At 31.2% G+C, this 66,038-nt stretch overlaps 1 protein-coding gene across 1 annotated transcript; it reads left to right on the forward strand.

The window, feature by feature from the left end:
- The first annotated feature begins 13,407 nt into the window (after window positions 1–13,407).
- LOC107169884 (innexin shaking-B-like) lies at window positions 13,408–54,520 on the forward strand. Its single transcript, XM_015519825.2, has 5 exons — window positions 13,408–13,843; window positions 36,742–36,961; window positions 41,608–41,896; window positions 44,305–44,611; window positions 53,916–54,520. Exons 1-4 carry the CDS (start codon window positions 13,484–13,486, stop codon window positions 44,543–44,545), a joined length of 1,110 nt encoding a protein of 369 aa, XP_015375311.2. The 5' UTR covers window positions 13,408–13,483; the 3' UTR covers window positions 44,546–44,611; window positions 53,916–54,520.
- Window positions 54,521–66,038: the final 11,518 nt, after the last annotated feature.

Here is a 66,038-nt window from a genome sequence, read left to right on the forward strand (position 1 = left end):
TATTATATGATCTAAACGTGTAAAAATCAATAATCAATATCCGCCTTGACAAATAACTAAAACATTATTTAAGTATAGCGCTCAGATTAAGTTGACCTAACCAACATCATAGGTACCCAATTTATAGAATAAAGTAGGAGTATGCATTTTTTCGCCAATGAGACAAGAACCAACTAAATATTTTAATTTAAGTTTGGTAAATTGTTGTTTTGAAGATTGAATATAAGTTTTTAGAGTAAATTTTAAAAATTGTAACACCTGGCGAGTCATTGAGTTCCTAAATTAAAAATGTTGAAGTGTGATTGTTATACCTAAATAACAGCGTTAAAAATTCAACAGTTGAGTTATTTAGTATGATGTGGTGGAATGAATATTTCATGAGCCGGACAATCGGGCATACACGATCATCTCAAAACGCAAAAATATATGTTAGCCACAAAATCATCAGTTCAATCTGATAAAGTTTCCATTTATTTTTTTTGGTTTGGCTCCTACTGAAAATAATTTTTTGTTAGTCGCCTACGAAGCTCCTTTTGTGTATATTATACCTACAGTAATTCATAGTCAAAGTTTAGGTTCTATGGCTTGTACATAGGAATATTAGGAAATGAGTCGTTAATGTTTAAATGACGAAAAATTCACGTGTGCAAAAACAAAAACCAGGAAAATAGACAGTAGTTGTTAACGTTATAGATATTTTGTTCGTACATAGTTGATAATTCTTTTAAATAACTGTTTTTTGGAAAGTAGGTACGTATGTATCTGTTTTAGTTTATGGTTCCAACCAAAAAGCAATTAAATAAATACCTATTGTTCGTAATTTTTTGTCTCATGTTGGTATAAAAAAATCTTTAGTTCTCAAATTTCTCGATGAAACATTCGATTTAATTACTTCTAAAATTATTGACGTTTTTACTAAATTTGGACTAAAGAAAAAAATTGTTGCGCTATCGGCTGAGAATACAATAATTGTGTAATGATATTTTAAGCTAATGGGGCCCCCACACGAGTTCTCAGCGGGGCCCTGTATTCATATGTATATGAAATGAAATGAAATAATAAATAAATAACTATAACTTATATGTTATATTGTATAGTATTAAAGTTTTTTAATTTCATATGCATTTATACATTGTTCATACATTTTCCAGCGGTCACTTAAGGCCTTGAATGAATAAATATTAAATAATCATCCATTCATATAGAACTAATAGTTATTAATTTATTGAGTTTAAATATCAGAATAGATTATAATCTTTCAATGTCACATTACATTTAGTTATAATTGAATGATTAATATTTTCTTCATTTCAGTGTGATTGCTGATGGGTACTTCTGTCAAAGGTTTATACAACTGTAGAAGACGTCTGCGATTATATAAACTAAGTGTGACTTATTCTTATATACTTATATACATTTAAAGATTTGAAAGAGAGAGCGAGAGAGGAAGATAGGGTGTGTGAGACAGAAATCCGTAAAGTTATAAATCGACTACTCGTCAGGCGACACCTCCAGGATCCAAGTATGTTATGCTGCGACGTAATGTCTATTTAAAATGCAAGCGGTGTTAATAAATAAATAAATAAGTAATAAAAAATAATGGTTATAATAGTAATAGTAAAAATAATATTAATCCGCTCCAGCGTGTGGAGATCGCGTATTGCGCAATAGTCTACTATGTGTATATATATAATACCTAATACCAACGGTGTGCGGACGAAAAATGTATTCCAGCGATAATCTCGTAGTTAAAATAACTCTATGACGTCACATGCCGTTCTATCTTATTCTAGCTTTTATAGATTCTAGGCTCACCAATTAAACTACGACTGCCGCCGTATATAATGTATGACGTATAATAATATTATGTACAGAAACGTCGGCCTGCACCGTCCGTTTGATTTTCATACAATATTTTTGTCATTTGTGCCGTTGTTAGACGAACGCACCTCGTCCGGCACGGAATGTCGTTTTTCTGTTTTTCGATCGAAGCTATACATATTATCAGCTGTAACTTCTGCGTGGCTTTCTCTATCGGCTTATGTTTTTGCTAAACTATTGCAAATATTATAATTTATAGATACTACACGACGCGCGTTACCTTTTCATACTTATAAATCGTGAAATGTAAATTATAAATAGATTTGGAACTTTTTTAGGGAAAACGAACCTACTACTACCACCTACCTACATAACATAGTTACATACTTCGCAAAAATTAGTTACGTAATGGAGTTAGATTTGAAGGTTTTTAAATCACTGCACTGCAGGGTGCATATTATATACTTTTATAGTGATTTGTGGACGAAGTTCAGTAAATCTTGCAGTTATGTTGATGATGTTGATTGTATTGAACATTTATATAAGTAGATATACAAAACCGTAAAGGATTTTCTTTCCAATCCAAGTTTTTTTTTCTTTATAAAAGAGTTGCTGCAATATGAATTAATATGTAATAACTCGAATTGTTATAAATTAAAAATATTAGACGTTTGGAATTTTATGGGGAGTATACAATTGTACCTCTCATCAACCTAGGTTTCTTCCTTTTATGCGTAAAAAAAGAACATTGGACTATTGGTTTTGTGACCTTATTCCCAATCAACTTTTATACAGAAAATACGATAGGAACTAACAATATAACATATTATTGCAAAAATAAAACGAACAACATTTTATAAATTCACCATATCTCAGCGGGGAACCGTAGGATATACCTACAGTCTACACTTACGCTATATTATATTAAATTGGTCTATAACGAACAATATTATTCTAAAAAAACCTTCTTACATACACGGAAAGTCTGAATAGTAAGTAAATTACAGTTGGTGAATAATTAAAACAATTTTTGGTAATAATACTTACACATATTTCACATAGGTAGGTAATTTTGTAGTAAATTAGATGTATTCACATACATTTTCGCGTAATATAGAGCAGTCAAATGAAGGAAAAATATAGTTTTATATATAATATAATTAAAAATATATATTTGATTAGCGTATTGACGAATGGAAATATTATGTAAAGTTGAATCATCTTATTTCATTATTTGATAAGAATATAGGCTAGTTTTTTTTATGAACCCTATGTTGAATTTGATATAAAAACATTTTTTAATGAAGCGAGTTGGTCGATAAGTATCTAATTACAAAAAAATATAAGTAAGTTTTTTACAATTAATTGATCAACCAAACTATACACCGGTAATTGGTATTATATATACAATATAAAATTACCTATACATAATTATATATATATATATACAATATACATTCATGATATACACGTTGGTAGTAATGATTACTGATTTGACTTATTGAGTGCGATTGATAAAAAAAATTGATTTCACGATTCTACTATAATGTATATTACTATATGTATATTATTATATACGCATTAAAAAATAGTTTATATTATTTATCTTAGACACTATGTAACACTAAAACGTTAGGTAATAATTATCATTTTTGATGGATGTACCTATATAGATATTCTTATTGTATAAATATCAAACGTATTTAGCTGGTATTGAACATTCAACGGTTATGCGTGTATTATGATTTTTGATCCTGCAAGATAAAATATTTGGAAGTCTTACTATTTACTGTCTCACTGTCTCAGATTCACCTGCAACTATACTGGACTGGGATATTCTCATTCATATTAACCGCGATTTTGCCAAAGCGTTACCCGTATACATGCATCGGCGTTGAATTGGAAATCAGTTTTCGAATAAATTTAAAACAAATACCACGTAAGTTAAATGTTGAATATTTTAATATTTACCTAAAAAGTGTCAAGTGTGAAAAAACGTGACTGTACATGCTGTCTAGAGCGTTATGGACCATGTGGTACACGTAGGTATATAGTTTATATTTTATAGGTACAGGGAGGAAATGTTGGATAGTTAAACTATTAATAACTTTGGAATGTCCATAATTAAATACTATAAGATGTTTTGTTCACTGCAGTCTTTAATCATTCAATTTACGTTTGCGCCGCACTATTTGAATAGATTTTTACAGTGTTTTCCGTGCAAAATTAAAAGAAAATCGAACGTTAATTTAATATTTCTCAGAAAAAAACCACAAGGGTAAGTTTTAAAATTTTAACTGAAAAAATGACTAAAAAAGACGTATCCGAATTTTATATGCAGTTTAAAAGGTATAAACGGTATAGTGCAGTATATGAAGTGGTATATATGCATATGGTAGAGACTATAGGTTCGAACATTCTACCTAGAAATAGTGCTTAACGTTTCCTTTGTTTTCACGATCAGAATATATTTAAAAAAAAAATCATATCAAGATATTAATTAAGTGCAAAGAACGAATGGATGGTTAGAAAAAGTGGTATAGAAAAAAAATGCACTTTAATGCTGCATTTCTGCGTATTCGCTCACATCCCCATTTGATTTTCTTTTAACAGTTATTGGTTGCAAAATGTATCTCTGTGCAAAGCAAATTGTACAGGTTCACGTTTGTTAGATTTAGCTCTCACATGTGGGAAATTGAAAAAGATACGGTTAATATGTCCAAAACAATAAATCAAATTAGTAAACAGAAGCAGTACCAACAAAGTACCTAATACAATTTTTAAATCAATCAGAATTGGATTAATTAATATAGTAATATACATTTAAAAAAATAGAAATTGTAATTAAAAAATAATAATAATAATATACGAATACGACTAGAATCGAAAAGGAATCACAGATCTAAAAAGTTTAACTTCACTCGGGCGAACTAATGATATGTTTCAAAACAGACATATCACTCAAGTGATTAATTATCAGAAGCCCAGAATTAATTAAAAAAATGTTTCTAGTTCCTTTGGCTTTCATATTTAGCCCGAATGATTCGAGACATCGCGATCGTTTCAGCAGTACCCATATCCGAGAAAGACAAGAGTGAATTTATAATAAAATTATAACCGTAGTTTTTTATTTTATTTTTATAAACATTATAGTCATACGCAACAAATCACCCATCCGTCTTACACAAAACGAACTTGTATAATATAAGACGCCTCGCGTAGTGAGAGTCAATCGAATCGGTGAGACCGCAACACTCACACACGCACACTACCTTACAAAACTCTATCCAAACCTATATATGCACTGTTACCACTCACACACTCGAACTTACACTCGCTTACTGCAGGCCGACACGGACATACACACACGGTCGGGCTGACGTGATCGAGGGTGGAGAGAAGGGCGATTTAAATATAGAACGCGTGTGTGGAGCGAATATCGCGTGCGTGTGTGGCGGGCGGCGGAGACGTGGTCGCGCTCAGGGGATTCCGTCTCCGTACTTTGGCGTCTGTGCGTACGTCTACAAGTCGTGCGAGTGCCGCCGCCGTGTGTAGCCGACGACGACGACTCACAATATCATTAAAAAGTAACATAACCACGCGACATAACTATTATAATATAACTGCTGCCGTGTACAGTTAAATCATATTATTAACAATAATATACTGTTGTAGGTACGTCTCATATAATATATCCGCTGGTGGATTCGGTTCGGTTCGGTTTATCGCGTGATCGTCGTTGTCTTCAGCCGCCGACGCGTCATCTATACATCACATTATCATCATAACGTCTCACACTACAAAGGTGTGAAAATATCTCATCATAGTATTATTGTGGGAGCCGTAAGAGACCGTTTACTTGGTGTTTCGCGCATAGGAACCGGTTTCCGAGTAAAAGACACTAACCCCAAAACGTAGATTTACCCCCGCCGCCGTATTACCCTACCGGAAAAAGTGAGTACCACCTATGTAATATTTTAATTATAGTCTTACCTTAATTATTGAATCCCATACTTAACGTGACCATCAATTTTTTTTCTTCAAAGCGGGACATTTGTACATTTTAATAAGAAAACTATACTATAATTTTGCAAAAAAAAAAAAACATTAATTTTTTGTATAAAAAATGACAACAGAAAAATTTAGATAATTTATTAATCATAATAGACTTCCAACGATCTATAGACTATGGGTTTTAGTGTTTTACAGTATATAATATAATATAGGCATATACTGTAAACTGTATAAGTACAGTATAAATGTATGATTGTGATATGTGATCAATAAACACCTACCACAAGTCGACTTTTCTTAAAACGGGACATTTCTAGGTTCTTTGGAGACAGCGGGACACTTATCTCAAAAGTGGGACGTATGGTCACGTTACCCATACCCTAACTCGGCGGTTCCCAAGCTTTTTTTCCGCGGTGCCTTTTATTGAACCAAATATAGCCACGGCGTCCTGCCGTGAATACCACATCACGAAAGACAGGACGAAAAATTACTCATTAATAAAAATCCATACATTTTAAATTGTTTGTTTTGAGCCGTAGATTGTGGGGTCCTAAGAAAGTATCCATGGTGTACTTGGGGCACAGTTTGAGAACCGTTGCCCTAACTGATCGGTATTTGACGCAGGTAACGGGTTTTTTCATCATTTGTCGTCTCGTCTCTATATCACATCGACTATTTTCAAAAACCCACTCGATTTCCGACCCATCCGATAATAATTTATTAATGAGTGTAATACGTTACAATCTAGACATGGATCATCCATGATGGATGTATAATACAATACACCTAAATATATTATATAACAATATTATAAATTATAATCAATTTGTATATACATTTATATTAATAATATTTTTACGAACCACCACCGATTCGTTGTGTCTGACGATAGATGCGTAGTTTTCGTATTCGAGAAACTATGAATTGAATTCTAAATCTGTTGTAGATTGTAGGGTGTATATTTAATAATGAGTGGTACCTCCAAGGCAACGTTTAGTAAGATCATCATTGAACGGCAAATCTTTGCTTTTCTAAGACAGTTATAGCGTGAATACAATTTTCGTTTAAAGTAGTAAAATTAAGTATGCAGTCAGAAATTTTTCGAATAATTGGGCCTCGAGGTGGAAATGATGACTTACGAGTGCCAGGATGACTCACCTCTTGCCATAGATGCAACAAATTGTAGGCAGCAACTACCATGACCAAATTAATCGTGATATTGCCGCTTGAACTCTTGGTTTAGTCATGCAGTATGGACTATAGGGACTTGGTTAAGTCAATTTTTTTAAATTCAGGAATATGTACCATTTTTTTGTTAACTCATTATGGAAAAAAAAATATTTGCCACAATTCCTTTAAATAATAGCTCAGACTATTTTTATTTTACCCATTTCTAAAATAAAAAGATTCTGTGTCATTATGTAAAAATAAAAGATTTTCTGTGGGAAACATGTTAAAAAAAAAAATTTAATTCAATTTGAAAATCAGATATAAAATGTATTAAAATTAACTAAAAAAAAAAAATGAAAGCTACCACTAAAAATAATTCCTGTCCTTTATGTTTTTTTCTTTAAAAAAAACGCGTTGTTTATTTGATTAGTAAAAGAGCACTCGTTGAAGAAGTAGTTTTATTCAAATTATTCGAAATAATAAATATTATCAATTATACCACCTAATAGTGACAGTATACACACAGTAATTATTTGTACAAGTTTATGTTTATTTTAAATCTGACAAAAATAAATATAATATGCACAAGGATTATTTACTGGAGTTTTTATAAGTAGGTGTTTTAGTCTCATGTTTCGACATCAGCAATAATAAATTATTCGATAATATTATACTGAGCCCGACAATCATGGAGATTAGTTTGTATCTTTACTAATTATAGTCTGCAACGAAAACTTTTTACGTATCACATCAGTTTTTGTTTTTTATTATAATGGGTTATGTCGTTTTTATATCTAAAATATAAAACATTCCTTTAATTTAGTCTATGATAGCTGTAAAAATATGTATTGTATGCCATTAATCCTGAACTATGCCAAAAATCATAATTTAGTGCAATTTTATACAACGATAACTATACTATAGGCCAGACAATTGTCACAGATAAATGACGTTAGAACGTTGGTCAAAGTTTGAAACTAATCAAAATTATCTCTCTAGATTGTAACTAAAATCATTTAACATTTTATTTTATAGTCCAAAAGAAAATCATACGGAAGTGTGACATGATAAAAGTATTTTGTGTAATTTATTATAATTTACAATTAAATATATACATTATTGATGATAATAATATTATATCGTTTCAATTTTATTAATTAATAATATTATGTGTTAATTAGCTGATAAATTTACTATTTTTGCCATATATTCATTGCTTCTTAATATTTTTATGTCCAAGTCTCACCCATACACATCTTAAAAATTTTTAACAACTGTATAATTAGGTCTAATAATATTTTTTGGGCGCTTATTAAAATATGTATACGTTATTTGACATGTATAAGAACCATTTATTAGGAACTATATAATTATGAAAATATAAACATTTGCTCAAATATAAAATTAAGTGGTACCATAATTATGTATTAAATACTTAAATAAGACGATTGGTGTTAAGAATGAACATCAATATTATCGGGCTTCACGTTGGGAAATTTACTATGTTCTATTTATTTTTATTTTTTGTATGTAATAACTAGGAAAATATATTTTTTGTACATATGTAAGTCCTAGTCCTTTGTGGATAATACCGAAATTTAATGTTAATAATATATTTTTTTTTATAATACAGCGTTTAATGAAAATTTACAATCTATACTATCTAGATTCTATACTATAAGTACATATTATGTACAATGAGTAAATTTGAGAGAGAGATAACAGTGATGAAAAGGGAAGGCCACAAATCACAATCGAGCTTTACATGAATCTTAAATTCATATAATTCCATTTTTGATAAGGTCTCTGGGCTAATTTCGATTAAGACGTCGAGTAGGGTTGCCTAGAAAAGATTTTGAGTGCAGTTGAGTCAGTTGAGATATGAGTTAGTTTGGGTGGCCTTGCATTTTGAAGTGGAATCTTTGATAGAAAGTTAATAAAAATAATTTTTTTTATGAAGCAAAATTCCCTTTGCGTACCATATGTTAATAAAAACCCTGCCCTATAATATATACCATATGATATTATTGACGGTTTTCTCTGTCAACTATCAATATAATAAAGTGTTGAATTTTCGAATTGATTTGGTGCAAGAAATATGTTTATCTGTACTTATTTTTAATCGGGTTTTCGACGGAATGAATAATAAAACGAAACGCTTTTTAGGTTTTTTTATACAAATTACCTGACCTCATGAGTTATAATTAACAATTTTCGAACGATGAACATGTCAAAAGCATACATACCTGCTATCCGTTTTAACAGTTATTTGACATCAAACTTGTGCGTCAACTACTAAATTTATCGACCACCTTTTAATGACAAAAGCACATTTTTTTAAAAATCGATCAGAACACGAATATATAAAAAAAAGTTCAGTAAGTGGGGAGGGGCGGGACGTATAATATATGCTTTGGGTATGGTTATTTTTTTTAGAAGCGTTACTATAATTTTTTAGAACGTTACAGTGGAGTAAAATAGCCGCAACAGCGATTACACACATTTGAAACTTTAACTCGAATACTGGTATATGTTATATTATCGATAGTCGTAACACACGGCCTTTCAATAATATGCTGAACGCATACGATGATGTCTCAACGATGAGGACCTTAGTCGATTAATTTACGTTTCCTTATTTAATTAAATTTAATTTACGCGCAGTGCGGGAAAACAGAAATAAACGCACTCGTGTCGGCATATAATAATATTATAGTTATAACTATTATACGATAGGTATATAAAGTCAGTCGAATCGGTGGCGTTTACCGATTTTTTTTTATTTACTCGACGGCAGCAGCGCACGTGTTAAAAGGTTTACGATAAACACCGCCGCCGTAATGCATATAATGACCGAAAAACAAAATGGGACGAATATCGGTTGTATCGGACCCATCTCGTCGTATAATTATAGGCGATTCGGAAATCGACAACGGCGATGGTTTCCCTAACGATGATGATAATATTATTATTATTATTATTATGTTCAGAAAGACATAGTATTGTATATTTTAGGACGAGACATTCGCAAGAGAGACACGCAGTTGTCAAGAGCGGCTGCAGCGGTTTTGATCAGACTCTACTCTCCGCGATATTATAGTGTGTTACTGGTCTTCAGCTTCAAATCGGCTAGTTAAAATTGTTTAATGTCGACAATAATAATAATAATAATAACGAAATAATTATACCGTCGTTTAGAGGCTGCAGAGGCGGCTAGTCGTATAATAATAGTAATGATAATAATAAATGAATACATAAACCCCGCTGTGTACAAAGAATCTGTGAACGACACGCTCGTTGTATATTTTAATTATTATTATCGTCATGTGCGTATGTTAAAGAGGTTGATTTATAATAATATAATACTCCGCCGTGTCTCGTCTCTGTGTGCCGCATAATCCGAAACCAGATCCGAGTCGGTCACCCCTCGACGGTTAAACGCGTCCGTCCGGCGACGATAAAAATGGCTTCGCCGTCTTTGCGTTTTTCTTTTATTTATTTCTTTCTCTTTTTACGACCTAGGGGACGAGCAATATTATATTCTTAGGGTCTTACGGCCTTTTGGCGGTGGCGGCGAGCAGACATGTCATGATGACTGCATATTATATACGTATTTTACAAGACCGCAAAATATGTGTATGCGATACTAATAATAATAATAATCATATTATAATATAAATATATCTTAACCCTGTTAGCGGTCACACACACACACACACATAACGTCCTCAAGACGTTGTCGTCTTATACGTATTTATTATTATTATTATTATCGTCTTATCCGTCATCATCGTCGTCGTTACAAGTTTTTTTTTATGTATATAATATACAACGTGGTGATAATCGTGTCACGTGAGTCACGTGTACTTATAAGTGGTGTTTTTTTCTGCGCAATATAACGTATATGCACGCGACCGCGATTATCATCATAACAACAATAATATTTTCATCGTAAGAAAATTATTTTCAAAGTTTTCTTCGTCTACCACAACGGCCGATTTCAAGGTAAAACAATATATTATAATTAGGTCTATAATAATATCGGAAACACGTGATCGAATGGATGATTACGAAATTGAGTGCAAAAATTTAAATCATCCACGCAAAAAATATGATACTAACGGTTGATTGTCTGCGGCTTAGGACTTATTTTGGTGGCGCGCTGTGAGAAAATTCGAGAGTTTTTGCGCAGACATATACTCTACTTCGACTTAAATGACGTGAGCTGCAATACGAGTGTGCAGATCACAATAATACGAGTACATATTGTATATAGGCACAGAGTGATTTTTTGAGCATGCCCATCATCCTATTTTTATGGTTTAATTGTGCGCATATATTAAAATTCAGATTTTTGGAATTTTTATATACACTTGAAGACCATTTTTCGGATCAATGACATATTTTGTACTTCTTAAGGATTTCCTGTGACAAAACAAACTTTGGTTTTTTCAAATAGGAAACTCTTTTTTTAAATTTTTTACTTAATAAGTAGATTTTTTTTGTAACTTAAATGTATCTAAATCAAAATTCAACCTATTAGTTTTAAGTTAGGTATATAACTTTGTGTTTTAAGGATAAGTAGATAGGAGGCTTAAACGATTTGAAAAAGTTTGCAAATACTATTGATTTATCAATATAAATAATCTGTAAAAATGATTCAAGTATACAATAAATATTTCATTAACATTACATATACAAGGATTATTACCTTTCGTATAAACATTTCATTGACTCAGAAACTACTCATTAGAATTTTGATTAAGATACATCAAAATTTTGAAAAAAATATCCGCCAAAAAAGTTTCAGTAAAAAGAGAGGGTTCTCATTTAAAGAAACATAAGTTAGTATCGCCACAGGATACTCCTTAAGAGGTCTTTAAGTATACTTCAAAATTCTAAAAATCAAAATTTGAATAAATAAATACTATTAAAGGGAAAAATGTGGCGTGAGACTATTTAAAAATTACCCTATAATATATATACAAGGTTCACGCAAACAGATATTCGTTTCCTTCGACATGTATGTAAGGTACATTGTTTCGGCGGCTCCACCTACGTGTCCAACAGGATATGTATGTATTAAAATATATTGTCATCAAACGATGCTCGCTGCACGTTATGCGAACACGGGTAAATATTCGGGTCAAGATTGGATGTGTTATCGCATCGGAAACACAATATCCAACGCGTGTAGGCGTATCATACCTATAATATATCATGACGAACGAAGATCGATCACCGTACGTAGGTACGTTTTCTTATAGGGTTACGCAAAATCGTCGTCGACGTTTCTCGTATGTAAACGATACCTTAATATTGTGATGTTGAACACGTGCGATGTGGGCGAGTTAATTTCTGCATTCATCGTGATGCAGTCTTAGCGTAGAAATGATCGGGTCGCAGTTAGTTATAAATGTTCTATGTTAGCTCCTTGGGTTACGCGAATAACATCTAGTCGGCAGTCGAATTCATCCCATACTTTTTGTAACGTATATTTTGCAATCGAACCCATGATTGCAGTTGTTATTCGATTTTTCAATTCATCTAGAGTTGATGGCAGTGGTGGTGATGGTATGTACACAGTATCTTTAACACATTCCTAAAAGAAATAATCACATGACGTGAGATCTCGTGACCTAATTGGACGAATCTTTTCGAATAACCCTGTATAATATACGCATTGGCGAAAACCCACTTAACACTCAGGACGCGCTCAAGTTCCTCCAAGACCAACTTATCAGTGACTCGTAAGGCACTAAGGCCCTCACACTACCCAAAAGTCACAAATACTCAACAATATCTTTAAAACAGATAAAATAATGAAAGAGAAGATTATTTCAGAATAAAATCTATGTACGCATAATGTAATAGAAACTTTTATTATAAATTATAATGTAATTAATGATGTGCATTGAAATAAATTAAACAAAAAATAAATAAAATATATATATATTTTAACTGTATATAAAATATAATTTATATATTCATAGTTGTATGAGTCTACTTTTTTTTTTAAAAATATTTTAAGTATGTACTTATTAAAAACGATATAAATATATATTCAATATGAGGGTACTAATTTTGTCTTTGGGCGGCACCCGGGTTTAGCGCCTATGATAGCATGCTAATCATGCGCCGGTGTTTCGTTCGCAGGTGACTGACGAAGGAACGACAAGAAGGAGCGGCATTGTGCCGGGGGTGGAAGGACGACGACCACCACCGCGGCAGCGACAGTGATAGCGATAGCAGCACCGCTGTCGCCACCACCACCACCACTACCACCAACAACAATAACATCAGCAGTATCGCGGTGGCCACTATGATGACGGCCGCGGGTGCGGTCGGCGGCGGCCGTCTGCTGGTCGTCGTCGACGTGGACGGCGCCGACAGCGACAGCTGACATCCCGGACGATTGCGACCGGTGCGGGAATGCGGCGGTGCTTACGGATGGGGTGTCCCGTCGGCCCGGTACGCCATGCTTGACGTGTTCCGGGGCCTGAAGAGCCTGGTGAAAATCAGCCACGTGCACATCGATTCGCCCGTGTTTCGGCTACACTACAGCCTGACCGTGATGCTGTTGTCGGCGTTCAGCCTGATCGTCACCACCCGGCAGTACGTCGGCAACCCGATCGACTGCGTGCACACCAAAGACATACCTGAGGACGTGCTCAACACGTATTGTTGGATACACTCGACGTACACGATTAAGGAGGCGTTCAAGAAGAAGGTGGGTGTCGCCGTCCCGTACCCAGGCGTGGACAACACCCGCGGCAAGGCGGACGACCGCAAGACTTACGGTTACTATCAGTGGGTGTGCTTCTGCCTCTTTTTCCAGGTAAGGACAACATCGCCGCGTGGCTGCGTCCACGTTTTTTCCACGCCACCTCTAATTTTATAAATTATTATAAAATAACATCAATGCGTTATTAGTTGACACACTTGCTCGTCAGTGACTATAATAAATTATAATATTATGACATCGTGTCAAAATCCCTTTTTACACACTTTTCTTAAGGTCGCTTTCACGTCTGTTTGTCTATTTGTTTGTCTGTAATCAAATCTTGGGCGCTCGATTTGAGACACTTTTTGACGATGAAAAATTCTGAAAATTGGTATAGACCTTGGTCTTGGATGACAATACAATAATCCGTTGTCATTTTGGGACACGGACCTCCAGGTAGGCGATGACGGGTGTCAGTACACAGACTGTACAGCTCAAACTGCATATTCCCGTATAGCAACGGAACGGATTTTCCCCACGACGTCGCCGTAAAAACCCCGTTTCCACTGTGTGCTTCTGCAGTGATACAGCATTGTTTCATAAATATTTTTCAAACGTTTAATAAAAAAATTTATTTTTGACTAAAAAGTAGAAAATAAAAAGATAAAATTTTTTTTTAAAAACACTTTTCTAAAAAAACATTAAAAAAAAATTATATTTAAAAAAATAATGAAAAATTTACTGATGAAAAATTTAAAAGTGTGTGGTGCTCTTACACTTGACATATACTCCCCAGTCACTATCTTATAAACATGATTGAACAAAGAAGTGTATGTGAGACTTAGCTTTAAATGTTTTGTATGATGTACCACACACTTTTAAATTTTTCATCAGTAAATTTTTCATTATTTTTTTAAATGTTTTTTTTAGAAAAGTGTGTTTAAACATTTTTTTTTACATATTGTACCTAAAATGGCTCAAATTAGTAGTCAGAATTTATTTAAATTAAAAATTATCCGATGACTTCATACATGGCCATAACGGCACAAAAAACTAAACAAATTGTGTCAAAAACGGTCAAAATATTTTTTAAGCATTTTACCATGTCATCTTGAACCAAATCCAATACACGCAGTAATTAAAAAAATATATATATTTATAATTAATTCATATAGAAAGGGTCAATATATACGCGTTTCATGGAGGAAACGAAAATTTTTGTTCCGGCATAAATTAATAATTCTTTTATTCACTTTTTGTACTTACCTACATAATATTTTTACTGATCTTCAGCAGCATCCGTAGTCGAACTGTCTCATCGTACTGCAGGATATATATAGATACATATAGGAGATTGCTGCAGCTCTCAGGCTCGTATATTCGAGTTTTTTTTAGGGTAGTGTTAATATAAAATATGGGCCGTGGGGAGCTTTACAAGATCTTCATTTAGGTCATCAATCTCCGTATAAATAATATAAAATGTAAAATAGAACGAATAACCATTTTATACGAGAACATAATTTTTAGAAATCTTAATTATTATATTATGCTATATTATGGTACTGCAATTATTGTTCGCATAAAATTGGGCTATGGAGAGTTTTTCCAACCCAAAAGACCATTCTGGCCACAGCACTGGCTGCGTTGTTTTTCCTCTATGCAGTTCTATATCGTTATGCTAGATTCGTTGTCCTTGTCTGGTATATTTATTCATTTAAAATTAATATACTATACCAATTACTTGTTCAATTATATTGTTACCTTAGCATACAAAACAGATGAATAATTTCTGTTTATGTTGTAAATCTTATGAATTTGGTTAAAATCTGATTTGGGTGATCCCAGTCCCTTCCTCCCGAACGTTCCTAATCACCCTATTAAAAAAATGTATATATATACGTAGTGAATATCTGATATATATATAGATACATATATTATATATATATATAAGAGTAGATGTTACAAAAAAATCTTGAATTCGTACGTCCGGGCTACAACATCAGAGACCGAAAGTGTTTTTTTTCTCCTATCGTCATCTCATAGGCATTCCGCCGTTTTACTAGTTTATTGGTTTTCTCAAGGAAGTGCTCTGCAGTAACTCACTGTCTATAATTCACGGCTTCTGCACGCTGCCCACGGGAGTGAGAAAATTATTTCCGCTCAGGAGCTCCGATGATATCATATAATTAAATAGTAATCGTTGATCGATGATAATTTTCGGAGAGACTATACATACATATGGTGGTGACACGCGCTTCCTTGTCTTCTGTCCGTTTCTAATTATACTACGACGCACGATTTGTCATACCGCTGTCACTGCTGCAGTACACGATTTCCTTGTAAATAGGAAGAAAAATAAACGTTCCATATAATATTTGTGTCCGTTTACGGTGTATACGTTCGACTATTTTAATGTCTATCATATGATAATATTATGAACGCATGGCGTTTCGTATTTTCGAACGATATATTTATCTATATAGTGGCGAAACTCGCGGTGTTTCGTATACATAGCGTATCACTGTATTAGTCGTAACGTTTAAATATAGTAAATTTCGATGGTTATAACCACCATAAAAAAAAAGGAGAAAAGTTAAAATAATAAATAAATAAATAAGTAAATAGCAGAAAAAAAGCCTAAGAAAACTCTCGACCACACATAAGTAAACTCGTAAAACGTCGACCCGCGCAACCGACATAATCGGTCGTAAATCGTATGCATTCCAAACAAATAATCTCATCGCGGGCTATAACAGTAATAATAATAATAAGAAGAAGAAGAACACTAAAATGTTGTTTGGCTTGACGCGACTTCTCACGCTTCTCATCGGATTTCAGGACAACCGTCGCTACACCAATGCACAACAATGTAATGTGTAGCCTACGAGTGTGAAAAACGGGCGTTTTACTGACGTTTTTAACACAAAATATTATTATTTATTATGTTATATTATAATATTATAATTACGTGTGAAAAACCGAATTCGTTTCTCGGTATATAATATTATTATTATGATGTATATACTCAAATATATAATATACAATATAATTTAGTGCCAGCCTAGTTTTACCACTAACGACTAATTGTTACGATACTTTACGATTTGCTATTACAATAATTAGTAACGCGATTAGATTAATAACATAAATTATTATGTACATTTAATACATCAATTTATTTTTTTTCATTACAACGAACCATTAAAATATGATTTTTAATTGCATCATAAAAACATTTTTATTGCATAATATCGTGAATATGTATATTATGTTTATTGCCACTAATGTTTTGTTTTTAAATTATTTGAGCATAGATTGCTTTTTTCATTTTTAGGTTTCTCAGACACGTGTTTGATTGATGACTTGACGTGTATGTTTTTTAATTTATATATTAATTCTTATTAATTATTCCAGTAAAATTAAATTATATTAAAACTTCCATATAATGGTCATACAGGGCCCGTCAAAACAAACGTGTTTTTCAAAATGATGTTATGCTCAAAGTAATTTCAGTAAAAAATATTTTATTATATCAAAAAATGCATACGCATTATGTATGTAACAAAATTTAGGTTTTGAAAATAATGTCAGGCATATGGCGCCCTTGAGCCACAAAGTAGGGATGTACGAGGCACTCGCGAAACGATCCTATCGCGTCGATTAACATATCTGTCCCAAAACTTTTCTCACCACTTGAGTGAGATCTTGAATCTTTTAATTCATCAAGGGTTCGTGATTTGTATTGGCAGACTTTTGATTTTATGTGACGCCACCAAAAAAGTCAAGTCAGGGGAGCAAGGGGGCCACGAAATGTCCACAAAATGCGAAATGAGCCATATGTATGACATTGTTTTCAAATTATAAATTTTTTTACATATAAAAACTACGTATGCATATGCATTTTTTGATATAGTAAAACATTTTTTACTGAAATTACTTTGAGCGTAGCATTATTTTGAAAAACATGCGTTTGTTCTGACGGACCCAATATAAGGGACATAAAATAATATAAAGGCCGCTATTTTGAGATGGTAGTCAGTCCTTTTAAATGATTGCTGACATAAGTGAAATTTAAAGGCAACTGGCTAAAATATAGAGCGTATGCAAATTTAGAAAGAAGATACCAAACACATAATACTAACAAATGTCATGAACAGTGAAAGTTTTTACATATTCTAATAATAATAATAATAAAAAAACAATATTAGGTACTAAGTATTAAGTTTGTTTTAAGTCTTAATTCTCTAATTTTAAATTTTGAATTTTGAACAATTTTTTTTCGAAAAAAACCGTTGTCATGAATCGTAATATTCAGTTAGATAACATTTTTAAACTCTGGTGTATAGCGATTTTTGACTGTTATTTAAATTTTCAGCTTTGATGAAGTACCTACATGTCCACCTATATCGATATAATAATATATTCTGTGTAGTATTCTACATAAATATTCAAACTGGGTAGTTCAGATGTTGTAAACAGTAATCGATTAAATATAATGATTTTGAACGTTAAGAGGAGGATCTAAGATAATTCGATGAAACCAAATTTGTATCAAAATAATTAAATTTACTTCACACAGGAGTATTGTGTAACCTAACCTAACAAAATTTACTACACATTACTAACTCCTATCCTCTCGCCCTGGGGGGTTTGCAGGTTCGGCTTAATACCCTTTACTTATTATTTGATACTAATAGATAGGATAATTATAAGATGATACACATATGTATATAAGTTATAGCCTTATAGCCCTCTTAGGTATAATATAAAAAATAAAGTTATTATGATTTACTAATTTTATACTAAATTTATTATAAAGTAAACATTATTGCTATTTTATACGCACGAATTATCGGTAATCGGTGAGAGATGCGTTTGAAGTATTTGTACGGAAAACTAAATCGAGTTTTTATAATAATTTATAATATAATTAACACGTACCCAAAGATGACGTGGTCTTGTTTTACCTGTTAAAACTGCAGAATATGTATATATAATATAACAATAATAATAATAGACTCCCGACAAACTATGATTGGAAGGTATTATATGTGTACCACATATAAGGCTATTGTTATGATTTGTGTTTAAAACTTAGTAACTACTATATATATAAATTTGTAAAAATAATATATTACTCACACACACACACACACACACACACACACACACACACACACACACACACACACACACACACACACACACACACACACACACACACATACGTAGTAACAGTACGTCTTTTGGGTGAAGTTCATTATTTTAAATCACGTAAAGACGTAGGTACCGTGAAATTAAGTAATTATCATCATAATTATTATTATTTGCATGTGTCGCGATTTCGCGAGGATACGATTAGTGGTACAAAACTATTACTGCGTTTAATCAAAAACCAAAGTTACGAGCCAAACCGTCGACCTCGGTTTGTCAAAGAAAGCAATCGTTCATTGTAGTATATTATGGTGTTGATATGTTATATTGTTTTACGAACGAAATTAGTATAATATTATAATGACATCACATTGGACATTTTAAGATCACGATGAGTAATAACTCATGACGAATTTTCGATAATAAATAATATAACATTGTTAAACTTGCAATGTTAGACGATCGAGGTAATCTGCATTCATTATAGTCGTTTAAACAGTGTTTTTAGGTATCTAAAATATTATTTGAAACGATTGCGTTAAATCTACATTTTATCGCTCTCACTATTATATTTACGTCGTTATTAATGGGAAAAACAACAAGAGACGTCATGCGCTTCGATGTTTATGGCTATTCATTTAGTTATATACGATCTACCATAGGTACTATTGTCTTTTATTATTATACGTATTTTTGTTCTATTGATTTATCCAAAACATTTGTGTGTTAACTTCGAATTTAATTTAATTTACATTATTCTTAAAAATCATCGTGAAAACCCCTAATGTACATAACTATATAATCTAAGCTAATTGTAAGGTAATAACCATCATGATGTTGATGCTGTAACAATTAAAAAAAATATATAAAAATATGTCTACGATTAACAAGAGCTTAAGAATAGAATTAAACCAGTCTCGAGAATCGCATTCATGGTTAGGTACCAGACCGTAAGTTACGGATTTAAGCACTATTGTTTTTAATTATCAGATTTGTATATACAGTTCTTATTGTTCTTAACCATTTGACGGATTTGGATCGAATGTTTGGCGAAACCCATTCATGATAAAATGGACATTTGCTTATAAAAAATTTTATATCAATAGAGATCAATACCTTTTAAGATTGATACTACCACGTGATAGTTGTCCGTCTGATATGGGTGCCTTATATTGATTTATTATTAACATAATATTCATATATATAGCGTATTACGAAGTTTGAACGATTCATTTTTTTTTTCATAAATGTATAATATCGAAAACTTCCTATATGTGTGTTTTTATCTTGTGGAGAAAATCATGTTCACTCGAAATTATAACCTTTGATCCTAACCTCTATAGTTTTCCTTTTCTGCACCCGCTCTCACGCCCATAGTAGACGCCAACTATCACATAATAATATGTTTTTCTGTCTCGTCGTGTTCCGTTATGATCGTAGCGATAATAATGGAAAAAACAATGATGACGCGTATCGACACGATTCGAATTCGCGTGCTGCATCAAACGCGTTTTCAGATATACGGTAAAAAAAAAAATAAACGGTAGTGGAGGAATGTGCCACCTGGTAAAGATCATCACACGTGCGGCTGAAAAACGATACCGTATACACCTATACCGTGGTCTGCGTTTGGCTGGTGGCCACCGGAACAGCCGTTTAAAAGCCATCACCCCTCCACCTTCCTTTTTTACACGCAACCGCTATTTTTTATTATTATTATTATTTTTTTTTTTTGGGACAATGCGATTTACGTGCCGGTTACGTCTAAAAATAATATCGACTTTAAACTTCAGGGACGTGCTGAACAAACAGTCGGTGGGGGGAGGGGGTTATAGGGCTGACGTATAGTGTATACACGATACGTGTTACGATCTTAAACACGATCATTATTGTTATAGGTACCTACATTATTATTATTTATTATTATGAACACCATATAACTATTAGCTACGATATAATAGCTACGATACAGAACGATACCGATTAACATTGAAATGGCCGCTTTGAACCGCGTTTACGTTTGGTTTTGGATTTTCTTAGAATAAGACTATATTATATCGTAGTTTATCATATTTTATTTTATGTGATTATGTTTGCATTTGTGTAACTTTATAAAAAATTATCATATATTTGAAGCGTGTCAGTTGCTCGCTCACAAACGTCACCGACACAACTTTTTCAATTTTAGAGTGTAATTTCTAGTGTACTACGTGGTTATTCAGCTAATAAGTAGAAATCGTTACTGGTATGCAAATGCATTTTAAAATGCATTAAGATAAAATGACGCTTTTAAATTTTTGATATGATCATCAAATTTAGGTTCCTGCAGCTAGTTTTACACTTTGCGGTAGGAAGGAGGTAAAACTATTGGTTCTCTCCACGGAACGAGTACACAATAATTAATATGTAAACATTGTAAACACGCATGTGGTGTGTAGTGCAATGGCGCCGTCGAATATTCGACACAGACAATACTTAAATTAATTATTATAAAATAGGAAATATTGTCTTTAGACTTTTAGAGACTTTCAGTTTTCGTTCGAACAGAGAATAGAAAAAAAAAAAAAAAATTGTTGTTGTTGTTTTTTTTTTGACGCGCGCGATCTACCAATTGGAAAATTTTCATATTTTTTTTCAACCTTGGCAGGTGCCTTGTGGAGAAGACACAATTTTTGATTTTCTCAAACGTCCACAAAAAAAAATAAAATAAAAAATACTGATTTATTTGACATAACACATTTGTAAGTAAAAAAAAATTATGAAAATTAAACACTTCGATGATTGACGATCGATATTATACATAATATTATATGATGCCTACTTGATATAGGTAGTTAATATTGTAGACTGTAGTTTTCGAATATATAAATCGTTTTCATAATACTCCCACCAAATAAGTTAAATCTATTCTCAACTATATAGTATTGTTTTAAAATCATATTTGTATTATGTATATTAATACTATTTTCTCGTCACGGCATACGGTATCATGTCACAGCATCCATAGTTCAACGAAACGAAACGGTGACAATGTTATTCAGGAATTCACCGTAGGATTTGATAAGCAATCCAGATTATCTCCGGTCGTAAAAATAAGAGTAACGGTTGAAATATTGTTTTCGGATGAGTTTTTTCTTAGACTATAATAAATATGACGTTATCTTATTATTATAATTTAATATAATATCATAACGTAATCGTTCACGACACCCGCGGTGTATATATATATATATATATATATATATATATATTGTATATTTGAGTCATACTTATAATAATATTATATTATTAAATATAATATTCTATCATCTGTCGTTTGCAGACACATACACGTGAATTGATCGTATTAATACGTCTTGTGAATGATTGTTTATAATACATTTTTTATATTCTGGGACGGCTTATTCAACGAACCTAAGTAGATTTTCAGTTGTATATTTTTAACAGGATATCTGGATACTAGATAGAATATAATTTGATGGTCAAGCTATGATGTTATTCTCGGAGTACACAATATAATAATTGAGTATAGTTATTATCGTAAAAAAAATCGATTCGTCGCCGGATAATTATATTTACATACTTATATTCTATGTGTAAATTATGAGTCATTTCCATATTAATGTCGTATAAGACCCGTACGGGTACGACACAAGTTGTATTCGATTGCACATTTACACCCACTGCACTGTGCGAGACCGCAGCCGGCAATAAATTTTAAGCGAATATATGAACGGAAGCGCCCCACGTATATTATATAATATGTATACGAGTAGGTCCGTCGCGTTTAAAAGTGACAGAGATTTTTCGATGTTATAAAATAATGATATTATTTTATTGCTAATTTGAACGTTTATACAATAACGGGTTTAGGCATTCGTGTAGCAGGTGATCTACCGATGGGGAGGGGGGTGAGTGATCTGCGAATTCAGGACGAGTATAACTATACGTTTTAATAGTATAAAAACACATTATATTTTAGATTCTGAACGAAGTGATGAATGTATTGATTTTACAATGATGTGTTTTTTTTTTTTGTGTCTGTGTACAGCATAACTATTATTATTATTATTATTATTATTATATTATTTCGAAATAATGCTTCAATTTCAAACTTTGGGGGTGGGTTCCGATGTAAAAGTGAATATCCTTGGTGTATTATAGAGGCTAGGAGGTCAAAAGTTAACATTTTCCAACAGTTTTCAAAAAATTGAGAAAAACAACAAAAAAAATGACAGAAAAACGGGAATTTTTACGCAAAACCAGTTTTCGACCAAATCGATTTTTTTATATGGTTGTAATTCAAAAACTAATCACTAAATAAATTTGGTAAATTCACCAAATGTTCATGTTAGTGTTATATATATACAGTTTAATTTTCAAAATTTTTTGACTTTTTTGAGTTATTTATAGACCACTGAAATTTTTGATTTTTTTGAGAATTTTTTTTTGAAGTGTCGGTAAAAAAATGTTGAATGACAAAAAAACTAGAAAATTTAATACAAGGTTCCTTATGAGTTCTTATTGTAGCTAAAAAATAATTAAAAATCGTTGGTTACAATTTTTTTTTTATAAGCATTTATAGTTCAAATTTTTACGAACTCTGTCGAAAACGCGAAAATTTGCAAGTAATTTTGAAGTTGAAAAATCATAAAAAATTTTGTGTTTATAACTAAAGATCAAAAATACAACACTAAGTTTTCCATTAGTTTTCCATTAGTTTTCCTTCAAGTAGCTATAGAGAAAACTTGAAGCATCATTATAGGAAAAATTTTAAAAGCGTTTGAATTTTAAATTTTTGTTATTATTCAAAAAGTGTAAGTCATAGATTCTTGAAAATTTAACCAGTTATTTAGATTGGCATTTTCTTTACATGTTTTAATTTTCAAAATATTTTGATAATGTGCGTATAATAATAGTATAATATAATATAATAATAGGTAATAATAATTGTAGATGACCAACTACTCCTTGTATAATATAGTAGATCACCTGATACACCTAAAAAGAGGTCGTAGATCACCTGCTATACGAATACCCAGGCTTTATTTTCAGTAAAAATATATAAATTATGTGTAAGACTAATGTCGATGTCTAGGACCTGAAATCGTCCTCGATGTCTTTTAATAACATATTATATATACTAAAATAAATACACAAAACAATAACAAATCTAAATAACTGGTTAAATTTTCATGTGTCTACGACTTATACTTTTTGAATAATAACAAATATTTAAATTCGTTTGAGGATAAATCGTTATCGTTAATTTCGAAAAAATTTAAAATTCAAACGCACTTAAAATTTTTCCTATAATGAAGCTTCGAGTTTTATCTATAGCTATTTGAAGGAAAACTTAGTGCTGTATTTTTAATTCTTAGTTATAAACCCAAAAAATTTTATGATTTTTCAACTTCAAAATTACTTGCAAATATTCGCGTTTTCGACAGATTTCGTAAAAATTTGAACTATAAACGCTTATAAAAAAAATTGTGACTAACGATTTTTAATTTTTTTTAGCTACAATTAGAACAACTCATAAGGAACCTATTGTATTAAATTTTCATGTTTTTTGGGTTGTCCAACATTTTTTTACCGACACTTCAAAAAAAAATTCTCAAAAAAATCGAAAATTTTAGAAAATTGATAACTGTATATAGATATCCCTAACATTAACATTTGGTGAAAATTTCAAGTATTTACAATGATTAGTTTTTGAATTACAACCATATAAAAATATCGATATTTTTGAAAACTGTTGGAAAATGTTTACTTTTGACCTCTATAATGCATCAAGGATATTCACTTTTACATCAGAAACCACCCCCAAAGTTTGAAATTGAAGCATTATTTCGACTAGTTATGCTGTATACAGACACAAAAACAAACATAAAAAAAAAAAAAATAAAAAAAACACACATCATTGTAAAATCAATACATTCGTCACTTCGTTCAGAATCTAAAACGAGTATAAAATTAGCGTGTAGGTACCTACATAGTGCCTAGTTGACCGATTATATTGAATAATACTTAAGATATATACGTTATTCCGACCTTCTCATCTTCATAATATTCTCATCGATCAAATTGCGTATACCTATCTACAGCACAAGATGTAATATCATACATGATACCTAAAAACTATACCAGTATGGTTGTGTGCACATGTTTAGTCGCACACTGACCGAAAAAATAACGATTTGAACGCCCGAAACTCGTTTTAATGTAATTTAATATTGTTTCTATACAATGTTATAATATTATTATACCATGTGATTTCAACCGCTGCCTCTGCAGTTGTGTACCTAATGGCTAATACCTATGTACCAACTGATCGCGGTCGATTTGTAATAATAATAATAATTCGAAGAAACAGCAAACACGTCGTACAATGACATAAATGCAACATTTTTTTTTTTTGACGAAAAAAATTCGAAGCCCGTGCGATGATAATCGACCGCGTATCGGGACGCGCGAGTCTATGCGTGGACCTATAGTAGTACCTATGATAACAATAACAACAATGATAACGGTATTGGATACATTTTCAACGTGTCCTAGACCCTAGTCAATGATACATCACATTATTATTGTAATAAATTATTATTATTATTATGTCCTCTGCGCGGCTCGACATTGTTTTGAGTTTGAAAGGTTAATCGAGTTCGGGCGTTGTCGGTAGGTATGCCCCTATTTACGGTAATATATTATTATAATAATATCACAGGTCGTGCAACGTACATTATAATATTATTATTGCGCTAAATTTGTATACAACTGGAGGCTGGACGATTCACATTTTTTTCGTGTTAATTAGCACATTCAAAGGTAGCCGGTAGGCGTGTATAAAATAAATTGACTTCGACCAAGTCAAAACTCAAAAGTGACTTTGTTTTTTATATGTATAATGCACTTTTAAAAATTAAGTATGTTATTTGTTATGTATCAACATTCAACTTTGTCATATAGTGTTATCGTTTGACAGTGGAATTAATTTGGAAGGAAGAGGGAGACCAGTCTTACGAGGTGGAGGCTCTCTGTCATTATAATCAGGCCGAGGGTTTAATATGTATTATATTAAAAATTATAATATTTTTTTCACTGTGTAGGAATTTATACGTAAGTATACATATTTCATAGTATGTTAGAGTTGTTAACATATGTAATTTTTTACCTGCTACTCTCGTGTGGGAACTTATAATTCCCCTTTTAGAGACAACTCGTTTCTAGTACCAATAACAAAACATGCTTCAGTGTGAAATGGTTAGATTTTAATAATAATTTTTTTTTTGTACATGAAAGATGCAGTTTTTATGCTCTGGACTCTAAAAAATTATATTTTCAGAGAATGTAACAAAAATGTTGTGAGTATTTTAAAGTAATGTGTTTTTCTATCGTCATTTATAGATAAATAAAAATCAGAGTCCAATACATCCTACAGAAAGTGTTATTTTTCTAAATATTAATAAAAGAAAAAAAGAAAAATTTGTATATTCTACTAGGCGTGATCGTTTTTTCGTTGAAAATTCGTTTTTAGACCGCTTAAATTATTTTATTTATTTCTTATGACTTGTTACATATATGGTCTGCGCCGGTATGTTAAACAAATTATAGGTATACATTATAGATGATTTGACATAAAACATTTTTTTTTTATCTAATTAAATCTTAAACATTATCTTTACCTCAGCACGATACAAATAAGCCACGTCAGTACAGAACTGTATACAGTGCATAAAAAAAAAGTCGCTACATAGCAAAGTTAAAAGTTTCGAAAAACACTTAACTTTAAAACTCTAGTAATGTACAGCCGTGTTAACAAACTCGAGTGGTACTGTCGAAGACGACGTTATGGCGGCTAATACAAGTTTTCGAGATGTACTCAAACTATTTTTTTTTTACAAATCTCTTAGTCAATTCTTCTGCAACCACTCTCGTACTTTTTATTGCTTGTTACTGCATATTATTATTATTATTTTGCGTGCATGTACAATATTATACACGCCTATACTAGCCTACTGATACCTATTTATACGATAAAGGATGTCATATATTCGAATTTTGTTCACACCAATGCTTGTTTCGTCTGATTACTTCAAACTATACAAATTAACCGATTTATCTGTAACTCAGTTTCCATATACCACTATATACTGAAACTGCCTAAGATATAGTTCAGGAGGGAGATTATAGATTTTTAGTTATTAGAACTTCTAAAAATATTTATTTTATTATAGAATTTTCTAATAATCATCTTGATGAGTATTTAACTATTGTAGTTAGGTTGTACCTATCTGACAATTTTTACGAAACTAAAGGGAAATTATTGGTCGAAGGGTTGTTTTTTATATTCTCTTTATGAGGTTTCGTACAAGAAGTAATAATTTACAGAAATCGGTCATATGCTACATTTGGTATGAAATATTACAATGCATTACGGATTAAATAATCTTAGGCAAGACAAAAATACAACATACCGGAACACCTTCACGACGCACTGGGCCCTGACAAAGAATCCATCAATGATATAATTTTATTTTTGAAAGATATTGAATTGTACAATTTAATTTAAATTATCATTATCATGTAAAAACAAGCCAATGGACACGTTACCGAGGCTTTTTCCTTAGTAATAAATAATAAAATAAAAAATAATCTTAGTTAAATTAATGCAGGTACTTATATATTCTGCTGTTGGAAGATTTTCTTTTCTATAATCTATATTAGATTTTATTTTTTATTTTTTGATAGTTTATACATTAAGACATTTTATTGTCAGTAGTTATATCGAAATTAAGTCCAAAATAAATTCAGGCAATAATAAAACTCGTAAATCTGTATAAACTCAAGCCCCTTTCAAATTGATCGGATCTCCGCCCATTTATGATATGATATTTATGATCGTCAATCATTATAATATTATAATAATATGTCATGGTGTATATTTACGAGTTGGTGTACACAAAAATATTTCAAAAAACTTATAATACTTTAATATGACCCGCCGTATCATTGATAAAATAATAAACAATAATATTATATTATTATTGTTGTTGTAATCACGTGGACCGGTTTCGAATGTTTTTCCCACGTCCGATCAAACACCATCGTGTTCCAGCATTCGTCACATTAATTAATTGTAAAATACGAAAACAAACGGTTCGCGTGCGCTCTTTGACCAGCGAATTAAAGTCGTTATAATTAGTTGCCGTAGCTATGTGTAGATGTAGTTTTCTTATTTACTCGGATTGCGTAATACGCGTGCGCGAAAAAGTTTCCGTCTTTCTTTCTCTTACATCACAGTTTCTCTCGCTCCTTCTCCAGCACGATCCCTCTGTCAAGAGTTCTAATTTGTCGGTTATTGCGGTGGGGTAGGGGAGGTCAATAATACATTAAATCAAGTAAATTACTAAACAAAACACAATACATTGTTTATTTTAGGCAATTTATATTTAGACCACCGACTCTGGTCCCAGTCAGTCGGATATATTGTGTGTGTGTGAACAATATTCTGAAACTGCAGCAGGCCTTGTGCCATGACGGCACTGAATGGAATAGATGGTTTAGACTGTTTAGAGCGGGCAGTTGCGTTACCGCGTGGACGACTGGAGATTCGATCGACCATTTTTTACGCGCCAAACAAACATCCCGTGAACGTATATTATGTGCATCCATTTATACATAATATATGTATCGATTCACGTCAAAAATAATATCTGAAGTCCGTTGTTTCGGTGAAATATTTAGATAGGTATCGGTACACATTGTGTACACGCGCTAGTTAAACTATTTATAGTCAACTCGAAAAATGGTACTCTACAGAATAGGGGGTATTTTTTTATTTTTTTGTATGTCCCCAGGTCGTTGTAACAAAAAAAAAAAAAAATACGCAATATGCTATGCGTAATAAAATTAATAACATTATAGACGTTCGAACTCGCGTGCGTCTGTGCAGACAGTTCAAACCGACAATCCCGTCTCTGTCGTAAAGGCAATAATGTATCGGCCGCAGTCATCGATTGCGCTTTTGTGTTGTTTGGTTTTATGCGACAGATAAAAACGAAAAACTAACTTTTTTCAACGACCGGTTTCCGTTTTTTACGACACGCAGTAAAAATTAAGACTATCGCGACTCCCGCAGCGCTCGACGGCAATATAATGCCTAAAACTACCAAACACGTGCATTTATTTATGTGGTATATATATATTATACATTGTATGCTCAACTTAGGCACTGTGGTACCTGGTACCTATACAATAAAATGTGTGGGTATAGGTGCGCGTGATTCATATATATTATATTTGATACTGTAGAGATGTTTGAGATTGTCGTTGCTCGAATGTTTGGACGATAAAATTCTGTGACACTGGCCCGTGGATATCTCGCCGTCGTATAATATACGTAAAAAAATGTTGCAAATATAGCTGCAGGACGCGAAGTTTTTTGCTCGTGTTTGACTTAAGATTAAAATATAGTTGCTGGTCAGCTATATTATGTCACCGAGCACAGTTTTCCATTTCTATGAAGAGAAACCGTTTAAATTGTATCTAATTATATACACGTTTCTGTCGTTTCTTTCGCCTAAAACAATAAATTATCATCAAACATATTATCTACTTTATATAGGTACTGCAGGTACACTTATATAATGTATAAAATTTACTCAACCAACTCATAAAGTCGTAGACCAGTGGTTCCCAACCGGGGGAATTTAGTGATGATGAAATAACAAGAAATATTTTATTCATAAAATTGAAAACAATAAATTAGTTTTCGGACGGTCGCCTTTTGATAACAATTTTACGAGTATTTTATTATGATTAACGTATGCAGATAATGTAATATTAAAAGGTGCAACATTATTATATAATCTTATCTAATATTGATTCGTGGGCTATCTGTCGGCCTAAGATAACGGATAATAGAATTCAAATATACGTAATATGACTTCACGTTTTTGAGCCATACTATTACTATCATCGATACGTATACGTACTCTTAAAATGTGTTTGTAAAAAAATATATGTCATTAGTTATACAAGAGATAATTATTTCGTATCATTAAAACATAAAAAAAAGGTCTTTTAAATTCGAATTTAAGGGGGGGGGGGTGAGATTTTTGAAAATTTACAAGGGGTGCGTAGAATAAAAACGGTTGGGAACCACTGGTGACGTCGACATGTTGTTGAATCATCTCAAATCGTTAATAATTTTAAAATGAAGAATCAGCTAGTAGTCCATTTCATTATATAATACAAGTATACAATATAAATTTCAGTACCCATATATTGCCTAAATTTTAAAAATTTTACTCCATAATAAAATAAAATTAATACTCTATGGATAATAATTATTTTTAAAATATATTTACATAAATTATTTTCGAACGTCAAGAAAACAAACTATCATATTCTGTTTATGTGTTAAGAATTTTTAGGTAAATCATAAATATAATTATATTATTAACTAAAATGATAAAAGCAGTATTCTTTTTGCATAATCATAAATATTAATAATAAGTGATAAGTTATTGACAGGGACAAATATGGTGAGATGAGTTATAATCTCTGGTCAAAAATCAAGGCTTGGCTAGTTAATGATTTTTTTTAACTCAGTTAAGTTAATATTATTTTTTAATATATCAATTAAGTTTAAAGTTAAGTTAACAAATCTTGTTAACTCAACTTCAATTAATAAGATAAGTTAATAATAATAAAAAAATTCATTGAAAAGGTTTTAAAATAAGTGAAAATCACTTGTATTGTAAGTAATATATCTATGAATATATATTATATATGCATAATATATTAATATATGATGTACATAATTTAAAAACTGTTGTAGGGCTGTATCATTTTATAACTTTATTTAATATTGATTATATTTTACTGTGGAGTCTGGGTTGATTTAAATTTAAATTTTAAATGTGCTTACTTTATTGTTTAGCCTTTACAATTCAAAAATAAATAACTCAAACATTTAAAAATGAGGTTTAAAAAATAACTAGTAATTATATTTTTTACTTATAACTTTTAAATATTAAAAATATTATATTTGTATATACATAATAATATAGAAACATATTTATTTATATGTAAGATTTGTACTTAAGTGTACCGGAAAGTTGAAATATTTTTTTTGACACTCACTTTTCTAATAATAAAATGATACTTTCGATATGTGTATACGATGTGTATATATACATCAAGTATGGGAATAATAATTGTAATTATTATATGTTATATACCACACGGTGTTTGATCATTATGAACGATGATCAATTTTAGTGGTCAAACTATTGAAGAATGTCAATTTTTTTTATCAATGTATTTCTTAATATTGTAGTATTTACCATTTTAAATCATGTTTCTATTATATAAAAACTAAATAACTATACGTTTTCAACTTTATCAACCATCACTAATTGAGCCATTTCACGTATTTTTTAAAATTTTAAATCTCATATCATAGACCAACTTTTAACATATTTATATTTAAATATAGGTACTTACTCGTAGAAATTCAAACGATAAATTTAAGTTTATATTTGTCGGTCGAACTCGAAAAAAGCCGTTCGATATTATTCCACGATTGAAAATATTTCATTTTAGCAAGGGCTGTTGTAAATTATTATTATTAATTTTCGGTTTTTTCTTCATAGTGTTCTACCGTGGATTGCTCAAAGTTGTTGGTGTTGTATGAATGATGGTGATGTAATTTAATGTGGGTTGTGGGTTATGGTATATTGTTGATAGTATGACATGTATGTTGGCAATACATGTGCGACCCTCCCCCGAACATCATTACAGAATCGAACAAAAACTAATTTTATTAGCTTATAATAATTGTAATTCATCCACTGCCCAGACTTAAATAAAGCTAGGAAAGACTTAATCATATCTGACAACTCGTATGAAGCAATTGGTCCATTTTCTAACTATCAAAACATAATTTTGTATCTGAAAAAATTGAATTTTACAATAACATAGGTATAATAATGTAAAAATGTAACACTTTTGTTAAAATTTAAAGTTAATAACCTATGTAGTTGACCCTTAACCAATAAAAAAAAAAAAATAATCGTAATACGAATTTATTATTCAATAATTTATTTTTCTGTAAATCGTATAATATGTTAAAATAAGCGTATGTTGGATTTCGAAACATGGGTCATCGGTATTATTGTCGATGGTAAAAAATCAAATATATGATGTGTTGTCAGCAGCTAACAAATAATGAAATTTATTAAAATTTTCGGGCTTATGAATTATATAGTTAGATTACCTAAAAGTCATTGCATACAATAGCCATCGTCTAGTGATTATCCGTCAAAATAGGCGTTTGGATGAGTTGTCACGCGACGCGTAGATCAAAAACATATGGTCGGGATTTTGAAAGCATTTATTATCGTCAGTAGAGACCATTAAGAGTCCGCCGAGTTTTCCTGGCCAGACATGGCATGTATATACATATTTGCGTCGTCCGGTGTCAATCCTCTGTCGTCCCACAACAGCCAGTATCGTACGAATATAAGACGATAGTATACTAGTTCGTATAGTAAACATAGGTATAATAATATTACAATCTCCAAAAATTAGATATCGTTTTCCTCTAAAAAAAAAAATTCAATTTCCATTTTCCTCCAAATATTAAACTATATTTAGCTTTTTTTAGCTATTTATTTTATTAGTATTAAACTGCATAATTGTACATAAATATAATAATAATATAACTGTAAACAATTTAAAGGGAATTTTTTTCTTATTAATATAACATGACTTAAAAATATATTTAATATATTATTAATTCCTAATCGGAGGAAAATGTGGTCAAGATTTTTATTTATGAGTATTTATTGATTTTTTGTTGAAAATTGCCACAGCCTAAATTACAGTTGCTGCACGGTGAAGTAAAGCCAGTAAAGGATCTTTCAACGAAGCGATTTTAGAATAAGTAGGTCTCCGACTTTGGACCACTAAAATTCAAAACTCGTTCGTCTTGCATGTGCACCTATACATTTTACGTTTAGCGCAGCGGCACCTCGAAGAGCAGGATTTGAGGCGAACGATTTGGGTTGCAAATTTACGTTTATTACCACGAAAACCAAATGTTATAGAGATAAGTTGAAATTTTGCATTTTCTCTGCAACGCCAATCTGACAGACTTTCGACATCGATAGTTATGTCTAAATATAGGACAGTTAACGTGTAGCATACCCAACGAATGTCCGTGACTACGATCTTTACAGCGTTTAAAATTTTCATTCTCAACGTATGTAAGTATTATAGTGTTCTAGTTTTGAATTCTAATTCTAAGTCAACTGGACCGCGCATATACATTGACGGTAAATATAATGCTGCTCTAATTAGAAAAGGTGAACACGCGGTAAACGTATTAATTATAAGATAGTGAATTCTTTAAAGGTTATAGGCATGCACAATAATTGTATTTATTATACTGGATCTCGTTAATTATTATGTTTTTATTTTCTACTACAATTTATTTAGATAAGTTAAGCATAACATTAATATACCCATTATACATCTTTGTACGTGCTATACGTCAGCCTTAGCCAGGTTAGCCTAAATTTATGACGAGATTTCGTTCAAGTATTACTTCTTCAATTTTTGTTGAGGCCACACAGTTTTTTACGTCCTGTAGTTAATACTCAATACTACAGCGAGACGGTGTATGAGACGAAAACTTTCGGAAATATCGTTCGATTGTTATTGAAAGGTAAGTTTATAATTGTAGGTTATAATATTATATAGTTGTTTTTACGGCGAATAAGCGATTAGATCGTATTTGAAAATACAATTGTAAGTTTACTGAAAAAGTAAATGAAATTGAATACATTAATAACTAATGTGTTTTTACAATGACTATTCGTGAAATACAATAGGTACATAAAACGGTATGGAAAAAATAACATGATTTATACGACTTTCATAATGATTGTGCTTTTTTCGGTGACATTTAAAATGCTTTTAGTGGTTATCAAACGGTTTAAATTCATGATATTTTATAGCCTCGTGCAAGTTTGGTCGTATTATTGTTTTTTGTCATTTTGTTCCGCACCTACTTTTATTTACTCTTCGGTCAGTTCGCTAATATTATATACCCATGTCGGCTATCAAGTTACTCGTATCGATGCATGGCATGCCGTAAGCGAATTCCCGCTCGACCGAATTCGTAACAAGACGATGAGAGACGAGACGCCATAGTTTCCGGTCCCCTGGAGTGACATAAGATACCTGCAGTACAAAGCAGTAGTTCTACGGACGGGAAGCCAACCCGCGGTGGTTTTCAACCAAGTCGTTATCATCAGTGCATTCTTATTATTAGGTTAGACGCTGTCTTGGATATGAAAATAATTATTCAGTTTTGAAATGTTTGCAGTCGTCGGCCCGTGGGCACAAAGCTGAGTATACGTATAGTTAAAGCTCAAATAATGAACATAATAAAACAATACAGTTTAGCGGTATGCTCAAAAAGTACCACATCGTGTGTACATACACAAGATACGGATTTGGGTAGACGATGTATTTAATGCCCCTAAGCCCCAATCACAAAATGTCGGGAGTGCCTAGACACATCGTGCAGCCACCGTACGCACGAATGTGCCTAAAAACCCATCTGGCCGCATTTACCACTCTCCGAACATTAATTATATTTATGAAATGGTTAAATTGAGTTTAAACGAATAAAATGTTCCAATAATATCACGTTATCGTTTTTTTGCATCATATTGAAAATGATTTCATACCGTTTAATAATATTAATATTATTTTAATTAAATATTCAATTTTTTCTATTTACATTTAAACTCTATTATAGGTAGGTACGCAATGTTTTTGTTAAAAAATATATATATTTTTTTATATTATACATTCAACTCACGACGAAACAATAGCAATATAAGTTATAATTGTTATGGATTTGACACAATCGTTATAAAATAATTTTAATATTCACCTATAGATAATCCAAATATTATACAATACGAGTATGTCCGTGTATTATCAATTTAGTATTAAGTGCAGCATAGTAATTAACAATAAAAAATATACACGTTCCTATTTTGGCACGTATACTTATTTCGTATGTCTTTCATTATGTTATACTATTAGGTACCCATAGACTATCAAAATATATTTATTTTTTTATAAAAAATACTTTCAAGGTAAATAACCGTATATTATTCTTTATGTTTAACATTATATTTTTTTAGGTAGGTACACCGAAATATTCGACGTTCATTTTTCAATTAATCACTAGCTTGATGTACCTACGTATTAATTTTATTCATTATTAGCTGACGACCTCTCTGTTTTGTGTTCAATCGCAGGATGCGTCATTTTTACGTTATTATTATTTTTCTTCTATATCAAGATAAGTCTAAAAATGTGACGGTGGATTAAGGCCATCTTTTCCAAGACAATGGTAGTCGTAAAGCATCCGAACAGTGATCCTATATACTATAATATGTATACATAGCAACGGTCTGGATCATTATAAAATAGCTTTGAGTAACTAAACTGCGTTGGCCTCAATTTTCGTGGAATTACGAAAAGTAAAAAAAAAAAAAAATACAAAAATGATTAATATATATATAATATGAAGAAAACAAATAATATTATCAACAACGCGTCCGTGACGACGACTGTTCACTTTGGCTAGACTAGATTATTACATTAAAATTAATTCAACTGGACGACGTTTGGCTTCACCGCCGCAGAACGTACGAAACAATTCTAATTAAGGAATTTTACCAAATGGCGACAGCATAGATGACGGGCGCTTTGCCGAATATTATAATGTAATATCGTTATATTATTATATTATCCTCTTTCGGGCGTCGACGGACGGCTGTCCGTCCGTCCAACGGGCTACGTTACATTCCGTCGAAATATTTCCCATACGTCCGATTCGGGTTTCTAAACTCGTTTTCTCACGGGGTTTCGGTGGAGCGGGAGGATAGCGAGAGGAGTCGCGTCAAACGCATCTCGTAAATCACTCAACGGCTTAACGAAAAAAAGAAAGAAAAAACCGAACCAAACAAACGAAGAAATAAAAAAAATAATAATAATAAAAAAAAAGTCCACTCTATATAGGCGGAGGTTGACACAATGTGCACATAGCCGGGACCGTTGCCAAAACTACGACAATGGTGCCAAAGAAAATATAAAATTACTTCTAATTATTTTTAATATACTGGCCAATAAAAACGACGTCCACTGCGGTGACCACGAGGGGGTGTGTGTATAGTATGTGTACGGGATGTTGGCCAATTTGTTGTTCGGTCCGCAAAATGATTGATCGCTACCGCGTGCGCTCAGTTCCTCGCAGTATATGTGATATGGTCGCTTGTCATATTATATTATTATAATATTAGTATAAGTGACGTGCATTTGGTTCATATTATATTTACTATTATTTTGAGCACACGAGTTTGCAGTAGGCATGTTCCCGCGATGCCAGTGAATAGTAAATAACTAAATAACTGTTGTGTAAACGTGCCATGTGAGTGGGATGCAAGGGGATGTAAACCTCATGGAGTTAAAAAAAAAATCAAAAGAAAAAAAGGTGCTTACGAGTGGTGTGATCTAGCTAGAGGCTCAGATCGAGATTTTAAGGACTGGTGAGGTACCTACTAGCTAGTATGGTGAAGCTATAGTAGGTATAGGTTGTAAGCGATAAACTCACATAATCATGCATTGCGGTGAGACTAAAACTCATTACCGGGCTATGCGATGTACCTAAAATAATAATAATCATAATAATAAATAATTAGTGTAATATTATAATATTATCCCGATAAAATGTAATATAACATTATTATATGTTTTTCATACAGGCGATATTGTTCTACACGCCCAGATGGCTGTGGAAACACTGGGAAGGTGGCAAAATCCGGGCACTCATGATGGACCTGGACGTGGCCATTTGCACGGACGCCGAGAAGAAGCAGAAGAAAAAAATTCTGCTCGACTACTTGTGGGAGAACCTGCGGTACCACAACTGGTGGACCTACAGGTACTACTTGTGCGAAACGATGGCGCTCATGAACGTCGTTGGTAAGTCTCTTGTAGACATTATAGTATTAAAAGTACCTTTTTTATTATAAAATTTCTATACGTACACGACGGGTCGTAGAGTTTTCTCAAATTTCGGCTGATAACTTTTTTTTTGATCAACTAAATAATATTCAAATACAAAATATAACGTTTCATCATTATTGGGCACGTTTAAACCTACCTATTATATTTGTATGTGTCATGTGATATAATATAGGTATACATAAATGATTTAATTTTTAATTTTATCTAATATTAAACTTAAAGCCATCCCACATAGACTTATTTTATATATAATATATTATGGTCGTTCAACGATTGATACATTTTTATCAAAACATTTAACGGTACAATTCTCCTCAAAAATGGTTTTTCTTTGTTTTCAAAATCACAGACGTCGACTAAGCAAATTAGTGTAGTGGTTTATAAATGAATTACTGTATTTTTCTGTAATCTGTATAATAAACATTTATCTACCTACAATCCACTGCCCGATGTTATTATAATATCTGTTACTATCTACTGATGACGACTTAACTTGTTCAATCCGGGTGCGTGGGAAAACGTGATTTCGGCCCACCGTCACATCGTCCGGTGTCCGGGATGTGTCGGTCGCCAATCGAGTCGTATACATAACTCGCTATTTTTCAATTTTACTCGCTCTGAAATGGATGATATTTTATACTAAGGCTAACATTTTTTATAAGCGTTGTGCAAATTTCCCAAAAAATTATAAAAAATACCGAACGAATCGTTAAACTACATCGATAATTTTTAACAACATTATAGTTATTAGACGTTGCGTCATAATATACATATAAATATATATATATATATATATATATATATATGTTTGAGAAACAGTTTCTAAAAAAATTGCTACTTAGAAAATGGTTGTCGTGAAATAATAATATTGTAATACGTCTCAATATAATCACATAAAATTTCATATTTTCACTTTTTACACGATGACTGCGACCATGGTAAATATAATTCACTGGAAACCGACAGAATAAGCTTCAATAGTGTATGCAATTATTGAATAATTGCAATAATAAAATTGTCAAAAATATCCGTATCAAACTATTATTTTATAGGAACGTGAAATGCGGGTGGTGGGAGTTTACCAATTGTGCTAAAAGTATCTTTTCATATACCAAGTATTGCGTTCATTAATTTTCAAGATTTATAATATTATAATTGATATTAATGGTAAACTTTTACAACGACAATATCATTATTCATTATCGTTACATAAAAAAGTAACTATAGTACATCATTGTATTACTCCGTATATGTAGTATATCATATTATATAATTTATATATATATAGTGCGTGTAACGTACCAATTAAGTGGATGAATATGTAACGATCGTAATGATGATGAAAACATGTAATCGTCTATCATTCATATTCATATTTTATTTGTCGCGAATCAATAAAATTTTTTGTGTTTTTCACAAATATCGATATATTGACGGTAAATAAAAATAGTCGGTATGTTATAAGGAGATCAAAGTATAACCAGCGCAATTGGTTTACTTATCTGAAATTTAAACGAGAATATACGCGCGAAAAAATCTTAGTAAACGATGTACTGGCATTGTGTCATTGTATCATTGTGATGACAATAACAGTGTTATTGGTTTTTTTGAAAAATAAAAATCTGATGATAACTAATAATTATTACGATAACAATACTTATACAATATGTTTATATGATATCAGTGACAATATAATATCTTCAAATCGCATCCGAAATGCATCGTTTTCTTACAATGATAATCGTCTATATCAGCGGTATTTGGCTCTGCACGCCCGACGACCAATTGGGTCGCTACGACTTATACAATGCGTATAGGTATAATACATTTTTATAAAACACCAACGAATTACCGTATTTTATATTATCGTGCTATGGCAGGGTTCGGAACCGATTTTTGGGCTTATATTAACTGTTGTTGCGTAAAAACAGAACTAGCGGTCAATATTATAGTAATTGGGTATTTTTTTTTTTATTTCTAGTTTTGTTTTAGATTTGTGTCGTAATCACGCACAATTGACGGTTACTGCGCAGTTCTAGTCAGACTAATCTCTTCCGAAATTGGTGCGGCACCAATGGTGCCCGTTGCAATCCTTACCTATTGTACATACATTATATATTCTATTATACAGAGTGATTCATTTAAGTGGGCACACTAATTATATCGAAAAGTATTAACTTTTTTTAATTTTTTTTTTTTACTTTAAGGTTTATGTTTTTTTTTTATTAAACCGTGTAATATTTTAATTTTTTTTCACCTTTATATTTATTAGTGGAACCACCCTCAACTTTTGATTTTCAAATGGTAACAAATAATAAAATTATTATGAATTAATAAAACCATTTTTTTCATTAATTTACATGTCAACATTTTTATTTTTCATTGATTGGTTTGCGAGATACAGCTCCTCAAAGTATTAGTGATGGTTTTCACTATTTTTATAATAGTTGTAAAGACCAGGAGCTAGTGATAAATTCGATATCGTTGAATCCAAGATAACAAAATAATTGACGATTAATTAAAAGATTACTATTAATTGTACTTTAAACGTTAATCATTTTTTACTTATCGGCTAGAAAAGTTATTTTTTCCTAGTAATTGTTACCTATAAAGTCGAACAGTATCGAATTTATCAGTTATAGCCTCTAATTTTTACAAATGAAGAAAAAGTTTAAACAATGCCTCATTTACCGATTAGAACATATGTCTTTCAATCTCTAATAACTTGAGGAACTGTATCTCGCCAACCTGCAATTAACGAAACATAAAAATGTTAACGTGTAAATTCATAGAAAAAAAAACGATTTATATAAGTTTATAATATTTTAATTGACGTATGTTAGATACCATTTGAAAAAAAATTGATTTTGGTTTCACCAATAAATAAGGGTGAAAAAAAATTAAAATATTATACGGTTTTAGAAAAACATAAGCCTAGAAGTTAAAAAAAAAAAAAACGAAGTAAATAATTAGTGTACCCACTTAAATGGATCATTCTGTATATTATTCATATACAGATGACTGTTATTATATATACGTATCTGCACACTGATGGATTCATGGATGGACATTTAGTGGTTGTTTTGCTGTCTTGTTACCATTGTTATACAATAACACAATACACAATAATATTATAACTGCGTGATGATAATGAGCAGCAGGGTTCTTCACAGCATATTTTATACACGATTTTGTGCTCTTCTGATTGCATATACTAAAAAAACCAAAATACGGTTTCACCTAGCTGTATATAATATATATACAATTATACATGTGAATATATTACAATATTATCATTGATGATGATTATGTAATAGAACTTACTGTATTTCTTGAGGTGGGGGAACGAGGTACTCAACAATGTTCGTCCTAAGTTTAATATTTAGGCATTTTTGCTGTCCATTATTTTATTTTATGTCGTAAATTCTAAAGGTTCTAGATCACTGTTTTTTAACTGACGTTAATGACAAGCATCACATAATCACATATGGGCTCAGATTATATCGCGTATAATATTAATTTATTTTGTTTTCAAACACGATCAATTTAAAGCGTTATTAGCATTATTTTCAAGATAGATAATATTTATCTATCACATTTAAATCAGTAATTAATTAATATTCATTAGAAATTTGGCTCGTTAGTATTATAGCTCAGAGCTCTATATAATAACATTTGTTTCAAAACTAAATAAATATTATCGATTCAGAAAAAGTGATTAGATTGTTTCTCAAATTATAAACTATATGAATATATGATACAATTGTTGTACCCAAAACTTCGGCTTTTATATAGTTATTGAAATATTTAGTCATTGGAATTTGGGATTGTTGAAATTTTTTGAGAGATTTTTCGTAATTCAATAATGTTTAGATAGAAATACTCGTATATATTTATGCTTTGTCCAGTCGGTGACACTTACAGCGAATAATAATGTATCGCGATATTTATTTAAGAAAATTCAAAGAATTTTGATTATATCGGTATAATATGCTGTATATATTATAAAATATGTTTTCTATTAAAAGAATATTTGATTTATTCAAATTACCGAAATTATTTTAGATTATTATTATTATAGTTTACGGTCGTGAGCACGTAGTCCTGAAACCAAGTGCTAAAATTATTTTTGTAAACGTCAACGTTTCATAAAAAATATTAGTTTATATTCATATTATGAAATAAGAATGATTGCATTTAAAATGTCATAAACATAACATAATATGCTCTTTATTTCTCTTGTTTAGTTAATTATTTCAAACTCATCTAAATTGCGAAACGTACCTACTCTATATTTTATGACATTTATTTACTGTGTAAATTATCCACTTTGAGATTTAAATAGTGTTTTTGTTTTTAGAAATTATGAATTTGTGCCAAATATAATATAGTTTTATTTGTCACCTCGTCGTTGTAATGTAACATAATAATATTATAATATACAATTTATAATACTGTGATGATAATATTATACTATGCCATGAATGATAAATTAATTACTGAACAATTAAACACATTAAACTAAATTATTGTTTCATTACATGATGATAACTTTAAAAAAAAATGTTAAATTTTTAAGTTTTTTTTTCTGACGACGACAGGTCAAATGTTCATGATGAATCGCTTTTTCGACGGCGCGTTTCTGACGTTTGGTATCGATGTAATCCGATTTCTGGAGAGCGACCAAGAGGACCGAGTGGACCCGATGATATTTATATTTCCCAGGATGACAAAATGCATTTTCCACAAATTCGGAGTGTCCGGCGAGGTGGAGACGCACGACTCCATATGCATATTGCCGCTGAATGCCGTCAACGAAAAGATCTACGTCTTCCTGTGGTTTTGGTTCATGATCCTCGGCGTCTTGTCGGCGGCTGTGATCGTTTACAGGTATTGATATATGTTCTCGCCGGTGTCCTAACTGGAATAATTATTTTTATGTTACCTATTTGACTACCTATATATTAAATGTAAAAAATATTTATTGACCCCTTCATCCTCTTCCTCACACATTATAGAAATAACTATAATGTTATGGTTTAGGATTGAATAATGGCGGGGGGGGATATGTTAGCAGATAAGCTTTTAGGTCTGAACGTTATAAAGGAAATGAACAAAATATAAAATTACTATTGAATCTCGATAACTCAAATTGTTTTCTGGCATCTTTGTATTCTACGTTTAAAATTCGAAAAAACTTAAAGATGAATTTATTTTATTCCCTTTGAGATTCGAGTTATCGAGGCTCGACGTATATAACGTACGACAACAATATTACATAGCGACCGACGCTACTGTTACAGGACTCGTGTAGTCATAGGTGTGCATAAAGGTTACATAATATATTAATATAATATAATATGTTATGTAATAATCAATATTTTTCTAGCGAAATTGAAAATTGTTCCATCTCATGTTTGATTTTTTAAAATTATTATAACATATTGTTACATCATACCAACGAGAATAGACATTTTTTTTTAGAAAATAAGATGAAAAAAAATCGTTAGAAGGTGAAATGATTTGAAAATTTTCAAAAAATAAATTGTTTTCCTTTAAATTCGTAAATCGGACAACATAATAATATACGGTCCAAATAACTTTTAGTTTTACACAATATATACAATATATTATACAGTCACTATATAATAGATATAAGATTTCATTGAATCGGATGTTAGACGATCTGCAGGGTTCATAAGTATTCGTATAAAATGTTTTCTACTTTCTGCAGGTTTACATTTCACATAGAATTTTATAGACCATTGTAATTTATTTATTACGATTAAAGATTTAATAGTAAAATATAAAATGCTGCCCTATAAAAGACATAGGTATATCGTATATAAGTATACAATAACAGGTTTAACTACAAGCGGAAAATAAAACAAAATACACAATGCGTCGCACAAAAGTTAATCAAAACAATAAGCCAATAAAAAAAATGTCAACTTTATGCACAAGGTCGTTTCTATTATGCAATAGCATCAATTTAAAATTGTTGATTTAAGTTTTACATAATTCATACGATATAGTGGCACTACATATGGATCTCGATGATGATTTGATGCGAATACTTCCTATTATTGGTTCAATTTTGTTATGTTTAAATCGTATTTAACATATTATATTATTTAGGCTTGATAACAGATGGTATATAGGTACGTTAGTTTGGTTTTAGTTAATATAATATATATTTTCAGCTTATATATTCTTATCAGTTACCGGATAGCCAAAAATAAATAACTGTTATAGATTTGTTTATGTGTTTACAACTGAAAAGATAAATCTTCAAGAAAATAATATATTGTACGAAACTCTTCGGAGCGTATCCATTCGAAAGCTGTGATAATTAGATTAGCATTAATTTTCTTTTACTTCGTTAACGAAGCTGCACGCTAGGAAATGTGTTACTATAGTATATATACATAGTATTAATTGTTGGTCTATAGAAGGTAATGATTAATACAGCAGATGTTGTTTTCTCCAGTTTTAAGAAAAACATTTCAACCGATGACTTATTGTTTTTACATGGACTGCAATGCGAAAAAAACTGCCAACGTGAAAACGAAAATAATAATATTATTATTATTAAGCACGATTCTCGAATGTTAAATAAAACAAATATCGAGCACGTCGTCGTAATAATAACAAAAATAATATTGTATATTTTAGAGATTAATAATATATAACGTTATATATAGAAAGTTCCGTTTTGACGAATCTCAATAAGCGTGTCATTAATTATTATACGTTTTTAATAGCAGCGGGACGATATAATATTAATATCATACGCTATTGCAACAGTATATAGTATAATATTATAATACATCATACCTGTTGAACTGTGGTTAACTATACCACTTCAGCAGTGCCTATACTGCGGTAAACTGTGCTTTGATCTCGTAGATGTCAGACGTAAGAGCATATAATTTAATTTTTATGAAGTATACATTATATATATTATATAGCTATTATTACTGAAGACAACACATTTTATCGGAATAGAAAAAAATCTAAAAAATATTTAAACTTTTTTGGTTTGTTTAAGTATTGACTTTTCCATTCTAACTCTTCAATGTTAATAACAATAACGTAGTAAATACATAATAAATGGGCTTTGAACAATTTGATTTTAGTCAGAAATCTACATCTGTGGTGGATATGAAATTTGACATTACATTACTAGATACTGCAGGTCACTAATATAGGAAATTTATAGTCGTAGAATAGATATAAAAATGCTCTGACAATTTTTTTCAACTAAATATAAAAAACATATTTTTATTTTATTTAAGGTTCATCATAATAGTGTCGCCGCGAATGCGCGTGTACCTATTCTGCATACGATTCCGGTTGATCAAACGGCAGGCCATCGGAAACATCGTGCGCCGGTCGAAGCTGGGCGATTGGATGCTGCTGTACGTGCTCGGCGACAACATCGACTCGGTCGTGTTCAGAGACATCGTGCACGATTTGTCGCACCGGCTGGAAGCGTATCACAACAAAAACTCGACGGTCAGGACGGTGGACGCGTGACGGCAGCGGTGGTGGCTTGCTGTCGGCAGTATAATATTATTGTGCTCAAATCGATAATAATATTTGGTCAGTATATAACGCAATTTAATTATGACCCTCTATTATATTAATATGTGTGAGGAGGAAGCGGTATTTTGGGCGTGAGAGTTTTGACATTAAAATAATAAATGCTCGTTTTCGGAGATATATTTTTTAAGTCTACAATAAAATTGTTTCTGTCTTTACTATTGTTTGATCCAGGTGGTTGTCTCCTATAATTATCACGGTTGGTTTTTAGACTTAATAACGAATATATTCTAATTTCTAATTGTGTTCTGTTTCGAGGGAGTATCATACCAGCTATATATATTATATTTGCTATTTTGGTCTTTATTATTTTGAATGTCTTCATATACTGAAACTGCAATACATGATGCCGCGATGGAAACCACAAACGCACATGATTCGCAGGTCTACGAAGTATTATTAGCGTGGCGCTCATCACTCTAACAGGCCCACTTTATTATATTAAACCGATGATTTTGTTGGCCTGTTCAACTATATCAAACAATCAAATGCGTGTGCATTCGCATATATTCATAAATATGCGTAATTTTCGGCACCTTCGAGGCTTTGACAAAAACAATCCTTTTTGGTGTATAAAATCGACTATGATTCATAAAACATGTTGGATAGCGCTATTTGAAGTAGCTACTTATTAGTTATTACTATTATATATATATTTAAACAATATTTAGTTTAAACCTGTTGACGGGTATAATCAACTAAATTGATAATAATAAAAATAAAATCCTGACTATAAAATCTTGATTTTTCACGACGATTCGGCCGGATTTATTATTTATCGCATGTACATAATATGTACCTACTTAAATCTATGTTCGTATACACGTAATACTTGGCAGAGAATGACGGGTGTTAATTTTTCGTTTGTCTCGAGTTCATTGTGTTCTGTCTGCCGATAGTGTTTATTCAAGCCCGAGCTGAATAAGGGTTTATTAATAGATATAATAATAATAATAATAATAGTATAAAAAAGAGCTTGACCGAAATTTCACGTTTTATTTTTGCTTCAGTCTAAATTTGATGTCTCCTGGATTATCTTTTGTATTCTACAGGGATATAATGTATATAATAATAATATGTATAGTTACCTACATTCCTTTTTTATCCACTGTTCATTATTTTTATGCACACACGTTGACTTAAAATTAAATTGTTCGTTCTTTTATCACGTAAAATAATACATTTATGTCTCTCATTTGTTTTGTTTAATCATGTAAATAGTTAGTTAATAGTAAATAGTTTTTTCCTCGGCATCGACAGCCAATAAATTAATAGCTTTACGATTATATCCTTTTATGATATTCTAACGTTACGAACATTCCTATAGCTAAACCTATAAATTATGATATAATATTTATATAGATTCATGTACTATAATAGTCTATATAACGCACTTGGAGATTTCAAAATGTGCTTACATTTATGCATTTAAAATCACTTCTTTACACAATCGTCAATCTCACTAACAGATGTTATTTTGCTGTCATCAAACAATCATATTTTTCACCGAACGTTTTGTTATTTATTTTTCTACGGTATTAAATTATATGGAAAAAAAAATATAACCATCTCCAAGCTCGTATACCAAGCTTTTCAGTACATGCTTATGCTTATACCAGTATTCCTAAAATTTTGAGAGCGACATCGACACCTCTGTATTATTTTTCACCATTCCTATATATTATATTATGATACCTATGTTAGTATAAGCCACAAATCCCAGGGGTTTAATATTGGCAATTACAGTGAAAATTTTGGTAATCAAAGGTGACTCGAAGGTCATAGGCAAATTCAATATCAGCCTTGTGGAGTAAGAAGACTTATGGGCATTCAATGAATGTACAAAATATGATGCCAGCCCATGGGCTCAGATAGCGTATAATATTATTGTGTTCACGGTTTATAAGTATAATAAAATGTCACTTTCATTGTTTCAAAATATTTTTGTCTCGTGATTTCGCCTCGAACTTTACTATACCTCGCGGTTATCTAACCATAAGGTTTTCAAGGGTTCAAACACCAAACTGGTTTGACAATTGTCGGTATAGGAGGTATCAATATTTCGCTTAAATGCCGCTAGTGTCCACAGACGCTTGTTTATTTGTATTGGTATAACAATAGTCCAAGGACCGATCCGCCGCCGCATTCCTCAATAATTATTTATTATTATCGAGCCGGCGTGAATAAATATGTATATCCGTGAACATAGAAATTTTTACAGTAGACTGATATTAACAGACGCACCTAACATTTGGTTGAGCAATATATATTATTGTTAAGCATCAATTGATATTTTTTGAAATACAAACGTTTATTTTATCTCTCTCCGTGTGCATATGTGTGGATAATAGTTATGGTGATAAAAAAATGAATAAGATTATATGTGTAACAGTGTAACATAATCATAATATTCATACCGACGATAAAATGTAGGTGTCGCGATGATTTTGTTTTTACAGTCGGTCTCTAACTAAAATCCATATTGCAGACAACAACATTTTATAATATTTTGGTAATAAACCGTCGTAAAAAAATATTTTATTCTATTTGATTAAGAATACCATTTACCAAAATTTTTTTTACCATCTTGTTAAAGCACCATATTTAAAATTTTTATGTCCAGAACACAAACATAATATTTTAACAAACCATTTGGCGGTCCATCCGAGTATTCGACTGTTTAACGCTGTTATCCTATTGCAGGATTTTTTGGAAATTTGTTGACACATCTCATGTCAATAATTGCCTCAATAAAAAATATAGCATGTATTTTACTTGGTAGTTTTCTGTTGGTTAAACCTTTAAATATGCTCTGTGCGTTTTTATTTTCACTGTGGCATCGTCTACTCTAAAGCATAATGTATACAGTAAACGTATATAGAAAGCTATAACAATCTGACCGAATGACCGTGATCGACGGAATAAGAGTGTGCTGGACTGAACGTCTGTACATCGTATAAGTACCCAATGTTGTTATTATACTTGGTTAAATGAGTAATTTTAGGGTTATTCTTATTTCATCAAGGTCTGATAATCAAAATCGACTCGTGTAGATGTGTAAGCGATTAATAGCGCGTTGCATTCGAACGAATAACTTAACCGCGCCGACGCAGCCGGTGGTTTTTCGTCTTCTTATTATACATTCTTGTGCACATAAGTGCGAAAAAAAATGGACCGTTACGAGCGGTTATTACAACAGTGTAATACAAAAATTCGTATCTTGATAACCACTAAATATTCGTAGAAAACTAAATATTTTGACACGAATAATATTTCTTTTGGCTTGAGTTGGGGGTCCATTTGAAATTTTTAAGACAACATGCTGGCTGTTGCAACAGAGTAGGTATACCTATGCGTATAGCACTTAAATTATATATTATAATTACACAAAATTATTATTTTAAGTGCAGTGAATATAATAGGATACTCATTATTCCGAAAAGTATTAAGTTGTACCGAACTCACATATTTTTTAAATTCCCGAGACAGAATGTCTAACTGTTTATAACTTATATAAGCGTGTTAATAGCTTAACGTAGGTTGCATTACTTTAATCTATAAACAAGAGTAGATAAATATAACATTTGTATTAACTGCAGGCTTTAAAATGATAAATTTATTAGTAGACAATTTATTTTCTTCTATGTTATTAATATTCGTAACTTATTGTAACCGCGTCAAGATTTTAGGTACCATATATGAAAACATAAATGAGGCCCACCGTTAGAAAAACATAAAAATAAAATCATCATCGAGATAGCAAAAAAATAGTGAAAACACATAATCGATCTAGTACGAAAAGAACTGATGAAAAAAATGCTTACTTCGTGAAACAAAAAAAATATTATAAATCGTGAATACATTTAAATTTATGTATCCCGACCAAAAGCCGTTCCGGGATGGAAAAACTGGAAGTCGTCCAACCGCAGCTGCATCTAACTATGGTATAGATATATTATAATGCGTCTCGTCAAACAGTGATTTTTTACCCGACGACGATACATTATTATTTTGTCAGTTTTCTAAACAGTTTGTACAACTTTACTGTTACGTCGTTATACACGCGATTCTATAATAATAATAATTATTATTATTACAATAAAATATACGACGTCCATCGTTGTGGAAACGATCTAGTATTTTAGCGATTTGCAGCACGATCACCGGAACTGGCACCGGTTTCGTTTAGCGCGAAAAAGTTATTTTTGAGTGAATATCGCGATTAGCAAGTCGATTTCAACGTTTACGATCGTGCCATTAATGAACGTTTTTTATTGTCATAATGTATACAGTTATTCACGATATGCCGAGCTTTTGATGTTTGGGCGTTTAAAAAATAATAAAACGATTTTTTCACTTGGAACGCCATCAATGACACACACACACACGTACACACGATATATATAATATATTATACATCAGGCGGCAGGTCTTATAAACACGTTTCTGGAACAACGCACGGCTCCGCGCAAACGGAAACGATTATTCGAATTTGTTTAACGTTTTCCCGGAATAACGCTTTAGGCACAGTGTCCATTAGCAATTTTCTCACAGAGACCCTTTTTTTAATATAGAATATCCTTGGACGGACGGCAATGTATATAATGTATAAATATGGGTATTATAAATATAATAATGTGTGAGGTTTGTACCACACCATATGTGGTTAGATTTTTCTCTCGTCCGCTGGCGCGATCAAGCGTGCAACGATAATAATATAACACGCGTGCATAATGTACATAATAATAATAATATAGATTTGCGTCGATTTTTATGACAACTGTTTGCGATTTTTTTCCTCGCGTCCGCAGAACTGAAATACAAAACCACGAATCGTTGAATTTTTTTTCAATCGAATAACATGGTTCTTAGGGTTTTATAATCCATAATATTATTAGATTTTCCGATTGCTTATCATCACTTGTATACTCAATGACCGATATCGTTGAAAATCGTTTCTATTTTCACTTGTGCAAGCTGCACCTTACTGGCTAATGCTACTGTATAGGTAAACTTCCTCATGTATACGTATTTCTATATGAACTAAATTGAAAATGATTTAAAATTTTAGACTTCATAATATTTAAAGGTAGGTTATACGTTTATTCTGTTTATCTTCGGATCTTGTCGGTTGGCTTATTATAAATGACTTGGGCTCGGAAGTTGTAGGAGCTAAAAAAGGTGAAATATACACGAAAAAATTGCAAAATATGCATTAAAAATGTTAAATATGCAAAAATATTATTCTGAATTCCAAAAATATACGCACTTCACCTACTAACAATACGACGTCTAAAACGAAACTGTCATTGTCAAACATCAATCGTGTACAATCAACAGTAACGATAAACGAAGAAACCATCATTATATTTACGAAAACTTATCGACGATAAGATAGTACTACAAATAAGTATTTTGGCAAACTAGCGTGATAGACTAAATGCGTATCACATCAGTACATCACTGTTATTAACTCCGTAATTGACTATGGCGATGACAATAAATACCTTCGTTGGTCATTTTGAGCTTTATATTCAATATTAGTTGAAATAAACAGGTTAAGAAAGAAAAAAATCAATTATTTTTAGAAAAATATGAAATATGCATAATATGTGTATAAAATTAATGAAATATGCACTTTTTAGCTAAAATTGGCAAAATATGCATTTTAAATTTTCAATTTTTTAACTCGCAATTGTTTATTTCAAATTTCTAGCTAGGTATCCTATAAATTGAGATCATACAGAACAATATGCAATTCCTACTTCCGAGCCCTATAAATGACAATTTATATAATATTGTCCTGCAAGTGATCAGGATTATAGATTTTTGTTATAATAAAGTGAAATTTTAGGTTTATAAATATATGAAATGTAATATTTGATCATCGTCCAAAATTTGATCGCCAATTTATTACAGTTTTCTCGGAAGCTACAGGGGGAACAAGAACGAATAAGGCGATCTTCTAGAACAAATTTCGCCCGGATGACGTCGTCCGTCATGTGGCTGTTTCACCATTACCAGACCACATTTTTTTTTTTAACGATTTGCATTTATGTCCTTTCAACCGTTGCCGGTCCGGTGTACATAATAATATAATATTATGTCTTGGCTGATGGTTTCAGTTTTTATTTTAACATGTTTGATGAGTACCCTCCCGGATGTTTTAACCATGTATATTAATAAATTATGACATAAATACCCTATAGTATTGGAGGTACTCTGAAGGTCTGTCTTGAATGTTAATAGAATTTATAAACCTATACTTATCAGCGGTTTGGCTATTGTTAATTTTGCCACCCTGCAATTTTAATACCCTGGACCCGCTGGCTAAGTTTTTTAAATTATTATTTTCGGCACCAACTGCCGTCATCAGAGTACTCTTGTTGGATATAAATATTATAATACCTGCAGAAATCCGTTTTTGGAATATTGTTATAAAATATTACTATACCATCGTATAATTTTTAGTATTATTATTATTTATTATGTTTATAATACATATTGTCGACGGATTTTTTTTTCAAAACAAATTTGCCGTGGTTAAATTAACTTCCTAGTCTGAACTTCATTATTTTTTTAAAACATTATTATATTGTTGTTGTTACTGAATATAAAATTCAATGCGTATAGGAATGTGATAAACGTGTAGATATTCTATGATATTACAATGGATCCATCACAGGAGATTGTTTCTATAGCTCAACGTTCGTCAATTCCGTTTTTTTGGGAAATATTTAATATTATAATAATAAAATAAAACGAACGACCGAATGAACATAACGCGAATAAACGTAACGCCATGTGTATGAAAATAAAAAACCAACTTCCCTTAGGTATATACAAAGAGGACACTACATCCAAATTAACTGTCTTACAAATGTAAAACATAAAAAAAACTGTTTTGCGCAAGAAAGAACCGAGCAAGCTTCATAAATAACTTAGAACCAAAATTTTCACCACATATGAAGGAGAATTTTTCTGTGAAACATCGTTTTTATTTAGTCGATACCGGAAATAAAATTAAAGTTATTCAAGTTTGAAAAATAATGGATTTTGAAACAATAACAGTCAATAAGAACTTTTTTCGCGTAAGTGATATCAAAAAAATACAAAGATATCTCACAGATAAATTTCTCAACCATATTCAATATTGTATATCTATTTGGAATCTTATCTATTACTGTTCACCACAGCTTGAGTGGTTCTATACCGTCCAAAACAGTTTTTGCTATGTACAACATAGCAAAATTAGATTATTACATTTGTATGACGGAGAAATCGCATGTGGGTCCTCTCAATTAGCTATCGTATTATCATCGTAGTATACATTTTGGAGTTTGCTTTCGAGGTCCGTGGAAACCATACATGCACGTGGAGAGTCTGATGAAGTATGATACTAAATTTAAAATCTATGGAATATTTTCAATCATACCACGTTTGCACATAAATATAAAATAGGTAGTTAAGAACGATTAATATATATTTTGTTCATCGATCGTAGTCAGAGGCTAAGAATTATGTATAATATATATATATATATATAAAATTTAATTACAAAAATATCATCGCTTTTTAATTTAATTCGTTTTGTTGCTGCAGCTTCTTGTAGGGATCAGCGCTTATTTATTTATGATTATTATATTTACTACATAATTTCACGCCGTGCTCGCGCGTTATTATCATTCCTTAAAACTTATCGTCCCCCGCACAAATGATTATAACGATATATATGTAACTAGACAATATTTGAAACAATCGCATATAGTTGACGAGGAGCGAATATCGTAATAATATATATAATAATTATAACATAAAATATCAAAATTCCGTGCACTACGAATTTATTCTGTCGTCCGCCCGCGACGCGGCGCGGTGCCTAGGAATTCTTTTGCGTTCCCCGCGTGCACGCGTCTATATTTAATCTGATGACACTATATAGGAACGTGTTTAATGGTCCACTATAATATTATGGTGCAGCATGTTTATTGTTTGGTTTTTATAGTCGTCTAATAACGGCCACATGGCTCTATGCATTGCGTCACAAATCGTGTGTATCAATTAAGGTAATCAAACGCCGAATCGACCGTGTCTGGACTTTAGTACGAGTATAATAATAATAATCATATTGTGCTCTAGCAACAGTTTCGACTCAGCCCAGCCACTGCACCGGTGTCTCGTCAGAATGCTGAAAATAATATATTATACTCTTTACTCGCGTATTAATGTTGTGTTTACTGCACTGTACAGTGTTATGAGCATATAATATTATAATACATTTGTCAAAGTCAAATGTTGTTAGCTATAGACTATAGGTTCGGGTATACACCTAAAGTTAAGACAGCGTAAATTATAATTTCGTGTACATAAATAGATGCAGGGGACGTCTAAAATCGTGTCCTAAGAGCGAGAAAATAAAATCTTGACGATGAGTCGAAGTCGTATGTATACATATATTATATACAGTATAGTTAATTTTTGTTTATTTTACAACTCTCTGGGGAAAGAAACCGCACGTTTTATTATAATACATTACAACATTATCGTATATTATTAATACGATGTAATACTAAACTAACCGTAGGGGGTCGGGGAACGACTATTACGGATAGATGATATGTACGAGTATATAGATATATGTACGTATAGTAACCTTCGACCTTCGAAAAAAGTAAAAGCGGACGTTGCTCAACCGAGATGTATAATATTATATACCTACTACCACAGGTATAGTAAGGGGGTATTCGGTTTATTATAATATATTATTGTACTATTATAAAACTATGTAGATCGGCCGCCGCCCGTGAAGCCTTCGCATGTTTCGTCGGATCGAGTGTGACGGTTTACGACGACATAAAAAAAAGAAAAACCCGAAAAGATGTGGATTACGCAATGTGTGTTTGAAAACTAAGGAAAGACGATTTTTAAAATTTGTTTTTATTGCGTTACGCGGTATAAAAATCCGATTATAATGCGTATAAACGCACATCGTACGAGCATATTATGTATAGGTTTATGACGTACCTACAATGTACAGGGTTATATTATAATTATATTATATTGTACACACAGACAACCCGAGGGGTGATAATAAAATATAGAGAAGATAATATTATAATAAATCAGACGATTCACAAATCACGAAAAAAAAATAGTAATAATACTGTAGCTTGTAATCTTTGGATTTGTCGGATGTCTTTGAAAACAATATATCATATACTTATAAAACTATATATTGTAAACGTTTTGTTGTTGTTATTATTATTTTTATTACTATTATTATTATTATTATTATATTCTATAGTTACAGGGTAAACTACGACCGACCTGCAAGCGACTGCATTATAATATATTATTATACAACGACTGTAAACGGATTTCGTCTGCAACGGTTGCGCGCGGAGGAGAAGACTATTATTATAATAATAATATATATAGGACGGGGCAGCTCTCATATTATAAGTTGTCTCGGAAAACTAAGGTCGTCAGACATTGGAATTGACGAACGCGTGCACTTACAAATTCGTGAATTGTCGCCTAAACGAATTGTTAAAAAAATATATTTATTTGTAATTTTTTGGTTTTAGAGTTTTTGCTGTCGAAAAAAAAATATGAAAACTGTTATGTTTTAACAAAAAGACATTTTGTATTATTTTTTTTTTTTTATAAATCTCCCAAAATGACTCTTATAGCTTATAATATTATTATGTAATTGTAATGTAATTATTAATATAAAGCCGATATGGTTATTAAACACATATCACCAAGTATGAGTCAAATATGTTGTATCTATTCAGGTTTGATTATATTATGATAAAACAGAAATACTATTCTAAGAGAAGATAATAGTCAATATTCATTTAAAATATGTAAAAATGTAAAATGTATTATACTCAAGTACCTAGTCAAGTATGCTGATGTTCATTTTGGTTGTGTTTAAAAACATTTTTTTTAATTCTTAAAAATATACTATATTTTGTGATTAAACCTACACAATATGTAGATTTTCAAAATTAGAAATTGGGGTTTCAGTTATTCCTGGTATTTCCAACTTGAATTTTTTAAGAATTAAAAAATACTTTCTGTTTGTAAAATTTAAATACTTAAATATACATATATTATGTGCCAGGCTGAAATAAAAATGTAATTTATTTATTATTTATTTTGGTCATAAAAGTAATATATAATATATATGTATATTTATGTCTGTATCTGTTTGTATTTTAATATAAGTTATTTAAATTCAGATTGTCATTGATTTCAATAATTATCATTTTAAATGTAGAATATTTTTCTCCTTGCAGCTCCAAAAAACCTATAAAACCCAGAAAGTATCTAGGTACTAAAAACATAGTTTCTCAGTTATTAAAAAAAGAGTGTTCCAGTTTCATAATTTTCATAATACCTTGTTTATACCAGATGATAGTATTTTGGCTTAGTTATTGAAAATATTTGAAAATTATATGGAACGAAAAATATTCCATACATAATATTTTTTGATAATTCAACCATATATCTGAAGTTCAGATTCTGAACTAATCTTTAAGATGGATTTTCAGGTTGAGACCAAGTTTTTTTCTGTTTTAATTATTTATAATCATAAAAAATCACTTAATTTCACTTATAGCTATAAAATTTAATAACGATAAATATATTATTATAGTATTATCATTTATCAGGACTATCAGGTGCAAAGTTAAAATGTTTATAATATAATACATTGTATTATCATATTGCATAATTTTACTTAGTGACCAAAATAAATATGTAAATTATGTTTAGATTTTAGACAATGACGTAATATTGTAATATTATGTATAGTTAAATTGTACGTGTATTATTTTTCTGTAATTCTTAAAAAAGTAATTTTGGTAATACCATATCATGATTAACCATTATAAAATACCGATGATTGATGAACCAAAGCTCGAGTTTAGTATTTTTTAAAACAGATACTTACAGTAGGTAGGCACGAAGTCAGAGGTTCCCAACTAGAGTGCCATGAACTATATTTTGGGTTACGTGAAATTATTTGAGATAATGATTGAAAATAAAAATATATAGTTAATGTTTAATGTAATAATTTGTTTTATATAGGTTATATAATAATATGTAGGTGTATAATATATGTACTATAATATGTCTACGTTTTACTATTTTTGTTTATACTTATGGCACTTATGCACTGCTAAAAATAAAACCAAAGTAGCAGGCTATAGGGTGGCTCTGAATTTCGAAAAACAACTAAGGGTGCTGTGAGTCGAAAAAGTTTGGGAACCTCTGCACTAGGTACTTAACCTCAATTCGTTATCTCGACAAACTAAAAACACGGGTTTAAAAAATCGTGAAAATTCCAGCTGTCCCTGCAGCGTCTCTCAGATACGTACGTGGTACATGTAACTATAGATTTTATAATATTGTAAATGTAACATTGACTACTACATATTGTAGATGTGTGTGTGTGTTTATGTGTTTACATATGCAAATACGGTACCTATTTAACGACGATAATAATAATTACAGGTGGCGACCGTTGCAGTCCATAATATTATAATATGTGTAACACGGGTTGTAAATAATATAATAGGATGCGGATAATAAATCGTGACAACATCTCGTCGAGTTTCGCTTGCGTACAATAAATCATGATCTTTAATAACCGTAATATTATTATTATTGTTTATTTGTCGTCGCGTGCATATTATTATAATAGCATTGATAATTATATAGGCACATGCAGTTATTAAACGGTGTTGCGGTCGCCGAAGATGACGCAAATGCGTTTTGCAACGATTGCAATATTATAAAATAGTAAAGTATAATATTATTATCTATCTATAAACATTATCATAAATATATGTTTGAACTTCGCATACTACGGGACTAGAGGTTGTCACTTGTCTTGACTCTTTATTGACTGTGGTAGTGTGTTTGCGCCGATAATTTTTTCCTTATTATTTGAGAATTATGATTTTGTTTTTGTTTTTTTCTAAATCATTGAGTTATATGAAGTTGAGGCATGAAAATTATTTAAGTTTTAACATTTTGAACAATATTTACTCAACTTACAGCACGGCGATTAACGGAGCACACATTCGTGGTCTGCAACTCGTTGAGAACGGTCGCTGGACGAATGGTCACGAACTCACGACTAAATTATAATTGTATCATAAATGCTGAATAATATACACTTATAAGTTAAAACGAATTAATTTTTATTACCTCTCCTTCCTCATCGTATATGTTTAATAAAACGTATTTTGTCACAGGGAAATTTGAATTTTTGTGAAAAACTCGTACCCATTTGTTACTAACAAATGGGTACTAATTTATTGAGTTATTGAACCTCAATTATTAAAAATAAATGTTTTTATATTTATTTAAAATTTAAAATTATTAGTGTTAATGTTACAAATAAGAAAAATATGTTTTAATGGTAGATACCCTACTTAATATTAGGTATTGTAGTGGACCGCAGATTGAACTTTGAAATCAAACTAGGTACTAATACATAAGACGCTTCTAAAGCTTAAATATGGACGTATGGGGTATTGGGATTCATTTTTGAAATGTAGAAAATTCAAGTATTCAAAAATATCGCACTTCGCAACCGGGCCATAGTTAAGAATTTTCTATGGGGAGGGTCCATGCCTCTTTTATACTGCCTCTTAAAAAAATTTCCTGGTAACCATATAGTAAAATGCATTCAATGATTGGAATTAATTTATCTCTGTTTTGTTTTATTATTTAAACTTTTATCAATTATTACAATGCACTATACAGGCACTATCAATACACCTTGGGCACTATATTATAAATTTACAATGATATTATATTAAGCATTTATTCAGTAAAAAAAAAAAGGATTTAAAAAATAAACATTTAAAATCTTAGAATATTCTAGACATTTTTAAATTTTCTACTTTGTTAAGGGGGTGAGTTGAAGCCCCTAAACCCTCCCTGTAGTTACGGCTATGCTTCGCAAGATTATAAATGTTCCGCTCTTTGTTTCTAATATGACCTTTCACAATGATCTCTGGAGTTAAACAGTCGAGGAATTAGTGGCAATATTTTATACCTAAGCATTGTTATTTAATAAATAAATCCAAAATCTATTGGTATTCGGCTTGCATATACCTTCACTTTTTGGAAATCCTCGTTGTAGACTAGTAAGAAAAATGGTGTCGAAATGTTCTTACTTAATCCAATAATTTACCAATTCTAAGATAAGTGTTACTAATGGGCGGCCCTTTAATCCCGCAACTCCAATTAAATTTGTATTTCCTATCTCTAAACTGGTACGTATACTTTGTGAGATTGTTGTATTGATTTATTATTTTATTATTAATAAAAAAAAAAATACATGTATATTATAAAACCTTTGAAGACGATTGTTGGCTGAGAGTGTGTACCTAACAAGTTTTAAAAATACTGAGTCCGAACAAAATTCACGTATAATTATTTAAGTGGATCCATCAGTCGGTTGCAGTCGCAGCTAAGTCACTATATTGGAACGAGGCGTGTTTGCCGGCGGCACGAGTTTTTTTTGGTCACAGGAAATGTACGGCGTGTTATTATTATTAAGCACTTACGACCAAATTGACAAATTAATAAATAAATCATTTTAATGAACACTGATGCCATAATATAATCTGCACTACACTACATTTACATGACGTCCTACGCGACTACGGAGGGAATATAATAATTAATGTAATGTGTCATTTTTTTGTAATGGAAAATGTGTTTAAAATTATACTATTACTGTAAGCAACATTACACGCGTTCGTTTTTAAACCATTTTCGTGTCTAGAAGTTATATATTTTTCGATTTAGTTTGCGTAAATGTATATATGATACAAAATAGCCAACTCTGTGTTTGTGTAACGTAAAGGACATCAATTAAAACAACTTTTACAACAAATTTTAGTTTGAAAAACTATTTGTTTTTCTAAAAACCTTTGAAAATAACCGTAAAAGAGTAATTGTTTTTTTAAATATACGAACGCCCATATTATATACATTAATAATTTGTAATTTAACCATATTGTCTTGTTACACAGTTACTCGTACTCTTCATAAAAATCACGTGTTGGAATTTAATTAATAATTTCCATATTTTTTTGAATTGATTGAATGTTTTATCTTACGCGGCTTTTGCGTGGAGACTTTTATGAAAATACTATTTAGATTCATACACTAAATACTGATTTTTTTAAGGTAATAATTGGTTATAAATCATGTAGTATGGTTAATTTTCCATTTGTATAAAAAATACCATGTATTCAGGCAAGCTCAAGTTTAAGTAAGCGATACAAACAACAGATGATGATTATAAGTCACCGTAATTTATTATTTGTATATTTTTTTGAAAGAAATAATTTAAATTTATTTTTACCAATATTGTTCATATTTCATGAATGGTAAGACAATTTTGTATTTTATAATTTTTTCTCTAGTTGTTATTATGACTACGTAGGTATTGCTTAACATTTTAAGGCCCCTTTGTTCATAAATTTGTAACCCACGTCCACGTGTATAGGTACTATTTTCCTTAAATATAACTGCTATTTTTGCAATTATTGTGTGCGTCCGATATAACAATATATGTATATTAACATTATTTTCAACATAAAAATTCATTTTTTATTCCAATTTTATTAAAATTAACTATAGCTGACCACAATTAATATATTGTGAAAGTATAGTTAAAATCAAGGAGATCATTAATGAAGCAAATAAAGAAATTTAAATAATTAAAAACGGAAAAAAGCAACTTTATAGCAAGTAGGAAAATATACTTGTACTTCTTACCTTAAATCTGTGCTTAACAATATTGTTTGATATTATTTTATGAATAACTGTGATTTGTGTGATCGAATGACTTGAAAGTTAAAGATGTAAAACACAAAATTTAAAACTACCCTTTTCATTGATTTTTATGGCATTTAATTAAATATTAATAATACGATGGATTTATATAGATTTATATAGATACACAACAGCTAGTATATGGCCCACAAAATCTCGGGGGAAGGGCTTGTCCCTAGCTCTCCTTGGCGTCGACTCTGGTAATAGTACTGAGTTTTGTGTGGTTTATTCGTGATGTGCTAATAATTTTACTAATGTGAAACGCAATAATATATTTTGATAAGTTGTTTAACATTGTCGACAACAAAGGTTTGAAATATTATTGTATACCAAATACTGACATTATATAGGTACCTACCTATATAATACCTACGTACAACGAATACAAATATATTTTATTGCATTATGTGTTAATATCATATCATACTGCCTATTCATACTCGTTATATTTATACTGATGGGAGGAATAATAACGAAACGGAATTTCATAACAACGTCTTAACACGATTTAGATTAAACGGTAAAACATTACTGCTATGTTATAATAATATAATATTATTATTGCCATGTAAGGTTTAGCTTTATTTCCCGTCGTCCAACCAACACCGTTGCGGTGCAGCACGACACATGAAAAAAGCCGTTTCGAATCCGACCGTGTTAAAATAGTAATATAATATTATGATAACAATATGTAACACTGTTTAAAACGGCCTTATATAGACGTATAGGACATAATAATATGATACACCAGCGTAGTTATGTGATATGCATCATATTCCTATACGGCTATACTTAATTTGAACACTCTTTTTTCTTGGTACGAAACTATATGGGAAAACCAAACTTGTTGAGACGACACGCAATTTAACACGTCCTACGCGTAGTAGTATCGGCGTACGCTTATGTAATGTATTTATTATGCAAATTATTACGAGAAAAAGTCGTAAACTCGCGGAAAAGACATCTGAAATCGTAATTCGTTTTCATATTAATTTATATAACATGATGTTGTCCGAAGTCAAAGGCCCAGAGGTTGTGTTAACGGTGGTCTGCACATTATATACGATTTCATAGTAATACGTATATGTATAGTAGTATATACGTATGTGTAGTGGGTTTTTAATTAAAATACTAACAACAATTATTTTGATATCCATTTCTATTCCTTGAGCATAACATGAGAATGGTTTCAATATAGATATAAAAGATGTCACTAAGCTAGTTCGTGAGATAGTATCGACTTAAAAATGTAATTTTTAATTTTGTCCAATATTATTGTTTTGAGTTCTGGCGTAGGGAAAATGGCGCTCCCATCGCCCAATACACTGCGAAGTGTATTCCAATAGCCCCACGCTGACTTTAAGTAGTTGGTGTGGAATGTCCCTCCAATTTTGGGGGTTGAGCGTCGGGCTAACAACCAGACCTCGTAAAAAGCACTCAGTTAAAAATCATCAAAAAAGTTTCGGAATAGGATCAATAATGGAAAACAACTGGATTCGGAAAGTTGCCTACGTTTGGAAACTTGGAACATTAGAACTTTAAACAAACCAAGAGCTTTTAAATATTTACTCGAAGCTTAAAATATGTATAAAATGGATATTCTAACGTTACAGGCGATAAGGAGGCCAAACAACAAAATCTTAAAAAGACTAGCTTGGACGCAGATTACGAAAATGACGATGTAAACAGTAGATGGAGAATAATAAAACATGTAGTGACTAACAATGCAAATCAAATTTTGGGAATGGAGAAAAAACAACGAAAAAATGACTGGTTCAATAATTTGTGTAGCGAAGCAATAACAAAAGAATTTTGCTGAGAAAAAGGATATTACAAAATGCATCTCAGGAAAACATTAGTATTTTCCAAGAACAAAGAAGGCAGACAAATAAAAATATGTTAAGAAGAGAAAAACGGTTATATGAAAAGAGATTGAAAAGAATATCTATTCTTTCTTTGCAATGCCAAAACATTTTTCAAAGAAAGCGGTAGTATCAAAGTGGGTTTCAATTGCTTCAAACCACAGACAAGAATACTGTCAGTGAGTTAAGAAACCAGAAGAGAAGCAAATAGCGAGCTATTTCAAAGAATATTTTAACAAACTCTTGAACTAACCAGTAGCAAAAGGAGACAATGAAATTATCTATTTCTATACGGCAGAACCAAAGATAGAAAAACCCCAACAAGAAGAAATTAATAACAAAATTATTAATAATCTTAAAACAATAAAGCACCCGTTGAAAACAATATATTGGCTGAGCTGCTAAAAAAAGGCGATACGAGTATAAGGAGAAAAATCAAGGAAATTATCTCAACTATATGTATAGGACACAGAAATTTTTCCAGAAGATTGAAGTACTGCAGAAATATGCCCTATTTTTAAAAAAGGGGATCCAACCAAAGCTAATTATAGAGGTATATCTCTCTTGGATGCATGCTACAAAGTATTTACATCGTTATTATTTGAAAGAATTAACCCATATGTTAATGGAATAGTCGGAGAATACCAAAGTGGGTTTAGGAGAGGCAAATTGACACTGGATTATATTTGTACATTATCTTTTTACATTGTCTTAGTTCTATGAATTTACAAGATTTACACCTTATTTTTATAAACTATAAACAAGCGTATAACAGTATTGATAGGGACAAACTGTGGAAAGTACTTCTGAAAAAGTATGCAAGTCTCATAAAATGATATAACAATAAAACTGCATGCCGAGTTTGTTTCCTACAAGAAATGTCAGAAACCTTTGAGGTAAAATCAGGCCTTCGATAAGAGGATGCTCTATCACCCACTCTATTTAACTTAGCATTAGAGAAAGTAATGAGAGATGTATGGGATGGTAAAAAAATGGAAGTATGTGGAAAACTCTAATAGTATTGTCATACGCAGATGATATCGTGATAATGCGAGAGACGAGAGAAGAAGTCATATATACTACGTATAAGCTACTGAGAGCAAGTAAAACTATAGGTCTGTGTGTGAACGAAGAGAAGACGAAATATATGATAGTGGCAAGCAGAAGTCCATCAACAGATCATATAATAGTAGATGATTATAGCTTCAAGAAGGTTGAGGTATTCAAATACCTAGGCTTTAACATAAATAGTTACAACAATATACACGAAGAGATCAATGATTGAATAGCATATACGGTAATCAATGCTACTATAGTATAATGAAATTACTTAAATTAAAACTACTATCACGCATCTCAAAGATACTATTGTACCACAGCTATATACGACCAATATTCACATATGCGAGTGAAACTTGGTCACTGACCAAAGGAGATACCAAACGCCTAATTACCTTCGAAAGAAAGGTTCTGAGGAACATTTACGGCCTGATATATAATGTAGAGTCATAAACATATGAGAGAAGAAAAAATCAAGAACTACAGGAGTGCTATATAATAGGCCAAATATTATTTCATTTATAAAAAGCAAACGTCTAGAATGGTTTGATCACGTATAGAGGGCAGACGGACAAGTGTTGAAAGAAGTTCTAGTTAACAAAATAAACAAAAAACGTCCATTAGGAAGATCAAGGACCCGATGGGTGGATGTCATGGCTCAAGACATCAAAGATACAAAAGAGGACTCGGTTTTTGACGACGCGTATGATAAGGAGAAATGGAGAGGTTATTTGATGGCAGCGATGGCTCTTAATGGGCTGAAAAGCTGATAAAAATTAGCACGGGCTTCCCTAACCTACCGAATAAACGATTGTAGTGGCATTGAGTACCTTTACTACCTATAAACCTACATACCTCGATGGGGAAAAAAATTCATTTGTATTCTGAGTTTCTGACGCAGTTCGATAAATGCAGGTCTCTCCCCGTCCGGACCGTCTGGCTGTTTCCGTTTTCGTTTTTCATTTATTGTTATATTATGGACGAAGGTCGAAACGCTTTTGTAAAATTACTATCGGTCATGGTCCGGTGGTTCATGAGTGATATCCGTTCCAATCCAATGATTAATGGCACTTCTACACGCATATACGGTGATATAATATATACGTATATAATTCGTAACATTCGCAGGCTAAGTTCAAAAACATCTGAAAAATTATCCAGCCCAATATACATTAATCACCTTGAATTATTCGTACAATAATCGCATTAGGTTGGTTACATATTTTTCTCCAAAGAAAGTGTATAGGTGGTGCAGATTAGTCTGGCTGCAGCAGTGCCAATATCAGTTTAAAGTTTAAATTAGTTATTGCCGTGGTTGATCATTTCGTTTCATTACTACAAAAACATCGCACGACGATATAAATGTCACTTGAAATTTGCATTAAGCTGAACAACTGATCGACTTCCAGGTGTCATTGGAAAAGATATTGTGAGTTGTCTGTATTTCAAATCAAATAACATCTCAAAATGGATGATTAAAAAAAAAATTAATTAGCCTCTACTCTTTCATTTTTAAATTCTTGTATATTATATTATTTATAATTTATATTCAACAAGCTCACAATAACCTACTTCAAAATTTAAATCACTCCGTGTACATTTCAATTAAAATGAAATCAAAATAAATTAAAATGCCGAATAATTCATAAGCCACATCACGCTATATAGACCGTACTCAATGCTCGTATAATTATACCTTTATTTTATAGTTTTTATACCTACCCAATCTGAACTGTAAAATTTATTAAATTTTTGATTAGAATTTAATATATTTCTGTTTTTAATAGTTATTATGTGTGGAAGGAAACTCTCATGAATATAAACATTCTGCTAGAGAGTACTGCGGAAGAGATTGTGCCAAACTTGTATTATATTTAACCTGTGCCATACTCTTATATTTCAGTGATCTCCTCCCTCCCCCCCCCAAAAAAAAAAAAAAAATAAAATAAAAATTAGGTGGGTTGGTATAAATTAAATTTGAAAGAATAGAAGATTTGATTATTTTTTACTTTCACTGGCAGCGATCAGTTTGGTCATCCTGACTCGTTATAGTTTCTGCAACTATTTATATGTATACCGTCAGAATACGCAAAATGACTATTTTAATAGTCCATGACTACATAAAAATTTTAAATAATAATAACACTATGGCTGCAATAGTGATATTATAAAACAAACGCGTTAACTATGTATAAAATGTTGAAATAGGCGAGATTTATTTATCATCGACCATCGTTATATTATTTGTGTTTAAACCAAACCGTATACAGTAATAAATATAAAGTTTATTGTAATAACTCCAAACGTATAATATTTAAATAACATTCATGATTTCAGATTTCCTTTGGCGAAATACCTACGCTAGAAAAACGCGTTATGCGATGTATCAGGTCGTAAATCAAAAACGATTATAACGGCAATTTAGTATTACTCATAAGTTATATTGTAAATGTTTCCATACGATTTACCTACACCTTAACCCGAGTGACTGCCGACTGGCGAGACACTCAGACACCCTTAACCTACCTATATAGTATATGTATGTGTGTCTAGTCTTGCATTAACTACTATACTAAAGTACACAGTGCTATATTTGATCATTTTTGGAAACTAGGTGTACCATTTCTAATATAGTTATAATAATAGTTAAACGAAACTTTCAAAACATCGACAAAATAATATGAGATAGGTAATACTATTAAGTATTAACATTATACATTGACTGTTTCAGATTTTAGGAACGCGTAATATACATTTTTTTTTAATATTTCCGGTTAAAACGCGATCTAAAAATATTGGAAATAATAATAGATAATATAATAATAACCTATTGAATCATATTATACATTTATATGTGTACTATTTATCTAATATGCAATTTTGTAAACCATTATTTGAAACTATTTATTTAAGTATAGATTGTTGGTATATGTTATTGTGATATCTACTGCAGTTTTATTATTTAAAATATTTGTAGTGTTTGTATACAATTTATAAAAGACAATTTTACCCTGAATGTTAAATAGCGATATGGTGAATTTCAATACCTATATGATCTATATTGTCATAATAATTATTCTGTTTGAATTTTTTATTTTCACAGTTAAAGGAATTTTTTGATTTCATAGCGAATATTATTTAAAAAATTGTTTAATATATTGTGTCGGTTGGATTTTCTATACTAAGTTAGTAAGTTTAATATAAAAAGCGAAAATCTGGTCGACGCCACCCTTCAGTCATACCTAGTTCAAACTATTCTTTTAATCTTTTGGTATCTCCAAAAACAACTTTTGAAATGTTCGTAAAATTGTTTTGGTAGTTTTTGAGTATATAAGCTGCAGCCTACATACACATTACCTTTTAAAATAGGACATATATATATATTATGCACTCATTTTAGATCCTGAGCGGAGCGATGAATGTATTGAATTTACCATGATGTGTTTTTTTTTTTTTTTGTCTTTCATCACGTTTTGGGGCAGTAAAAGTGCTTTGATTTTTGACTTCAGTATCTCGTTCGATCAAAAAGTGAATCTAGTTGGTACTTTGGGGGGTCAAAAGTAAAAGATTCCTAAAGATTCTTAATACTTTTCTAAATAATCGAGAAAAACAAACTAAAAATTAAGAGAAAAACG

Source organism: Diuraphis noxia, unplaced genomic scaffold (genome assembly GCF_037042655.1).
Source record: "Diuraphis noxia isolate RWA-SAM2 unplaced genomic scaffold, SU_Dnox_SAM2 contig0003, whole genome shotgun sequence".
Classification (NCBI taxonomy): domain Eukaryota; kingdom Metazoa; phylum Arthropoda; class Insecta; order Hemiptera; family Aphididae; genus Diuraphis; species Diuraphis noxia.

Excerpts from the sequence above, each read along its gene's own strand:
- LOC107169884 (XM_015519825.2), top strand. The coding sequence starts at position 13,484 with ATGCTTGACGTGTTCCGGGGCCTGAAGAGCCTGGTGAAAATCAGCCAC. Across the intron at positions 13,844-36,741 it reads GCTTCTGCCTCTTTTTCCAG|GCGATATTGTTCTACACGCC; the intron begins GTAAGGACAACA and ends TTTTTCATACAG. Across the intron at positions 41,897-44,304 it reads GCGGCTGTGATCGTTTACAG|GTTCATCATAATAGTGTCGC; the intron begins GTATTGATATAT and ends ATTTTATTTAAG.